General features: G+C 40.8%; 2 protein-coding genes and 2 long non-coding RNA genes across 4 annotated transcripts; 2 read left to right on the top strand and 2 right to left on the bottom strand.

Annotated features, from left to right (window-relative positions):
- Window positions 1-9,070: 9,070 nt before the first annotated feature.
- On the bottom strand, window positions 9,071-10,342 carry LOC137379162 (uncharacterized). Its single transcript, XR_010976749.1, has 2 exons — window positions 10,110-10,342; window positions 9,071-9,196 (listed from the first exon to the last, which is right to left on the bottom strand). It is a non-coding gene; the product is annotated as an uncharacterized lncRNA (long non-coding RNA).
- Window positions 10,343-12,683: 2,341 nt separating this feature from the next.
- LOC137379161 (forkhead box protein C2-like) lies at window positions 12,684-15,096 on the top strand. Its single transcript, XM_068049873.1, has one exon. The coding sequence runs from the start codon at window positions 12,822-12,824 to the stop codon at window positions 14,238-14,240; it is 1,419 nt and encodes a 472-aa protein (XP_067905974.1). The 5' UTR covers window positions 12,684-12,821; the 3' UTR covers window positions 14,241-15,096.
- A 5,506-nt stretch (window positions 15,097-20,602) lies between these two features.
- LOC137378752 (forkhead box protein L1-like) lies at window positions 20,603-24,104 on the top strand. Its single transcript, XM_068049130.1, has one exon. It carries the CDS (start codon window positions 21,974-21,976, stop codon window positions 23,444-23,446), a length of 1,473 nt encoding a protein of 490 aa, XP_067905231.1. The 5' UTR covers window positions 20,603-21,973; the 3' UTR covers window positions 23,447-24,104.
- A 24,875-nt stretch (window positions 24,105-48,979) lies between these two features.
- LOC137379163 (uncharacterized) lies at window positions 48,980-50,315 on the bottom strand. Its single transcript, XR_010976750.1, has 3 exons — window positions 50,224-50,315; window positions 49,385-49,559; window positions 48,980-49,149 (listed from the first exon to the last, which is right to left on the bottom strand). It is a non-coding gene; the product is annotated as an uncharacterized lncRNA (long non-coding RNA).
- Between the last annotated feature and the right edge of the window lie 21,774 nt (window positions 50,316-72,089).

Genomic DNA, 72,089 nt, shown 5'->3' on the forward strand with positions numbered 1-72,089 from the left:
TTGAGTTCCTCCCTCCCTTCCATTTCCTGACTTACAGCTAATTCTGGGCTGTGACTTGTACCCTCACTAGTGAAGACCAATGCAAAATATCTGTTCAATCTGCCATCTGCTTATTATCTATTATTAATTCCCCAGACTCACTTTCTATAGGACCAACGCTCACTTTGTTAACTTTTTTCTTTTTTAAAATATCTCTAGAAACTCTTACTATCTGTCCTTATATTTCTAGCTAGCTTTCTCTTGTACTCTAATTTTACCTTCCTTATCAATCTTTTAGTAATTCTTTGCTGTTTTTTATATTCTGTCCAATCTTCTGACCTGCCTCCCACCTTTGCGCATATAGGCTTTTCTTTAAGTTTGATACTACCTTTAACTGTTTTAGTTAACCACGGATGGTGGGTCCCACCCTTGGAATTTTTTTTTCTTGTTGAAATGTATCTATTCTATGTATTCTGAAATATCCCCTAAACTGTCTGCCACTGAATCTCTGTTGACCTATCCCTTAACCTGATTTTCCAGTTCACTTTAGCTAGCTCTGCTTTCATGACCTCATAATTGCCCTTATTTAAGTTTAAAATACTAGGCCTGGACCCACGCGTCTCTCATAGGAGCATAGGAAGATAGGAACAGGAGTAGGCCATTCAGCCCCTCGAGCATGTCCAGCTATTCAATGAGATCATGGTTGATCCGCGGCCTAACTCCATATACCTGCCTTTGGCCCATATCCTTTAATATCTTTGCTTAATAAAAATCTATCTATCTCAGATTTAAAATTAACAATTGTTCTAGCTTCAACTGCTGTTTGTGGGAGAGAGTTCCAAACCTCTACTGCCCTTTGCATGAAGAAGTGCTTCCTAACATCTCTCCTGAATGGTCTCATCCTAATTTTTAGACTATGCCCCCTAGTTTTAGAATCTCCAACCAGTGGAAATAGTTTATCTTTATCTAGCCTGTCTTTTCCTGTTAATATCTTGAAGACTTCAGTCAGATCACCCTTTAACCTTCTAAATTCTAGCGAAAACAGGTCTAATTTGTGTAATCTCTCCTCGTAACTTAACCCCTGTAGTCCAGGTATCATTCTTGTAAACCTACGTTGGACTCCCTCCAGCGCCAATATATCCTTCCTAAGGCGTGGTGCCCAGAACTGCTCACAGTACTCCAAGTGGGGTCTAAACAGGGTTTTGTACAGCTGCAGCATAACCTCTGTGTCTTTATACTCCAATCCTCTAGATATAAAGGCTAGCATTCCATTAGCCTTTTGGATTATTTTCTGCACTTGCTCGTGGCATTTTAAAGATCTATGCACCTGAACCCCCAAGTCTCTTTGGACATCCACTGTACTTAACCTCTTCCAATTTAGAAAGTACCCTGCTCTATCCTGTTTTGGTCCAAAATGGATAACCTCACACTTGCCAGCACTGAATTCCATCTGCCACAGTTTTGCCCATTCACCTAGTCAATATCTCTTTGCAATTTTATGCTATCATCTAGACTGTCTACAATGCCGCTTAACTTTGTATCATCAGCAAATTTGGATATATGAGTTACTATGCCAATGAATAATGTGAATAATTGAGGCCCCAACATAGATCCCTGTGGGACACCACCAGTTACATCCTGCCAATCGGAGTACTTACCCATTATCCCCACTCTCTGTCGCCTACCACTCAACCAACTTTCGAACCATGTCAATAATTTGCCCTCAACTCCATGGGCTTCTACCTTAGTTAACAGTCTCTTATGTGGGACTTTACCAAATGCCTTCTGGAAGTCCATAAATAAATATATAAATAACATCCATAGACACTCCCCTGTCCATCATCTTAGTCACCTCTTCAAAAAATTCAATGAGATTTATCAGGCATGACCTTCCTGTCATGAATCCATGCTGGCTGTCCCTGGTTAACTGAAATTTTTCTCAGTGTTCAGTCACCCTATCCTTGATTATAGACTCCAGCAACTTGCCCACCACAGATGTCAGGCTAACTGGTCTGTAATTTCCTTGGTTCCCCCTTTCACCCTTCTTAAAATGTGGAGTGACATGTACAAATTTCCAATCCAGAGGAACCACTCCTGAATCTAGGGAACTCTGAAAGATTATAGTTAGGGCATCTACAAAGTACTCCCCTACTTCCTTTAACACCCTCGGATGGAAACCGTCAGGTCCTGGGGATTTCTCACTCTTTAGTTCCATTAATTTCCTTGTTACTGATGATTTACTTACGTTAATTGTATTAAGTCACTGTCCCCTATCGGCTATTACTTTTTTCAGGACTTCCGGCAAGTTATCCTCCTTTTCAACTGTAAATACTGAGGCAAAGTAATTGTTCAACATGTCTGCCATTTCCCCATTATCAATGACAACTATAAAATTTCTTCTTATTGATTTTGATGTCCCTTGCAAGTTTCCTTTCATCATCTCTTTTAGTAGCTCTTATAAGCTGCTTTGTGACCCTTTGCTGGTCTTTGTATCGATCCCATTCAGCCAGATCTGTGCTGCGTTTTGCATTTTTGTAAGCCATTTCTTTTTGTTTTATATTTTATTTTTGTTTTATGCTATCCCTAATCTCTCCCTCAAACTGAATGTAAAATTCAATCATATTATGATCGCTGCTACCAAGGGATGCCTTACCTATGAGGTCATTAATTGATCCTATCTCATTGCACAAAACCAGGTCATGTATAGCCTGCTCTCTGGTTGGCTCCAGAATGTATTGTTCCAAGAAATTATCCCAAAAACATTCTATGTACTCCTCATCTAGGTTACCTCTGCCCATCTGATTTTTCCAGTCTATATGTTGGTTAAAATTCCCCATAATTATCACTGTACCTTTCTGACAATCTGCCATTATTTCTTCCTTTATACCCTATTCTACAGTGTGGTTAATGTTAGGTGGTCTGTACACCACTCCCACAAGTGACTTCTTGCCTTTATCATTTCTCATCTCTACCCAAACTGCTTCTACATTCTGGTCTCCTGAACTTAGGTCATCCCTCTCTATTGTGCTAATACCATCATTAATTAACAGAGCTACCCTCCACCTTTTCCTAGCTTCCTGTCCTTCCTAAATGCTATGTACTCTTCAATATTCAGGTCCCAATTTATGTCATCCTGCAGCTATGTCTCTATAATGGTTATCAGATCGTACTTATTTATTTCTATTTGCGCTCTCAGTTCATCTGTTTTGTTTCGAATGCTACGTGCCTTCAGACACAGAGCTTTTAGTTTGTCCTTTTATTATTTTTGTAACCTCTAGCCTTATCTGTTGATTTACTCTTAGATTTGTGTGCTCTGTCCCTTCCTGTCACAGTCTGTTTATTATTTCCCATATTAATACCTTACTCTCTTGCCTTGTCTCTACTCCTTGATTTACCATGTCTTCCCAAATTTGATCCCTTGCCCCCACTATTCAGTTTAAAACCCTCTCTACTTCCCTAGTTATGCAGCTTGCTAGAACACCAGCCGCAGCATGGTTCAGCTGTAGACCGTCCCAAAGGTACAGCTATCACTTTCCCCAGTACTGGTGCCAGTGCCCCACGAACAGGAACCCACTTCTACCTCACCAGTCTCTGAGCCATACATTAATTTCTCTAATCTTATTTACCCTATGCCAATTTGCATGTGGCTCAGTTAATAATCCAGAGATTATTACCTTTGAGGTTCTACTTTTTAATTTGGTGCCTTGTTCCTCATACTGACGATGCATCGTATCATCTAGCTTAAATGTGCAATTAATAAACCTTTGATATAATGCATTCTGACACAAGTCTGCCCAACAATGAAGACCACTGACAACAGAGCTCTACAAAGCATGTGTTATTTGATGCAGGCACAAAGCTCTAATCCTAAATTTTCATGTTTGGAATTCTTCTAATACTAAAAAAAAATCCATTCCAAGTTTGAAAGTTCCCAGTTAGAAATTACTTGAGTATTTTTGAAATGCAACTTTATACTGTCTGTAGTTATAGCACTAACTGTGCATGAATTTAAATTGATGTAAGACACCTGCTTTGTTTAGCGTCCTAGGTTTCTCTGTATTGAGAACTGATACCTGAATTATCCTACTACATTTTAGAACAATGCACGCCAAAAATTATTTTGCATCAGTGCAAAAGTGTCAGTAGAATTGTATCTCTAGAGTGTAGAGAGCAGGATTCTCTGTGACCATTTTGTTCTACATGAGGGGCCAATTTTCTTCTGAACTAAGAGCCTTCTTAATTGTTACTAAATCTCTCCTAAGTTCCTTGAAGTTAACAGAATCTCAAGAAAACTCACTGATAGAAAGAGATATTTTCAATGCTTGCTAGCCTTAGTCTATCCATAGCTGTGGCACTGCTAAGTAAGAACAATGTTCACTAAAGAATTAAGCAAGAATCTCCACACAATCTGATGGCACAGATATGGAAAGCACTTAGGAGACACTACGGTCTGGGCTGACTGGAATCAGCTGTTCTATTTCTAGCTACTTGTTTGTTGAAGTTTACAGATATTTTGCAACAGTCGTAATCCTTAAAGAGGCTATTTGACAAAGTAAATAATTGATAAAAATATACAGTGTATAGTATAATTGGAAACTGCGACAAGAGGAAAATACTAATTTTCCAGGCACTTTGCTGACAGCTGTACTGTTTTTCATGGAAATTACTGACATCACTATATGGAAACTGACAAACTGGAGCCTTGGAGTCAAGCTGAAAAAACTTAAAAACACTTCTTAGTATTTGTATCGGAAGAAGGGGGTAGGATGAGGGCTTGGAAAATATACCATGTGAATATAACCCAAAATACCATTTCTTACCTTACAAAATGCAAAAGCCTCAGCAAAGTATAAGGAAAAATGATTCCATTTGCTTAAATGAATTCCCATCCCCATATAATTCCCTCTCTACACTGTTTTTTTTTTCATTCCTATTAACCATCATCAAGAAAAATAAGTAGTTCTATGCTGGAGGAAAAACAGTTTCATTGTTGAAGCAGCAGAATTCAGTCTGCTTTACATGAATTAATTTGGAGCATAAATATTAATGGTTGCTCCTTGCATCTCTTGTAGCGACTGAAACTCAACAAGTCAAACACATAAATTCAACACACGATTTTAAATCGTTGCCTACAAAATCCAAGAAATCCTATCACGGGAGACATAATGAAAATATATTGCATTTCACAACTCAATTTTATAATTGGTTATTTGACGTTAATGTCACATTGACCTACATTAGGGTTGGAATGTCCATTTAGCAAATAGCATGTATTTAACAAATAGCATTTCATTTTATAAATTGCATTTTATTTTACAACTGTTATCCTATGATAGTAATATGTTCAGTGAGCTAAGATAATTTGATTTAAAATAACATTATAAAATTTTGCATACTGCATTGCAACCTCCAATAGCTGCACTTCAGTTATTTGATTCCCTGGTTCTCAGAAGTTTCTTGGGGTATCTTATCTAATTTTTGATCAATAAAATTACATAAATACTCCTTTTGTTACTTGCATTCTGCACATCTGCATTCCTGCACCTAGTATGTGGTTGTACTATATGACCAAAGTTTGATCAGAGCTTCAATTATTTGCCAATTTCCATTACTCTTCGGGGGTTTCCTCCATTATGGCAGTCGGTAAAAATTCTACTCTACTACAAAAAATAGTTTTTGCCTCATGTGTGTTCCACCTGCTGATATTATTTATATCTCAACCAACATCACTAAATGAACAGCTTATCGGGTCATTATCACAGCTGGTTGTGGGACCTTGCTGTGCACAAATTGGCTGCCCCATTGCCTATATTACAACAGTGACCACACTTCAAAAGTGCTTCATTGGCTGTAAAAAGATATCCCAGGATCATGAAAGTCATTCTATAAATGTAAGCTCTCTGAACCCTCACTGTTTTTTTCAGTAGACAAATCGATATTATACTTATTCACACAATGAATGAAAATGTTTTAACATCAGCTTCTGGCCTTTGCTTGACTATTAATTCTTTCCATCAATGTACAAAAGTAAATTTGAGAAAGGATTGGGAGTTTTAGAGTGGTGCATAGCTTTAATATGAGCAAACTGCTTGTCTAAAGTTGCTGTCACACGCCAATGTAATTTTTGAGAGAGGTATTAAAATTATCTGATGTTGACATTGAATGATTCTAAGTTTGATGGTTCAAAGGATTCTTGTCATTTGAACCTGCTTGAACTTGAAATCATAAAGAGAACTTGCATTTATATAGCACCTTGTTATATCCTTGGGATATTCCAACACATTCTATAACCAACAAACTGCTGCTTGAAGTGCAGTCATTGTTTTATGTTATAAAAGCAAGAAATGCAGGAAATACTCAGCGGGTCTAGCAGCATCCGTGGAGAAGCAGAGTTAACGTTTCAGGTCAGTGTCCCTTCATCAGAATTGTTTTATGTAGTCAGTTGAATTTTGCCCAGTGGCTCAATGAATGGTCCCCTGCCTAAGAATAAAAAAAAGACAGACTTGCATTTATATAGCACCTTGTATGACCACAAGACGTCCCAAAGCACTTTACAGCCAATGAAGCACTTTTGAAGTGTAATCACAAGAATGCTATCTTAAAAAGAGAAACATGCTGACACTTTTTAACTTGCCTTGTTTGGAGGCGATGAGGATGGGGGTAGGGGGAGATGGTGGCTTAGTGGTAATGCCACTGGAATAGTAATCCAGAGCCCAGGCTAATGCTCTGGGGGCATGGGTTCGAATCTCACCATGGCAGGTGGTGAAATTTGAATTCAGTTCATAAATCTGGAACTAAAAGCTAGTCTAATGGTGACCATGAAACCATTGTCAACTGTTGTAAAATCCATCTGGTTCACTATTGTCGTTTAGGGAAGGAAATCTGCCGTTCTTACCTGGTCTGGCCTACATGTGACTCCAGACCCACAGCAATGGGTTTGACTCTTAAATGCCCTCTGAAATGGCCTAGAAAGCCACTTAGTTGAAGGGCAATTAGGGATGGGCAATAAATGTTGGCCTAGCCAACAACGCCCATATCCCACAAACAAATTTTTTAAAACCCTGGCAGACAAAAGAACAGTCACATAGTATCCCTGCAGTAAATGGCATGTAAAAATATCTTTGGAATTATTGAATATGATATATATCTTTCTGAGCACTTTAGAAGTTATTGACAACCCTCAAGAAACGCAGTTCTATTGGTGGAGAACAAGGACAACAAAATGTCAGAGTGAAATTCCAATCACAAACATCACCCCCAAGCCAAGTCAGTGGAAAGGAAAATGTGTAAAGTGATGACTACAGAGCTGGAGGTGAAAGGAGACTCTCAGCAAGTGGGAAACTTCCTGCAGAGCTAGTCTTGCCCCCTAATCTATCTCCTAATCAGTGGCTCCATCCTCTTCTTTTCAATGATTGGACGATTTCAAAAATCCTTTTCACCTTAGTGCAGTAAATCTTTCCCCTCCTTCCTGCTGTGTAGTCATAAATTCTTTTTACAACGGATTCTGCAATTAGGGATTATGATTGTGTAATCTAAAGATTAATGTTCTCATTTCCTTTCGAGGTATGAAATAGGGTCTCCTTAAAAAATTGTAGACGAGGTTATTAGGAAAATATAAAAATGCTTTCATACATGTTAAATTACATCTTAATAATAAACACGACGATGAAATTGGCAAGCTTTTAACTGTGATAATTGTACAAACAAGCCTTGGTTTAACTATTTCACCAGATAACAACAGCTTTGATTCTCCGCTGACAGTTCCATGGAATGTTTTGGCTACACAAATCTCCCTTCTCAGAAAGGGGAGTTCAGTGCTAAAACTTTAATAAGAAGCAACGAATAATCCAGGCACACCGACAGAGCGTGCGAAGATCGCTTCATTTGATTCGACTGCGTTAAATTCTATGATAGCATGCAATAAAATTTCAAACCGACGTTTTTGCTGAGTTTTCAGTCTTATTCTTGCGGAGTATCATTTTTCTTCATTGTTTTCCCTCTTCGTCCTAATTCGCTGCCCCGTGTCCAAACCTGTCTGCAGTTTCTGCCCATTCAGTTTTGAGGCGATGCAAAACTAGCTGGAGAGGGAAAGTGATCATCTTGCACACAGTAACATTTATTCATTCTGATTGTACAAAACCGTATTTAGGTTCTGTGAGAGGACTTTTTTTCTATTTCCAAAGATTCTTTTATATTAGTTTGTTCATGTTGAAATTGTTACAACGATGTCAGGAACGAAATATTGAAAGAAAATAGAACAAGTGACAATTGTCCACGGCGTCCAAATTAAAACAAACAGCGTTTATTTTAACTTTCCTCTGTATGCACGTATACACGACCTCCACAAAAAAAATTCTTCGGACCTGTTAGCGTCTGTACTTATGTTTTTGATGGAAACGCTAATTTACAAATAAAAATTAGGCTCTTTCATCGGCGCACAGATATTTAAAGGGACGAATATATATGAAGCGAGACTGAAACTGCAAGAAATCTAACCGCGAGAGAGCTGGGTACAGTTCCTTCGAGTCTTCCCTTTACCCAAGCGCTTCGTCGGAGTACAGATAGTTACCAGTGACCTGGAGTTATCTTCAGCTTATTTGTACGCCGGCTCGTGCTGGGGCAATTCCGTGCCAGAATGGACCAAATTAAGCATTTGAACAAACTTACCCATAAAATGTAACGCAAATGTTCAGTATTTCGATTCTGATAGCAGTTCACTTTTGGATAGGCAAAGGGAGCAATAGAATTTATTATTTCTGGAAGTGATAATAATGAGTCGAACAGAGAAAGCCTATTTTTCGTGTAATATTTTATATATCCGTTGAGATTTCTATTGGGCATCGCTCTCCTTTTAAGACTCGGCATCTAATCAAAATGTTAGTCTTTTACCAAGCACGCTGGCAACGAAGTCCCAGGCGAATCGAATGAGTCTGTATAGAAGTCCTTTTTTGAAGTGTCAAGACACTAAACCCGATCTTGTTCAGAACTCGGAACTGACATTTCTATCGAAACGAAGTCAATTAGATGTCCCCCCGCCCGCCACGTTTTCATTATAACTTCTAAATAATAAAATCCTCCTGTTTATTCGATAAACAGACCAACAATGGTGAATTTTTATTTATGTGTTCAATATTCATACAATTCTTTTGTAACGTTTTGTACATTATCTCTCGAACCCATGAAGTCTTCGGGTGGATTTTTGCGGTTTATTGTTAATCTGTAAAATAACATTTTGCTAGGTTAATTTTTACTATAATTCTCACACCATTCATTCTTTCAATCGATTTCAGATTGGAATGGCTACTTGTGACTAACAAGCAGAATGATGTATTTTCGTGCTGTCCCCATTCTAAACAGTTGGAATGAAATTAAATGTGAGAATAAGCAACGAAAATTATTTACAAAGTTGGAAGAAAAGTATTCTATTTGTGTTGATCAACTCAGATCAAAATATAAAGATTTTTGAAACATGAAAAAGGGTAACTCTGCAGGAATAGATATCGTCACTAGAGGGCAGCAATAAATAGAGAATGAAGGGGCTGCTTCAAACAAACGTGTATAACCAGTCGGTAATCTTGTTAAAACGTTTTTCCTATTTGCACTGGTGGCGGATAAACACAAGTCCTAATTGCCAAATAAATCCGTTGACTTGCGCAACGTTAGATGGTAGATTTAGTTCAGTGCTAAACTCATGAGATTCCGCATTATTAGAAATCAGTTCATCATCAAAATAAAATTGTACTGTTTATACCGTTATTACCATTGAATTAATTTCAAGTTTTAGTTATAAAGATCCTTTTGCATAACAAGTCCAGTTTTTTAAAGGCTATCCATTGAAAATTTGGAATATTTGTGCAGAACACTAAATTCTACTAATAAAACCTTCAGTTTTCTTCGGCGATTTTATAGGTACGTTAATTCATGTCGGAGAACGATTTATAACTTAAAGCCGCAATGGGAAAACAAGCTAATCTATAAATATCCAGCAACGTTAATGCAGTGAGAGGGGGAAGGGGGGGGGGGGGGCCATTATGCGGGGACAAAATTGTATTTTAAGCTATTATTAGCTTGGCAAAGAGAACAGATACAATAGAAACAGTCAGGGTCCAAGTCAAGGGGGAAAAACCTACCTTATCTGCACGTACCTCTCTGCTACTGAAGACTTTTTTTGCCCTGACTTTTGCAACAAGTTGTTTTTGCTGCCACTGAACCATGTTGCTTTCAGTTGGGATTGACATTAGCATTAGCACAGACACAATAAAACGCGGAGACATAATATTTGTTCGTCTATTTCAATGTGTCAGTTTTAACAGACTGCTGTGACAGTTCAAAAAATGAGAGAGACCCGTCTAGGACTGGGATGTGTTGGCTGGGATTGTGAACTGAGGTAAGCGATTCACCACGGAAACCTTTTGCGATCAGTTAAGTGTATCACATATGGGTTAACAACAACAACAAAAATGCAATCTAAACTATGCACTGGATAAAAATGAATCCCATTTGCATTCTGCAGTGTCCCAGTTAGGTACGGTTAATATTTATGATTTAGTTGGCAGGATGATACCCCGTCTGTTTTATTATAAAACAAATGTTTACATTACTTTAAACGTCCCCCTCCCCCATACTGAATAAAGGTAAATCTATACTATTCCCATCTCCTGCTACAATTCTCATCTCCTACGGTTCTCCAATTATTTGCGTGGCCTATGCCTGATTTTAAGCTTTGAATTCGCCCAATCTTTGGTTCACTTGGCTTTAATTGTAGGGACACTTTCCCGCGGAGAGTTTTAACCCAGCCTAGAACATGTGCAATTAAAAAAAATAAGGACACTGATGAAAATGGCTTTGGCAGATGAAGTATGGAGATGTTGGCGGTATGGATCCTTAAACCAAATTGCTGTCGTTTCTTCATTCAACCAGTAAGCAGATGCACAAACCTAGAAAGTTTAGCAATCTGAAGAACACTTGTTTCTCTGCTCAGAAGACTGTTGCCGTTATACATTTAGTTTTATCCAGGTTGTTGGGTAAAATTGAATTGATTCAGAATTAATGCGCTGGTTTCTTTTGCTGAACTGTTATACATGCCCACTAGTTCACTGCTTGTCCTAATTCGATGTTCACTTGCTTACCACAAATACTTTTTAGTTGATTTCTTTTGCGTTTGTGAGATTTCTGAAAAGCATGACGGAAAACAATCCTGAAAATTGTTCCAGTGTTTGTGTGTATGTGTGTGTGTGTTAGGGGAGGGGGTGAGGGGAAGGTGGGGGTGGGGGGGGGGGGGGGTCTGCAGATAACAGCGATAAAAATAACTCGACAAAATAAAAAAAAAGCTGTTATCAAAGTCCGCCAGACTTCAGGGGGAATCACGGGACGTTTGTCACTTATCGGTGTAATTATTACCCAGCCGGACAATCTGATTTATGCTAGTTAAAAGTGTAAAATAAAACAACTTTTAAAAAATCAGCAACTGATGCATGAAAATAAAACAGCCCTTGAAATGTAGTTTTAATAAATCCTGGCGATCATTACCCTTTGATTTAATTTTGAATCCAAAAAAGCGGGAAACCACTTACAGCCCAAAATCCACGAATCTTTAAATGAAAAATGTATTCGAATTCCATGTACAATGCGTATGGACCAGAGGGAAAATGTATATTGTGTTTGACAACAGAATCTGGAGATTTCAATACAATAAACACTTTAAACAAGAAGTCTGATTTCCACTACATTCAAAACTATAAGTTCAAATCTATTTGTCCTATTTTTAAATGCAATGCATCGTTTGAATAAATATTTGCTCAGGTAATTGAGTTGATTTAAAATATAATCGAAACAGAGGTCTCATGCTTTTATAAGGTCGACTATTCATGCATTCCATGGTGTAATCCGTTTTGGGGTAAAATGACCAGTTTCGCTGTTACTCTTAGCTGCTTTCATTGTAACTACCAGATGTGTTAAGACAAAGCTACTGTAAAAGGCCGTTACCACCAACCCCCCCCCCCCCCCCCCCATTCTTGTTTTAAAACATTTTGAACGTTTTCTTATTTGCATGTGTAATTTGATGGCATTTCTCAAAATAACAATAAAGTAAAAGCAGATCAATTTTTTAAAATTGACTTGACTAATTGAAGAGGAATTTCAGAATCGGCACCTTGTTACAGCACTTCTTCGTTAATTAACTAAACCGGATTAATTTCTAATAAAGCCATTAAAAATGTCACGGGCTTCTTAGCTTAAATCCACCGGCCCAAGTCATTTATTGAGTGACCAACAAACAGCACTTGGTGAAGAATAAAATAGTATATGTTTTAAAAATTACAATGAGCTGTGTTTCGTGTGAAATGAGTGTGTTCTGCGATATTTCGTTGGCAAAAGCCAAATTCCACGTGCGACCTAAGTGTGGAAAGATCATACAATAAATAACACTTTATCCAAAAATCTTAGTGACAAATTATCTCCCGAAAAAAATGATATGCCTGTACAAAATTCATTCTAAATAATATGGAAACTATTTAAAATACTTAATATTGTTTCTCCCCTTTATCAGTGAAACCTTTTTCACTTTACATTACGCCACCTACGTGCGTGGACTTGTATCAACGCCCCACAACTCCTATTCTGATTGGTTTAAAGTTTCCAGAAGGGGCGGAGCCTGCCTGCCGTAAAAGACTCGCTTCGCCTGAAAGTTTTTGAAACTTCCCCAAACCTTTAGGACTATCTACGGGCGCGCTCTTAATCAAGGACTAAAATTGGATCCACGCCTTCAACCAATAAAGATTATTTCTAAATACTACTTCCAAGCAGCATTTTGTGCCGAAAATACACCCCGTTTAACATCGACGATGCAGGCGCGTTACCCAGTGTCAGACCCCAATGCTCTGGGAGTCGTGCCTTACCTCAGCGACCAAAATTATTACCGAGCCGCCGGCAGTTATGGCAGTATGCCCACCCCGATGAGCGTGTATTCGGGGCACGATCAGTACACGACAGGTATGGCAAGATCCTACGGACCCTACCATCACCACCAACAGCCGGCTCCCAAAGACCTGGTCAAGCCTCCTTACAGCTACATCGCTCTGATAACCATGGCAATCCAAAACGCGCCTGATAAGAAAATTACTCTCAATGGGATCTATCAGTTTATCATGGATCGTTTTCCATTTTACCGTGAAAATAAACAGGGCTGGCAGAACAGCATCCGCCACAACCTATCTCTGAATGAGTGTTTTGTTAAAGTGCCCCGGGATGATAAAAAGCCAGGTAAAGGGAGCTACTGGACGCTGGATCCGGACTCTTATAACATGTTTGAGAATGGCAGCTTCTTGCGGCGGAGGAGGAGGTTTAAGAAAAAGGACGCGATGAGGGACAAGGAAGAGAGGGATCGCCAACAGAAAGAGCCGAAAGGGGGCCCGAACCCCGTTTCACAGGCCGACACCTGCAAGGACAGTACGGAAAAGAAGGTGGTGGTCAAGAACGAAGCTGTGTCCCCGAGCATGCCTGTCATCACGAAGGTAGAAAGCTTAGGGAGCCCGGATAACAGCAGCATGATACAAGACAGCCCAAGGAGCATCGCTTCCCCGCCCTCAGTTTCCCCAGAAAGTTCCATCCCAGACCACAATCCTACAAATAACAGCCTGTCCGGCTTTAGCGTGGAAAATATTATGACATTAAGGACATCACCACAAGGAGATCTTAGCCCAGTGGCTGTGCCCGCCAGCAGGACTGGTATGGTATCCTCATTGCCGATAAATTACCCTCAAACGCAACAATCTCTCTACAGCCCAGCGTGTAACCAAAACCTGGACACCAGTGGAAGTTACCATTGCAGTATGAGAACCATGAGTCTGTACGCGGGCGATAGGAACAACCATATGCTGGTGCCTACCAGCCTAGAGGATGCTGTCTCAGATCATTCTGGAAGCACCAGCTCCTCGCTGAACGCCATGAATCTCAGCACAGGGCAGGAAGGTGTCCTAACCTCGAGCCACCATCAGCAGACCGGGGGCGCAGGCCAAGCCGCTTCCTGGTACCTGAACCACGGGGCAGATCTCAATCACCTCCCGGGCCACACGTTCGGCAGCCAGCAACAGACTTTCCCCAATGTCCGGGAGATGTTTAACTCCCACCGACTCGGCATTGAGAGCTCAGCCCTCAGTGACCATCAGGTGAGCGGGAACACAAGCTGTCAAATTCCTTACCGATCAACACCGTCAGTATACCGTCATTCAGGTCCATATGCCTACGACTGCAATAAGTATTGATTTAGAAACCAAGTTATCTATCTTTTAAAAAATGTATATTGGGAGATGAAAACAAAACTGCAAAAACAACTTAAGACTGCGCATAAAATACTGACTGAGACTTTGCAAACTGCGTTGTGAGTGGCCAAACGTGTTGACGAGTTATAGTTAGGAAGTGTGTTTAAGGAGTTTGAAAACTTAAACACAGATTTTGTTTAAAATTCTTAAAATAAGGGAAACCTACTTGAATAATTAAAGTTTAGCAAAATGGCAACTGCCAAATGTAGGATGTAAACTGTTTGACGGACCAACATTCTAGTGATACGTTGTATGTTCTGTTTATGCAGTATTTGCTAATACAATCACGTTCCATTTTCAAGAGCTAAGAGATTTTTTTTTCTCCTGACATTTTGTCTGGTGTTGATGCGACGTTATATTTGATGTAAATTGTACGATTTTCTATGGAGGCTACGTTACAGAGCCATTTAATATATTTTAAAGTTCAGTTCACTGGATGTTGTCTTGTTTAAAGTTCCCCAGTAATTGTAAAGTGCCAAAGCGTAACTATTATTCAACCTCAGTTTTATAGCCTTGTACAGTGTAATTTTTATTGCGTTCTTATCATCGATATATTTGCTCCGTTTAAAGCCAAAGAACTAATTTATTGGATGCATAATATTTTTCTAAAACTCGAAATATCTCCTTAAAATAAGTGACAGTTCTGTATTGCTGACCCAGGTCCCAGTGCCGTGAACACTCCTTCAATCTGTAGTGGATTATTTTAAGAGCATTTCCTTTCTGAATTCAGTTGATCTTAATTTCTGTATTTATCTGAAAAAAAAATCCACAATAAATCAGTGTTGTTTTTTTTGCCTTATGTTAAAGTGGCGTGGTGGATCTTTTTGGGTCTATTGCATGCTGGTTTGTTACTGGCCTTTTGTCTGGTTTATGCAGAGTTCTCTGGTTATATTTCTATTCAGCCTGCGATCAAGTCTAAACCTATTTACTGCCGACTAGTTCACCAGAGTAGTAACAAACTGCACGGGTTTACGATAAAGTGTTGGCTACAACACGCCATGCCTTTAATGTTTCAAAGCTGCCAAATAACAAGTGTCGAAAACTAAATCTGACTTTTTTAAGTTTAGTAAAATCAAAGGACGTAACTGAGAACAAGCAAGCCTCTTATAATCATACCAAGGATCTGAGGTGACTTTGTAATATGCCTCAGCCCCTACCTTAAAGGACAATTTCATGCCTCTGTGAATCTACTTTGAGTTATTATTTTTCCAAGTTTTAATCAGGTTATTTGTTAGCTTCGATAAAGAGTACCTTTACAACTTTAATAAGCAAAGCTATATCTAGCTGCTCTTAAACAGGAGCGCCATTCTCTTATGAATATATTTATCGATTACAGAGCATTTGATTTGCAAAGCTAAAATACTTCAGCGTATTTACGTTTCAAAAGCCTTAGAACTTAGAAATTTGATACGCCGCAAGTCCATTCTCTGACAGACATAGTCATCAATTTCAGATGCATTTCACCATATATTCAAAATCGACCAAGCACCGGTTTCTGTTGACTGAAAGAACGTCAACAAAACAACTCATCTCCGTTTCAATGACAAAGCTTGATTATAGTTGTCAGGTACTCACAACAAAGCTGAAACTAGGACGATTTAATTTTATTTTACAGATATGTTTCATTAACAGGCCTCAAAAAGCCTGCAAATGTTACCCTAAAACTGAAACTTCACTAAAATACTGGATTTGGATGAAAATGATGAAACTTTTTTAGCAACCAAAATTTACAAAATTCTGAATGTAACTGTGATGTTTCATATTAATTCCACACGTAGTAATTTATGAATATAGTTTCTGATTCTCTAGATATAGTAGCGTATTTCATAAAGACAGTTATTAGTCTGTAGTGCATTTGAATGACTGTCATGTAAAAGCTGCGAAGGCCCGTGGCCAAATGTTCATCCGGCAGACTCCATTGTAAGCTAGCCTTGGCAGGTTTAGACCTGATGAAAGTTACTGGAAAGTGCACGAAGCAAGCCCGAGGTGAACTATAATTGACCAAGGGAGCTGTATGAATGAATGTATGAACGCGCTTCTGAGCATACATGCGGGCTCAGTCTCAAATCGGTTCGTTCTATCTTCTCATGCACAGACTCCAGGACCAACTGATGGCCTCGGTAGATAGTTGCACCTGTCATTAACAATATAGTTGAAAATCAGCTGCGAATAGAATTCGCAAACATCTGGCGTTGGGTAATCAAAGCGGAAGTCTGTCTGGCGCTCTGGGATCCCATTGATTTGCATGATCCAAATAAACTGAAATGTCCATTGCAAATTTGGAATAAATGATTCCTCTGTTCCTGTAAAAAAAAAAGTTGCACATGCAGTTCCATGCCAAGAATCAGGCATGGAAATCGCGTGCATTTTTTTGACAATCTGAGGTCAATTTTGTGCTGGCGTTATTATTTTAATTTAACTTTTCAATTTCGCACGCTACCACACTAAACCCAGCATAACTGCGTCAAATATATTAAGTACTTTGGCAAAGTTTAAAATAAACGGTTTTGAAGAGAAAGATCGACTTACATGTGAACTTTTATTTAACTCAGTGCTCACTACAAGGTGAAATGGGGATTTTACGCACAATGGAACAAGCCTTTAAGTGCCATAGGCCTATAGGTCGTGTACCTTCAGCCCCCAATAACAATGAGTATTGAAGCTGGATTAGTAAACTATCTGTCTGCAAAGATCACCTGAAGACAATCTCAAAGGTGGTCCTAACAGATAAATTTCCCTGTATAGAGCAAACTACTGCCTAATGCCCTACAGTAAATTGTGAACGGATTATTTGGCCCCGATTCTACTGTCTGTCTCCCAGGATTTAATTTCTTCGTTATATTATTTCTTTGAATAAATAGTAAATTCCCATTTATGTTTAAAAAATAAACACCACTCGACCTTACACCAAGGATGATTAATGGCCAAATGTGATCTGGATACAGGAATGGGCCTTTTCAAGTTTGATATATAAACCATTAACAAAGGGCTGTAATAATAACATTATACATAGGATCGCCTACTGTAAAATCGGCGCATTTCACATCTACTTTCAATTCTAAAACATCGTTATAAATTATTTATTTTTATTTGTAGATACAAAAGAAGCCCATTTATTAACCAGTCCCAGCCCCCGTTCAGAAATTTGAATAATACTTAAACTGCTTTACAAGTGTAGTAGTGTAAGTCGTGTAGTGTAAGTCTGTGGATAAATGGCATCAAATGGCAGTAATAATAACACCATTGACTGAAAGTTATCCTCCAGGCACGATTTTCGCACGGGACAAACAAACCTCACTTAAACACTGTAATCGTTCGCATATTGTATCGACTCCGGACCTGTGCTCCATGCGATGTTGGTTAGACGGCCACCTGCCTTAAGGGCCAGTTCATGGCCGAGATAACAGCCGAATATAAGCGTCAGCGTAATTTTATATATTGGATAGTATTTTTTTACGAGGGGAAACACATGGTAATGCAATTGATACCCAGTATTCTTTAGGTTCACGATAAACCAAACTCAGGCCAGGGCATTCAACGGTAAAGCTACTTTTAAAAAAATGAGATACCTTTCTAATTCTGAGATATTGAGAGCAGCACCGTTTATTTATTTATTTAATCATTTTGGAATCTATGTGAACTATTTAAGCTATAAGCGTATCATTAAAATATAGTAGAATTAAAGGTTTTAATATTGATTGCTATTATGTTGCAGTAGACATTCAATGTAATTTGTGGAATGTAACTTATTTTTGATAACGCACCCTACACATTTTTGCCAACATTAATTGTTTGGAATAATGAAATATATATGGCTGCAAAGTGATAATTTCTTAACTCTTTGCTTACAGTGGGGAATTTGTTTTCACCTATTTTTTCACACAGTATAATGACTTTCCACTTCCCTCCTGGAAGCGGACCCAAAGCTGCAGAAGGATTGATGATATGAAAATCTGTCAGCAATTTGGCAATGGCTGGTGATTATTGGTCATAAAGACTAGAGAAACTGGATTGTTCTCCTTAGAGCAGAGAAGGCAAATTTTGATAGAGGTGTTCAAAATCATGAAGGGTTTTTGATATTAAATAAAAGGGAACTGTTTACCGTGGCTGAGGTGGTGGTAACTAGAGGACACAGATTTAATGTAATTGGCTAAACTATTAGAGGCCATATGAGGAAACAATTTTTAATGTAGTGCATTGTTTTGATCTGGAATGCACTTCCTTGAGAGAGTGATGGAAGCAGATTCAATAATAATTTTCAAAAGGGAATTGGATGAATACTTGAAGGGGGAAATTTACAGGGCTGTGGGGAAAGAGTAGGGGCGTGGGACTAATTGGACAGCTCTTTCAAAGGGATGATGAACCGAATTGCCTCCGTGCTGTATTATCTTATGATTCTATGATTCCATGAAGTTATATACATTTTAATTTAAAATTATTCCAGACACTAAAAAAATCTTCGCCAGCTTTTCTTGAAAAAAAAAACTTTTATAAATGAGCAATATACAGTGCGAGGGATGAGATCCAACAGCAGCAACCAGGCAAATTGTTTTAACAATTATTATTAATTTAATTATGCATCGTTCTCACGACACTTACAGCTTTGTCAGACTTACATTTACATAGAGACTTGTAACGTATCTCAGCAACCTCTCAAAGCATTTCACACATAATCAATTACTCTGAAGTGCAGTGACTGTTGCTTTGTAAATAATATAACACGTATGGTGTTAACAGCTCCACAGATAGTCATGCAACACACTCTATTGCAATGCACTGCGAAATGGATAATCGTTTATATTATTATAAAACAAAGTATGAAATGGGGAACACAATATTAACACTTAAACACATCGTAGTTGGTCTTATTGCAATCAGATGTTTTAAATATCATTCATTGGGAAATAATTTTGACTGTAGGTGATTTGCTAAATATTATTTTAAAATGAAACTCTTTAAGCATGTCACTGATATTTTCTGGACGTCCTGTGACAATGATTCGTGCTAGGTTGCATCCGATCGAGAAAGTTAATGTAATCAGTCTTAAGTCTGTCAGCATTTATCCAGTCGTGAAATCTCTGCGAAAGTCATTATTGCTTCTCAAATTTCAACTTGAAGTTAATTACTAAAATGACAAGCACAGTCTTCACTGGCTTTAGTCAAGCCTGTCATTGAAGTGCGTAGATTGTAGCGTGTGCTGAGCTGAAATGTAGCCATCCGAGGGGTTTTCATAATAACAATAATGATAATAACAATCATCACCATCAAGACACATAAAATTCTGGACGAACTCTCACAGCCGGCAACATCATCGTTTTCACGTGACAATTCCGGTTCCAACTGGGATTGGATATCCTCTATGTCAATATTTATTATTTTTATTAGTCTTGCCTAGATTTCTCCCAGATGTGACGTTCATTAAACTAACGACTTTCAAATAAATAGTCAAACAAAACAATTATTTTGACGGACAATACGAAAATTGGGCGTCTTTCAAGGTTACCTTTGTCCGTGATGGGCAGGTTCAATATAACTCTAACTGCCGCACAGCGCACTCTCAGGTACTGCTGACACACTGCGTGGCTGAGAAAAATCTGTGATAAGCCGTTCCAAACATTGCTTCAACACAAATCTAACTGACGAATTATATCAAATATTCAGATGGACCAAAATTGAAGATTTAGTTTCACACTGTAAACAGAAAGTGTAAAAATTAAACAATTCACTTACATAAGCTTACTATCTTAATATCTCGAAACGTCTAAATCTTAGTTATGTTAGAGGCGAATCCAGCTCCTTTGATATTTTCAGGACAATTTTGCACATATTAGTGACCAGATTGAGGGGAAGAGCAGAGAAACAACACTCTGAACAAAATGAAAATATCTCATGTTCTAAACTTAAGGCAGGGCGAAATCTATAGCTGTAGATTAACAGGATGTCTACATTTGGGGTTTTATTTTGACTGAACGAAATAAAAAAACGCCTGACGTTCTATATTTGGAACAAGGCGCAAATATGTTACTCCAACCCCGAAGAGGTTAACAGGATGTCTATATACTGTGGCCTTTTTTGACATCTTTATGCCAGAAGGACAAAGCATGCAATTGTTAAACTCGCCATAAATAAATGCAAAATAAAAATGCCATTTCAAAGCATACTATTAAGTTACTGTTATCATTTACCAGCAAGTACAGTCGCCGTTGCAACATCCCTTTGGGGGGGGGGGGGGGGGGTCCACGGGGGAACTATGTTGAAAGCACACAAAACTTAAGTATATTGCCATCTATTTAAATTTCTCTAATTGTTTCAAGTGCATTTGCCTCCCTTGGGGTTTTATTCTTGTACTAGATAATATTTAACGATATCCCCTCTGCTTCTAATTCCACTCACTTCACAGAGATGTCCTGGGTGGTTGGGCTTTGACGGTATGAAATTGACCTGCAACTGACAAGCAAATCATTGTTAAGGCATTGTACAGCTTTAAAATGTTTGCTACAATCTTGTCGAGTTTCAAACGCCTTTGTATCTAATCGCGCGTTTCAATTGTTGCACACAACACGAGTGATAGAAAAGGTGCAACTCAATCAAAGATATCATAACATTCTTCACATTTCATCTTTGCACAATTGGCACAAGTTGTATTCACTGAAGGAACCGAAAGTTTACAAATCGAAGCGCCTAGCATTCTATGTAATCATTAGACAGCTGTGATTACTTGCAAAGTTGTTATAATCCCCATTCTTGTTGTAAACAGGAAAAGTATATAATATAAAGCAAGAGGCATACATTAACAATAAAACTGGTCCACGAAAGAGAAGCTTTTTAGCACTCTTTGCCAAGTTCCCCTTTTTTGGAATCCTGTCGCTTGGAACTTTCCTTCTTTGAAAGTACTCTTGCTGACAGCCTCCGGCCCAACCTGTGCTCTGCAGATGGCTGTACAATATGACCAGCTGTGTAATACAACAGCAAAAAAGCACAATAAAGAATGTGGCACTGTATGATTCAAATCACCGTGATTGAGGAATATCTGCCAAATGCAACCCATTATAGATACCATAAAGACTAAAAGAAGTATGCGAATGTTGCAGAAGTTTCAGTCTTCTGAATTTTGGTGATGACTGTATGTGTGTGTGTGTGTGTGTGCTTAGAGCATCAGCGGTGGACGTGATATTTCAAACATCAGATCAGTGCGTTTATGTATTGGGTGCCCGGAAATTTTTCCAAATAAACACAGCTTGATTCAACTTGGGTGGGCAGACTTATCAACAGACTAATTCTATAAACAAATGAACGAACAACCAAGCAAGCGATTGGCTGGTACCTCGAAGACACGTGGAGAGAGCTTACCCTTTTTTTTGCAATGAAATTTAATTAATGTGGGTGGGCTGAGAATAAAACGACTGTTTATCATAGACAATTTATTTTCCAGTGCAAAGTCAACATAAAATAGCAACTTACAACAATTATTTAACATTTTAAGCCATGACGAAGGGACAAAGTGGGAACAATCTTAGAGAGGCAGTACTCACATTTGCTGAACTGTAGCACAGAGGGTCTGTGGTGGACTCCTGCAAGTCCACATTTTTTTTTTGTTGTAAACTGTGATTTCTTGTGAAAGTTTGAAAGAAAAGAAGAGGTAGAAAAAGTTTGCTCAGGAGACGCCGTCCACAGCAATGAACCATATCTATAACAATCAGTTGCAGCAACTCAGAGGGCCAGGATCTGCTATGTGTTTGAACAGTGGTTCTCCAGTATACCTGTATGGAGGGAACAATAGGATGTTCCCTTCTTTGGGATTCAATGGAAATAACGTGATGGCCAGACACGAGCCTCCTCAAAAGCCACCGTACAGTTACATTGCCTTGATTGCCATGGCCATCAAAAGTGCCCCTGAACAGAGAGTGACATTGAACGGCATCTACCAATTCATCATGGAGCGTTTCCCATTTTACCATGACAACAAGCAAGGGTGGCAAAACTCCATCAGGCACAACCTTTCATTGAACGACTGTTTTATCAAAGTCCCTCGGGAGAAGGGCAAACCTGGAAAAGGGAGTTACTGGACACTGGACCCGAGGTGCACGGACATGTTTGAAAATGGGAACTACAGGCGGAGGAAAAGAAAGGCCAAGTCCCAAGGAGCTCAGGAGCAAAGGGAGGCAAAGTGGAGCAAATCAGAAAATGGTGAGAAGTGCACGATGGCTGACGAAACTCCCGAATCTGGACTTGACCGTGACATCAAACCACCACCCAACTCATCTGGTTCGGAGAATTTCAAACAAGCAGGTGATTTGTCAGACAATGTTGATTCAGGAAATGTGAGAACTGAAGGCGGCAGAGAAACGCAAGAAGATTGCCAGCTTGTGTTGGTACCATCAGACATCGGGGGCAAAAGTGTGGAGACACTGAAGTGTGGCGGATTAACGTTTCTTTATCCGCCTGCTGCTGAACCTATTGACCAGGCTGTGACCCATCCAGTCCAATGTGGTATGTGGCCCAACCCTTCTTCATCAGGACTTTCGTCTGCTGTGCCCATCCCTCTTCCAGCAGTTCCCTCCGTTGAATCTGGATTCAAGGCCATCCCAGGGGAAGGAGGATCAACATGCCTTTCTTCAAAGGGTAGCCAAGATGGGGAGATGCCAGGAGGGGGTGCAAAGGCAGGCTCGCCCACATCAGCTGAGCCATCCTCCAGCTCTCAGCTGTCACCTCGGAGAATCAACTCACCAAAAGGTATAGGAACCCTTGGAACCCAAGCTCTTGGTTCACCATCACTGAGTGGAAACAACAGCCAAGAAAGCAGAGGGCAAAAAGCTGAAAATAGTCCCAATTTACACGCTGAAAGATCCAAGAGTTTTAGCATAGAAAGTATTCTATCAAAGAAAAGCCATCACAGCAGCAGTGGTTGTGAAAATGGCCAGATTGACAAAATCCCCGGGCGCCCAACTTCAAAACTAAATTTAGGAAACCTACCCAACAGATGTTTCAGCAATTCGCTTTTAGATACTTCGTCAAAGGTCTGTTCAGCTTTTAACACTTCCTTGCCGTTTGATACACATCAGTTACCTGGTAAATATTATCAAATTGGTTTTCCGTTTTATTCATATTTTCCACTGACTTGTTCTGAAACATGTTTTAATTTTAAATAGATCGATAATTTAATAACTAACGCCTGATCCCCATCTATGGTACGAAAGCTGATTTTCTAACCAAAGTATTAAAGATCTTTTACCTTACTAGAGATTTTATTGAATTATTTGTCAATTTAGACACCTACAGTGTGTAAATACATTAAATTGCTAAAAATAATAAATGCTTAATTCCTACTTGCAGTTAAAATAAACCTATTACATAAATCCTTTTTATCATCTATTGGGCAGGTTTTTATGATTAGAGAGATTTCCATTTATATCGCGCTTTTCATGGCTTAGAACCAACCCAAGAGCTTCACATACAGTGAAACTAAATAGGCTTTAAAGGAGTATCGTTTTAGCTGCTGTATCCACTGAAAACGCGTATTTCCATACACGAACATTTAGATGACACAGATTTCATTAATTCATTAGTAAACGTCTCGCTTGCTTAAGCTAGCACATCATCATGTCAACCATTTTATGAGATAGGCTGCAGCTGCTTGCGTTAATGTATATCTGGGCAGAGTCATTGTCTGTATTCTGTACCGTCAAGTATAGTTTTCCCTTCCTGTCAGCACGCCACGCTAAAGAGCGGTTCATTTTTTTGCAGAAAGTGTTTGACACGCAGCATAACTTTTGTTTATTATATTGTTTTGCTGATATGTAATATGAATAAAATACCTATTAAACGACTTTGATTGAATACCATAGCAGTTGTATTTTAATGAAATATATTACTTGTGTTATTTATTTTGCTTTGTTTGGTTTTTAACCTTTTCACGACCATAAGGAAGACGATGAAATGTTTCATTTACGTATTTAATAAAGGAAGGGGACAAGTGCACTTGGTCTTGTTCACATCACAGCGTGAAGCGACAATGTGAGGCGGACCTATGTTATAATTGTCCACGCGGAAATGCTACCACATATGCAATATTTAGATGCTACAAGGTTTGATACAATTTGCAACAGAATGGAAAAATACATACACAATTATAAATTCGTTAATTCAGTTAATTCGCACAGCATTCACACAGACCAAGGCATTCTCTATTTTGCCAAAACAATTTGAGATACCTTGAGACTATACTTGTAATTATTGCAAGTTATAAGTTGTGTGATTTCACTCAATGCTGGAAAGGACGTGTAACGTAGATGGAGCTTAAACCTTAAAGTGTAGAGGCAGGGATGCAATGTGAAGGCGACTATCGTTATAATCTAGAGTACTTGTATTTAAAATAAATGAATCTATAATATTATTCCTAATGGTAATTCAGGCAGCAAGACTAATAGAAGACCGACAGCTGTTTATTTTGACAGGTCGAATTCCCTTCCAACGGTTAATTGAATTACCCAGCTAATTTTTTTTTTTGCATTATAGGGCTCTTCGTTGTAAGCATTGAAAACATACATCAAAATTATTTTTTTTCTCTCCTGAAAGCGACATCTTTTCTTTGAATTTGTCAGAACAACAGCAAGTCTGTCGGAGAGTCAACATTGGACTGGAGCGAATGGCAGTATAAGCAGGGACCAAACACTGATGGGGGTTCCGTTTTTGAATAAAGCTCCCATTCAAACAGCGCGGAGTTCCCACAGCTCGCGGGGTGGGGTGGGAGGTGCTTTCTGCACGTTGGAACCTGCAATTTTCCTCCTTAGTTTTACTTTCATAACCCAGGTTATACGGAGGCTGCGCTGCCTTTGTTTTTTTTTGCTTGGAGACGGTGAAGAGAGAAAAAAAAAGTCAGATGTGAGGGATTTAAACCATCCCGCGTCGCTTTTAAAGGAAACTTTTTTTTAGACTTACGAAAAGCGGCATTCACTTTCTCTGAAATCATATTGTGTCCTTTCTAAGCCCCACGGCTGTCAAATAAATGTAGTATGGGAAAATAAGATAAAACGTAAATTCATGTATATGATAAAAGATGTGTCACGAAATTCAAAGTATTCATCGCTTCTTTACTGAGGGAGCTTAAAGACTGACCACCTCAGATCGAAATAATCTTTCAATAATTAATGATTATTCATCTGAACAACAATTAAAAAAAAGCAACAGACGTATTTCCCGGCTTGGTTCTCTTTTAAAAGAGAAATTGTTACTAACATAAACTACCAACTGAAAGGGAGCAATACATTTAAGGAAAACTTAATAACGAGCTGGCAGGATTACATTATTTAAAAGTTTTACGCAGAAATGGGAGCAGAAAGTGATTTTAATGTAACGAATGTCCCACTTCTGAGCGTTCCCAGGAAGATAAAGACGTGCGTTTCCGTCCCCAAAGAAAAGTTTTCAGGTGCCTGGAGATTGACCTGTAAACAAGGGGCACTGATGTGACCAGATCAGTAATTGACAAAACAAACCTCAAACTAACGCTGAGGCATCAGATCATTGAGAGTTCAAGGTAACACTACTGTCACTAGTGTGCACGTGTGTAAAAAATGGTTTGTTTTATTGTAACATAAAAGGAAATAAATACATTTCTTGGTTTTCGGTTAAGATCGCTCCCAGGATTTTTGTTTTTATATGTTTGTAGGGTGCAGATGAGGAATGTGCATGAAAGTAAATAAACTTCATCAGATTGCTGTAAAGAACCAAGACGTTTGCAAGTATTTCCTGTTTAGAGTTTTTTAAAAATCAAATGCTCTCATGCACAAAACAGTTCCTTTCCAAATAATTCTATACAGTGCACTTCAAAGTACACTTTACCCACTAAATCACAAGATGACTATACAACGAGCATAAATACGTACAGCACTGGATATGACCTTTGTGAGTCGCACAGGCCTTGTGTTTTAAATGAACTTTGAAAGCTTATGGGTATTTGCAATTTGAGTATATTTAGGCACCTATCCTTGTTCACATATGCATTGATACGTACGAGTCTGATTAAAAGTACTATTCCTGAAGGGTCGAATTTGCCAGATATACTGATTTCAAAATCACTTAAGAATTTGACTGATTCATCATTGGAGCAAATAAAATTATCTGAGAACACACATTGACTAAATATTTATTTCTGTGAATACACATGGTAACAAAAAAATTATATTGCGTGTTGGTGCCTATATATTCACTGAGGAGCTGGTCCACCTGTGAAAATTGCTTTCCCTGGTGCTTCATGATTGATTTAAGTGGGCAATAATCTTCAATGAGTTGGCACTGGGCACAATAGAACAAAGAATGATGGCCTCACAAAGCTCCACATAGTCACTGCAAGTAAAATAACATGCCAATGAAAAAGACAATGACTGCAGGTTTTGGTTTACAAGATAAATTGTTTTACCAAATGGTTGGCAGAGGAACTACAATGTGAAAAAGTAGTCTCAGTCAAGCCTTTAATTGATCTTGCCCACTAGTGGGTGATGGCAGCAGTGAACGGAATAGAAATTTTACCCACTGGCATCATAAAGTGCAGAGGAATTTCGAGGTACGTTAGCATAGAACATCATTGTAAATTGGGCAAGACAACGGGATAAGCTGCCATTTTGTAATAGACATTTGCAGAATTTATTTTGGAAGACGTCCATGCTTTTTAAAGTTTTGATTAATTATTGTGTTGTTAAAGAGTTTAGAGCTGAGGAATGTGACATTTTTCCTGTTTTCCAACATTTGACATTCCCAGGTCAGGTGCAGCAAAGATTTGATCTTTCTATTCGAAACTACCAGCAGGGTGAAATTTCTCCTGATGATATTTTTCACATAGAAGTCGGCATGAGTACAAAATGGGACTTCCAACATTGTACTTGCACTGAGCTCTTCACTAAAGTTATTGGCAGAATCAATTTCACCCGCAGTGCTTTAATCTTATGCTCAGAAGAATAAGGAATTACTGCACCAGTATCTTAGATTTCATATACTAATTATCCCTGTGACTGTTTTCATATGCTAGTTACTTGGAAAAACGTAATATTTCCAATTAATTGTAAAGGTTACTGAGAGGACCAGCAGTGAACAGATGGCGACTCTTGTCAACTTGACAGTTGGCCTGCTAATAATTGCTGGAGAAACCGGTTAGAGTGAAGATGGAAAAAAAACCCACACTAATTTCCCAATCAATTGACCTGTCAATGTGATTAAAGAAAAATATATGAACATAGGATTAGGAATAAGCCAATCAGCCCCTCAGGCTTGTTCTGCCATTCAATGAGATCATTGCTTATTTGTATCCTAACGCCATCCACCTGCCTTTGCTTCATATCCCTTAATCTCCTGGGCTAGCAAAAAACTATTGATCTCAGATTTAAAATTATTAATTGAGCTAGCATCTACTAATTTCCACACTTTCCCACCGTTTGTGTGAAGAAGTGTTTCCTAACTATTCTCCTGAATAGCTTGGCTCTGATTTTAAGGATCTATCCCCTTGTCCTAGACCGTCTTGCCAGCAGAATAAGTTTCTCTCTATCTGAACAATTAATTTCAAAATTCTGCAACCAAATCATCCCTTGACCTTTTACATTCCAGGAAATATAAGTCAAGTTGTGCACTATCTCCTCGTAATTTAACCTTTGCAGCCCTAGTAACATTGTGGTGAATCTGTGCTGCACTCCTTCCAAGGCCAATACATCCCTTTCCAAGGTGCAGGAGCCAGAACTGGACACAGTACTCCAGATGTGGTCTAACCAGAGCTTAGCTGTGGCAAAACTTCATCCTCTTTATATTCCAGCCTTCTAGTTAAAAACACTAATATTCCAGTAGCCCTTTTGATTATTTTTTTTAACTGACTATTACATTTTGGTGATCTGTTCCCCAAATCTCTTTGGACTTCCACTGTTCCTAGTTTTTCACCATTTAAAGTATACTTAGATCTATCTGGCCCAACATGGATGACCTCACTCTTACTTGCATTGAAAACCCACTCAATTAATTTATCAATATCTTTTTGTAATTTTATGCTGCTGTCTACATTACTATGTCACCAGTCTTTGTATTATTGACAAAATCAAATATATGGCTCTCTTTTGTGTCATGTAAGCCACTAATAAATATAGTAAATTGTTCAGACATCAACAGAGAATCTTATGCAATGCTGCTAGTCACTTCCTTCCAATTCGAGTACATACCCATTATTCCTACTGTCTGTCTTCTACTGCTTATCCAAATCTCCGAACCAGGTCAATAATTTGCCTTCAATTCCGTAAACTTTAGTTTCAGCTAGTAATCTCTTATGTGGAACCTTATCGAATGCCTTCAGGAAGTCCATATAAATTACATCCATAGACATTCTCCTGTCTACTACTTTAGTTAGTTCCTCAAACAAAATCAATTAATTAGATATGACCTATCCATTACAAATCCACATTGACTTCACATTAGCGCAAATTTCTCTGTCCTTCATTATAGATTCTAATAAATGCTTCAAAACAGTTACTAGACTAACACGTCCATATATCATGACTTTCATACCTGTGGGGTATTCCAAAATGCTGCAACCAATTAAGTATTTTTAAGTATAGCTTCTGTTGTAATGTAGGAAGATACGGTGGCCAATGTATGCACAGCAATGAGATAAATGTCCAGATAATTTGTTTTAGTGATGTTGGCTGAGGGATAGTTATTGGTCAGGACAGCAAGAGAATGTTTTACTTTGAGTCATGGTTCTTTCATGTCCACCTGAGGATGCAAACAGAGCCTCAGTTTATCAGCTGATCTGAAAGATGACACCTCCAACAGTACTGCACTGAAATATTAGCTTAGATTATGTGCTCAAGTTTCTGGAGCAGGGCTTAAACTCACAACCATCTGACTCAGAGGCAACCATGCTACCACTTAGCCAAGGCAGACACTTAAAAAACAATGTCAGTAAAGAAACATCATTTCAACATCAATGTGAGTAAGAACTTGAATTGTGCTTGTTACTTACGGCCAATTAATTGATTGTAAATTACGCAAACTTGTTGATGCTAGTTGCAACTGGAATGGTCTTGGGTTCACTACATTAATACTTTCTGAATTTGAGGCAGACAAGTTATAACTTTTATGTGAATGGGTGTTGAACTATTCAAAATTATATTGAAATTATAATAAAAACATAATGTAATGCATAGATTTATACAATATATATCTGAAAAATCTCAAAGCACTGCAGATGACTAATAACTTTGAAGTGCAGTGATTTATCACGTCACCATAAATGGCAGCTAATCTGCAATGGAAACACTCCATAAACAACAATGAAATGGATGGTCAGTCAATGTGTTTTTGTGGCAATGGTGCAGGGAGGAATTTTGCTGCTAATGCCAGGCAAACACATTGCTCTCCTTTGAATAGTGTATAAAGTCTTTACCATCTTGCTGAATCATCACTAGAATAGAGAGATGGTAGTTTGGTTTCATGTTTCATTTGAAAGATTAAGTATCTAGCCATATTTTACTAAGTGACCATACACTATGGGAAAGATGTTACTCTGTGATGAATTCAAAGCCAGTCCCGAGAAGGGAAAGGAGAATGTTTAGCAAACTGCATTAACACTGAAGAGTCAGGACGTTGAGAACCTGCAATCCTTTCAATCCATAATTCACTGCTGTATTTTTAAAACAGCAACAACAACTTATATTTATTTAGTGCCTTTAATGTAATAAAATCTCACAGGGTGCTTCACAGGAGCATTATAAAACAAAATATGACACTGAGCAACATAAGGAGATATTAGGTCAGATGACCAGAAGCTTGGTCGGAGAAATAGGTTTGAAGTAGGACTGTCTGAAAGGAGGAAGGCGAACTAGAGAGGCGGAGAGGTGTAGGGAGGGTATTCCAGAGCTTAGGGGACTAGGCAACTGAAAGGGCGGCCACCAATAGTGGAGCGATTAAAATTGGGAATGCTCAACAGGCCAGAATTAGAGGAGCGCAGAAATCTCAGAGGATTGCAGGGCTGGAGGAGATTACAGAGACAGGGGGCTGAATTTTATTTGCACGCCGCCCATTGCGGCGGTGTGCTTTGAAGTCGGCAGCCTGCCTGCGCTGAGCGGCCGCCGTCGAGACCCCGTGATAATACGTGTGGGGGCTCATTTAATTGGGGGACGGGGGGGTGGTGGAGTAGCCGCCCCTGATGGCGTAGAGGGGGCGGCCGCCACATCCCCGGCAACAGCGTCCGGTGCCACTGCGCAGGCGCTGGCACCATTTTTAAAGGGCTTCGAGTCCTTAGATGACATTTTAATATTTAAAGGGGAATTCATTTACACCTCATTTTAAAATTTTATTGAAACCTGGAGGCCCTTTCAACCCACCCCACAATGTCTGTTTTAGGGCCACCGACTGTGAATAAACTTTATTGAAATCGCAAACCTTTCCTCCAAACCTCATAAAATTTGCCCTTCAACCCCTTCCCACCATCCCCACAGTCAATAAAAAGTGTTTGCCCTGCTCCTCCACCCCTCCCATCCTGAAATTTGTACTTCATACGGAATTCCGAAGGCGCGCAAGTTGTGGCTGGCGGCTATAAAATCAGCGTGGGATGGCTGCCGTGATCAGGTCAGTTAATCTGCATTTCATTTTAATGAATTTTAATATTTAAATGAAGGCAACGGGGGACCTGCACCTAGGCCTCGCTGCCGCCAGTAATATGTGGCGTAGCGGGGGCTTCTCCCACGAGTATTTTATTGGTTCCCCCCGCCATGACCCCCGATGTCGAGGGGCTGGTAAAACCCAGCCCAGGAAGAGGGACAAGATCATGGAGGACTTTAAAACAAGGATGAGAACTTTAAAATCAAGATGTCTTTTGACTGGGAACCAATGTCGGTCAGTGAGATGAACGGGACTCGTGCGAGTTAAGACATGGGCAGCATATTTTTTGATGGCCTCAAATTTACGGAAAGTAGAATGTGGGAGACCAGACAAGAGTGCATTGGAATAGTCAAGTCTAGAGATAATGAAGGCATGAATGAAGGTATGATAAAACATACATTCTGGTATATGATAAAACAAGTGTTGATTGCAGTTTAGGTGATTAGTTAAACGATTGTACCTCAGGTTACAGAATGACAGAGTGTAGAATAATAGTCTAAACTTTGGCACATTTTCAGTCACTTCTCAAACCCTTAGACAAATAGTTTAACATTGTAGTCTTGAATTGCAGTCAATATTTGTATACTTTTGCTCCTTGGGTTACAGAAGCAACCATGAGCATTTAATAATGTCATCCGCCTTCAACACTAGGGCATGAAGGACCAACACCCTGAAGCCCTTCTGTAACTCTCTGTAGTAGATAGGTTAAATAACATAGAAAACAGAAATAACTCTGAAATCATAAAGAGTACTCAGTAGACAAAAAACTCCCTTATGCTCTGTATATTTTATGGAATCATATCATTCATGTGGATCATTTTTTTGTTTTTATTATTTAGTGGTCCCATTAATATCATTTGTACAGCTGCAGGGGCTCGACTCAGTCCTCTAAACTACCTCAGCGAATGTTGCAAAAATGGTATATACTTTGAAGTGTTTTCATTGGAGACTAGTTGAAATTTCTATCGATGTGGCTTATTTGTACTGTAAAATTAAATAGAATTAGAAGCTGTGTTCTGCAAGTAGCTGTAGCAAGGAGTATGGTATTATTGACACTGTAAGTCAGTAAGAATGTATTTGAGTGCTAAAACTATGGTTATTGTGATTTATTTAAAGTGGAAGAAAATTACAGACGTGGAAATTTAAACTAACACTATGATTTTTTTTTTGTAAAATTAAGATATGAACTTCTCTTTTTACAGTGTTTTGTATCATTTTCCTGGTCAACCAAAATCACAATCTATCTGCATTGATAAGATAGGTGATGTACTCTCAGAACTGTGCCTGAACTACCAAGCCAACTTTCCCTCTGAATTAGCCTGCCAGCTTTTAAGGAATTGTTTGGCTGGTACTCATTGCTGCTCCCAAAGTTGCACAATTGCAAAGTGAGAACTCAGCAGTCTGGGAGAATTACTGATGGTGGATTACCGAGAAATAAACCAACATATAATATCAGGCTAAATAACTTACAGGTACCACAAGACTGAGTGAATTAGTGGGATGAGTCACAAAATGATTTCTGCATCTAAATTGTACTCTTGTATTTTTTAAATTGTGGAAGGTTTGTTGTTATTGGCTGTTTTAGGATCATTTAAAGTTTAAGAAATCATGTGACATGCCTTATTTGGACAGTAAATCTGTGGTCAACGCTGTTTAATAGAAACAGCCACTGTGTTCCCATCATGGAGTCCTGGTGAATGAATTGAAAATACCTTATTTAAATTCTACAGCTCATAGTAACGTTCTGTGGACAAGTAGTTTATGCTAATGCAGATGAAGGAAGGGACTTGTGAGATTGGACCTGGCAGTGTATGTCCAGTCATCCCAGGAGGTCTATGATATGCAGTCAAGCAATGTTGACAGCAGACTGAACTGCTGGTAATAAACTACCACGGATAAACACACACATGTACAAACAGAGGATGTCACCTCCTCAGCAATAGTGTATGGAATATTTTAACAAATAGTCTTGCCCCTCAATCTGAAGCAACAAGCGACTGGATTTTCCAGTGGGTGTCTGAAGCACGATGAATGGGAACCCCCGTCCGCAGGGCTATTAATGGACGAGGTTGCAGCCTGTCACCCCTGTGGCTGTGATTGGGACATGGAGCCTCTGGTTCCATTGGCCCCCTGGCCTGCCACTCAGAGGCTGCCATGTTTGAGCTAGGGGCCTCTGTACACAGCTGGGCCGGAGGGGTGGGCTGCTCTGATATTGGTAAAATACGGTGCTGGCACGAAATGGCCCCTAAATGGGGCTTTAATTGCACAAATTAGCTGCCTTACTCCATGAAGTGGGCGGCTAACTTCATTGTCCAGTCTGTCCTGGTGCGGGAATGTATCAGGGATCTATCCTGATGCGGCTCCCTCTATTTGCCTGCCATCCTCGCTCTGAATCCCCTCTCCACGTAGCTGGAAAAATTCAATCCAAAGACTCAAGTGGGCTATGTCACTCAATGGTATCCAATCGGTTAGAGAAGGTGGATGGATACACAGACATTATACATGATTACACAAAACTGCAAGCCCCCATATACAATAATTTGAGCTGCACACATATATAAATGTGAAACTCCCATACACAAGAATGAAAGTCCGACTTTTATTAAAAATAGTGATGCCCATATAAAAAAAATCCAAACTCCTACAAACAGAAATGCATAGCTCCCAGACATCAAAAAGCCAAGGCCCCTACAGGAAATATCCAAGCACATAATACATTAAAAATGTGATCCTCATAAATCCCCATAAAGGATAAAACAATCTCAAACCTCACATACATGTAAATTGCAAGCCTCCCATCCAAACCTCCGATTTTAAAAATTAGCTGGCTATTTAGACGTCACTTAGCTTTTTGCTTGCTGCAAAACAGTTTTCTCCTTAGTCTAAACCTACCAATCAGTGAGCAGCCTTTTCTAACCTCTCCCAGACCCAGGAAGTTGAAAAGACCTGGGACTGAAATTTTGCATTGCAAACGAGTGGGCAAAGGAAGGAAACACAGATTGGGTAAAATAGAATTGCTAGCCAGATTCAACTATAGGTATGTGCTGGACTTTCCTGAATTTATGTGTTGCCCAGGCCCAGTTTGTAGCACCCTTGCTTTTGAGTTGGAAGATTGAGGCCTCAGTCCCAATCTAGAAGTTGAATATGTAGCTTAATGTTCCAGTGCACTACTTCAGTGTTGCTGTTCTGTAAATGAGATATTAACCTGAGGTACCATCTGCTTGTTGAAAAACAGGGAGTTTGTCCAATACTCTAGCTACCTTTCTTTCCTTAACATCACCAAGACTTACTGAAGGCAATTTTGACTTTGGGCAATAGTGTAAGACGGTGAAATCAGATCAGCTGCTAGTTATGCATTGAATTCAAAGGAAATGAAAATCAGGAGAGATGTATAATGGGTGGCTGATCCAATGTGGCTCATGTTACACGATTAGCCAAAGTCAAAATTACCCCCCACTGACCTATCATTCATTCATACAATTGCTGTTGGTGGGATCTTAATGTTTGCAAAATAGCTGCTGAATTTGCCTATGTAAAGTCATATTTATTGTATTTAACATGCTTTGAGATATTTCTGGTATGATGCTAAGTGCTTTTCTTTTTAAGATCAAATGGTGGATATTTTTCATCCCAGATATGCGGTATTGTGTTTATGCAATAAAAGTCATGAAAATACCATAACTGCATTCATTTATTTCTCCAATATCTTATGTGGGCATCATTGATCAAATTGGCTGATGGTGCTGGCTGACATGATCAGGCAAGTGCTGTTGCTATGGTGCACGACTGGAACCCAATTAAACCCAAGTCAGACTTGTATCTATTATTATAGGCAATAGTTGCTATTTAGTGGTTCATGAGTCATTATTATTGTGCACATTTTTATTCAATGCATTGACGAATAACAAATGGTTCACTTTTACTTATAGAGCATCCACACTGAGTAACCATTGGATTGGGTAGTGTTGCAATGTTGTAACACAATTAATGGGCTTATATCATATATAAACTACAAGAACAAAGATAAAACAAATTGTGAATATCTTAATAAGTTCCAAGATTATTTTACAGCTTGTCACTCTTTCCAGTACATCTGCTATTTTATAGAAGATGGAGTGGTTAAGTCATTTTCACACTTGGTGGTGGTGACAACGAATCACAGTCTGTTGGGGTTGTGGAATCTGCCGTTCATCACAAGTGAATCCCAAATGCATTTTCTGAAGACAGTGGCAGTTGTCTCATCACACTTGAGGCAGAGGGAGTACAACAGGGCACATGATGATAAATGAACTGCTACAAATTAAATGAGACTAGCAAATAGTTTCACTGAGGCTTCTGTTAAAAATAACAAAACTACCACATACATCTGTGAACTGTAAAGCATGTTGCCTGGTTTTCTGTTGTGGGGGAGAAGAGGAGTAAAAGTTTTGTTATTATGTCAGACACCTTGACGTGTTGACTATAGGTACTGGTTTGAGATTGGACAATGGAGCTCACTGGCAAACAAAACCAAATCACATTTTGACAGTTACAAAGAGCTGATGGGAGAGTTACTGTTAGCTTTCTGCCGGCCCTCAGAGAAAGTTTTAAAACTTTGCTTTGAATTGGTTGCAGTCGATGTTATGCAGTCAGAGTGACATGTGACTACTTCCTCACACCACCTGCTTAAATTCAACTTGTTCACCTTCATTGCTTTCTATTTCCCTCCTGGTGTTCGATAAGGTATCTACCAAAACTCGTTTTACCTTTTGGTCAGCTATGTGGCCTGGTCCAATCTGCACCTTCTCCTTTGTTATCTCTTGCCCCACCCCCACCTCACTTGCTTATAATCTGTGACTTTTCTAATATTTGTCAGTTCCGAAGAAGGGTCACTGACCCGAAGCGTTAACTCTGCTTCTCTTTCCACAGATGCTGCCAGACCTGCTGAGTGATTCCAGCATTTCTTGTTTTTGTTTCAGATTTCCAGCATCCGCAGTATTTTGCTTTTATTAAATTCAACTTGACTGACTTCACATCTCAGTTACTCAATGCAATGTGCATTAGTGCAATGCTAAAATCACTCTGCAACAATCCACAGTATGAGCTGAATTTTACCGTAGCGCCACACTCCGCGGTGGCGCGCTTTGAAGTCAGCGGCCTACCAACACGGACATTACGCACGGGGGCTTATTTAAATGGAGGGGACTTAATGGCTGCCCCTAATGATGTGGAGGGGCGGCCGCCACGTCCCTGGCAACGGCATCCAATGCCACTACACGGGCACCGGCGCCATTTTTAAAGGGTTTCAAGCCCTGACATGACATTTAAATTTTTAAAGATAAAGGATGGTGCAAATGTAGGTGAAGCACCTAATAACATTCTCACTGCCCTCACATACACCCCCAAGGAAGAATTGATGGATTAAGTGGACATTCCCCCCCAAAAAATATTTGGTTTGATCCCGACCCTTTCCCCCCACCGACTTTTAGCTACTTTAAACCTTAGCCCCTTCCCACCTCACCCCCACCAATTAAAAGACTTTTCCCAGCTCCCTCCCCCTCCCTGAAATTTGCACACCTCTCCCTTCCCCACTAGTGTCTCCCCCGTATGGAGTTCCAAAGGCGTGTGAGTTGTGGCCGTCGCTGGTAATATCGACATGGGACAGCCGCCGTGCCCAGGTAAGTTCATTATCATTTAATTTACATGAAGTTAATTATTCAAATTATTCAAATGCATATTACCGGCAGTGGCGAGGCCTCGGTGTGGCCTCCCTGCCGCCAAGCGGCGGGCCCTTCTCGGCGTCGTGGGTCATGGCGGGCTGCTCCCGCAAACATTTTACACACCACCCCGCCACAATCCACGACATCGAGGGGCTGGTAAAATCCAGACCAATGATGCATAATTACCCTTTTGTTTTCCACTATCATCCTCATTATCTTTATGCCTACCACACTATTTTTAAAGTATGGACTACATACAACAAAGATATGATAATAAACTGAAAGCACTGATTCAGCTCTTGGTTCTGATGCTGATAAGTGGTCTGAAGTTCAGTTTTGTGGTTTATGCTATTATCAGGGTTGCTTGAATCAGCTGCTGCCTTAAAATTCACTGGTACTCATCTGAGAGGTTATGGATGTCTGTGTGTATGCACGTTACTGAAATGGCCAATAGCACCAATTTCAGAGGCCACCGGAGCTGCTGTTGGTGCTTGCAGATAATTGAGTGCTCTCAGGGTCTGCTGCTCCAATCAGTGCTGACAACATAAACAAACACCTGAACAGGCACCAGGCATTTACACAAATCACCCATTCCTGCATGCACAGCATTTTAAAGGTTTAGAAAACCTTCACAATAAAGTCTTTAACACCTCTGTCCCAAAGTACAAAAGCATATGGCATGACCACTGAATGTCATACAATTGCATGCACACCATATCTATCAAATCTCATTCAAGTGGATTAGGTGTCACCAATTCTGGTTGCAAAATGCCGCCTGTTTGATATATCTCATTCTGCAGTTATAATAAGCTATTGGTTGAACAATCAGCACTGATTTATGCTGTTGATTTTGCAGCACTTTGCTGTCAAGAGAAAGCAGAGATCTGAGCATATTTAAATGAATATACAGAGTTCTGCTTATGGGTATCAACCCTGGTTCGATTAAGAGTGCAGGAGAGCATGCTAGGAGTAGCGCCAGGCAAACCTAAAGATGAAATGTCAACCTGGTGAAGCTACAACACTGGATTACTTGCATGCCAAACAGTGGAAGCAGCATGCAATAGACAGGGCTAAGTGATCCCACAATGAACAAAGCTCTGCAGTCCTGTCATATCCAGTCGTGAATGGTGATGGACAATTAAACAACTAACTGGAGGAGAAGGCTTCATGAATATCCCCATCCTCAACGTTGGAGGAGCCCAGGACATCAGTGCAAAAGAAAAGGCTGAAGCATTTGCAACCATCTTCAGCCAGAAGGGCCGAGTGGATGATCCATCTCGTCCTTCACCTGAGGTCCCCACCATCACAGATGCCAGTCTTCAGCCAATTCAGTTAATTGCAAGTGATATCAAGAAATGATTGAAGGCACTGGATACTGCAAAGGCTATGGGTCCTCACAACATTCCGTCTGTAGTACTGAAGATTTGTGCTCCAGAGCTGGCTGCGCCCCTAGCCAAGCTGTTCCAGTTCAGCTACAACACTGACATCAGAAGGTCAGAAGTGGGGAAGTTCACTGATGATTGTATGATGTTCAGTACCATTCGCAACTCCTCAGATACTGAAGCAATCTGTATTCATATGCAGCAAGACCTGGACAACATTCAGGCTGATAAATGGCAAGTAACTTTTGCACATCAAAAGTGCCAAGTGATGATGATTTCCAACAAGATAGAATCTAACCATCTCCCTTTGACATTCAATGGCATTACCATCACTGAATCCCCCACTATCAACATCCCGGGGGGCTTACCGTTGACCATAAACTGAACTGGAGTATCCTCATAAATACTGTGGCAACAAGAGCAGGTCAGAGGCTGGGAATTATTTGGTGAGTAACTCACCTCCTGTCTCCCCAATGCCTGTCCAGCATCGACAAGGCACAAGTCAGGAGTGTGATGGAATGATGACTGCAGCTCCAACCAACACTCAGGAAGCTCAACACCATTCAGGACAAAGCGGCTCGCTGGATCGGCACTCATCCACCACCTTAAACATTCACTCGCTGCACCACCGCGCACAGTGGCAGCAGTGCGTGCCATATACAAGATGCACTGCAGCAACTCACCATGCCTTCTTCAACAGCATCTTCCAAACCCGTGTCCTCTTCCACCTAGAAGAACAAGGGCAGCAGACATGTGGGAACACCACCATCTGTAAGTTCCTCTCCAAGCCATACAGCATCATAACTTGGAAATATATCACCATTTCTTCATTGTTGCTGGTTCAAAATCCTGGAACTCCCTTCCTAACAGCACTGGGGGTATACCAACACCAGATGGACAGCAGCAGTTCAAGAAGGCAGCTCACCACCACCTTCTCAAAGGTAGTTAGGGATGGGCAACAAAGGATGTTGTCTGGGCTGGAGCATTGCAGCTATGAAGAGGGACTGGATAGACTAGGGTTGTTTTCCTTAGAGTAGAGAAGGCTGAGAAACAGAGAAAACTAGAAGCAGGAGTAGGCCATTTGGCCCTTCGAGACTGCAACGCCATTCAATACGATCATGGCTGATCATCCAAACTCAGTACCCTGTTCCCAATTTCTCCCCGTATCCCTTGATTCCTTTAGCCCTAAGAACTATATCTAACTCTTTCTTGAATATATTGAATGATTTGACCTCAACTGCTTTCTGTGGTAGAGAATTCCACAGGTTCACCACTCTCTGGGTGAAGAAATCCCTCCTCATCTCAGTCCTAAATGGCTTACCCTTTATCCTTAGACTGTGATCCCTGGTCCTGGATTCCCCTGCCATCTGGAACATCATTCCTGCATCTAGTCTGTCCAGTCCTGTTAGAATTTTGTAGGTTTCTATGAGATCCCCCCTCACTCTTCAGAACACTAGTGAATACAAGCCTAATCGACCCAATCTCTCTTCATACGTCAGTCCTGAGGAATCCCAGGAATCAGTCTGGTGAACCTTTGCTGTATTCCCTCCATAGCAAGAACATCCTTCCTCAGATAAGGAGAACAAAGCTGCACACAATGATCCAGATGCGGTCTCACCAAGGCCTTGTATAATTGTAGAAAGACATCCTTGCTCCTGTACTCAAATCCTCTCGCTATGAAGGCCAACATACCATTTTCCTTCTTAACTGCCTGCTGCACCTGCATGCTTACTTTCAGCGACTGGTGCACAAGGACATCCAGGTCTCACTGCACCTCCCCCTTTCCCAATCTATCACCGTTCGGATAATAATCTACCTTTCTGTTTTTGCTACCAAAGTGGATAACCTCACATTTATCCACATTATACAGCATCTGCCATGTATTTGCCCACTCACTCAACCTGCCCAAATCACAATGGAGCTTCTCTGCATTCTCCTCACAGCTCTCACAGCTCCCACTCCCACCCAGTTTTGTGCCATCTGCAAACTTGGATATATTACATTTAATTCCCTCATCTATATCATTGATATATATTGTGAATAGCTGGGGTCCTAGCACTGATCCCTGCAGTACCCCACTAGTCACTGCCTGCCATTTGGAAAATGACCTGTTTATTCCTACTCTTTGTTTCCTGTCTGCCAACCAGTTCTCAATCCATGTCAGTGCCATACCCCCAATCCCATGTGCTTTAATTTTGCACGTTAATCTCTTATGTGGGACCTTATTGAAAGCCTTCTGAAAGTCCAAATACACCACATCTCCCTTATCTATTCTACTGGTTACATCCTCAAAAAATTCCAGTAGATTTGTCAAGCATGATTTCCCTTTCATAAATCCACGTTGACTTTGTCCGAACCTATCATTGTTTTCCAAGTGCTCTGCTGTTACATCTTTTATAATGGACTCTAATATTTCCCCACTAGTGATGCCAGGCTAACTGGTCTATAATTCCCTGTTATCTCTCTAACTCCTTTTTTAAATAGTGGGCTTACATTAGCTACCCTCCAATCCATTGGAACTGTTCCAGAGTCGATAGAATTTTGGAAAATGACCAGCAATACATCTACTATATCTAAGGCCACTTCCTTAAGTACTCTGGGATGTAGATTATCAGGCCCGGGGGATTTATCGGCCTTCAATCCCATCAATTTCTCTAACACCATTTCCCTACTAATGCTGATTTCATACAGTTCCTCCTTCTCACTAGACCCTATGTTCCCTAACATTTCTGGGAGGTAATTTGTGTCCTCCTATGTGAAGACAGAACCAAAATATGTATTTAATTGGTCTGCCATTTCTTTGTTCCCCATTATAAATTCCCCTGTTGCTGACTGTAAGGGACCCATATTTGTCTTCACTAATCTTTTTCTCTTCACATATCTATAGAAGCTTTTACAATCAGTTTTTATGTTCTCTGCAAGCTTACTCTCATACTCTATTTTCCCCTTCTTAATCTATCCCTTTGTCCTCCTTTGCTGAATTCTAAACTGCTCCCAATCCTCAGGTTTACTGCTTGTTCTGGCCATTTTATATTCCTCCTCCTTGGATCGAATACTATCCCTAATTTCTTTTGTAAGCCACGGTTGAGTCACCCTTCCTGTTTTATTTTTGCGCCAGACAGGAATGAACGATTGTTGTAATTCATCCATGTGCTCTTTAACCGCCGAGGAGGGACCTGATTGAGGTATGCAAAATTATGAGGGGCATAGATAGGGTAGATAAGAAGAAACTTTTTCCCTTAGCTGAGTTGTCAATAACCAGAAGGCAGGAGGTTTAGAGGGGAGTTGAGGAAAAATTTTTTCACCCAGAGGGTGGTTGGAATCTGGAACACACTGCCTGAAGGGGTGGTCGAGGCAGGAACCCTCACAACATTTAAGAAGTATTTAAATGAGCACTTGAAACACCATAGCGTACAAGGCTATGGGCCAAGTGCTGGAAAATGGGATTAGAATAGTTAGGCTTGACGGCCAGCGTGGGCACGGTGGGCCAAAGGGCCTGTTTCTGTGCTGTATAACTCTATGACTGTAAATGCTGGTCTTGCCAGCAACACCCATTTTTTAAAAATTCATTCATGGGTTGTGGGCATTGCTGGCCAGGCCAGCATTTATTGCCCATCCCTAATTGCCCTTGAGAAAGGTGGTGGTGAGCTGCCTTCTTGAACCGCTGCAGTCCATGTGGGGTAGGTACACCCACAGTGCTAGCTGAGCTAGATAGAACTGAGTGGCTTGCTAGGCCATTTCAGAGGGCATGTAAGAGTCAACCACATTGCTGTGGGTCTGGAGTCACATGTAGGCCAGACCAGGTAAGGACAGCAGATTTCCTTCCCTAAAGGACATCAGATGGGTTTTTACAACAATCGACAATGATTTCATGGCCATCATTAGACTAGCTTTTTAATTCCAGATGTATTAATTGAATTCAAATTCCACCTCTGCTGTGGTGGGATTTGAACCCATGTCCCCAGAGCAATACCCTGGGTCTCTGGGTTACTAGTCCAGTGACAATACCACTATGTCATCACCTCCCATGAAATGAATTTTAAAAATCTAACTACCAGTGAAGGTTCTGACCAATTGGTTATTTTCTAATTTAGAAACCCATATGTGTCCAGGGGACTCCTTCTGGAGTTCTTTCCACCAAAGTTTAAAGTTTAAAAACATGACTTTCCATTGTGGTTATGTATCACCTTGCGACTAACAAGAGTGAAACATGTATTTACAGGATGTGAACATCAGTGGCAAGGCCTGCATATATTTCTCATTCACGATTGCCCCAAGAAGGTGGTAGTGGGGCTTTCATCTTGAACCATTGCAGTTTGTGTGGTCAAGAAGCTCTCACAATGTTATTAAGCAATTTGATATAACTGAATGGCTTGCTAGGCCACTTCAGAGGGCAGTTATGAGTCAACAACATTGGTGTGGGACCTGGAGTCAAATCTAGGCCAGATATGGCAAGGATGGCAGGTTTCCTTACCTAAAGAATATTAGAACATTTTTTTCTTATTCTAATGCTTTCTATTATCATACAATATTAATACTAAGCATTAGAATACAGAAGGATGTAGAATAAGAAATAAGATACTACCTGAATAATTGTAATTTGCCAAAGTGGTATAACCCTTGCCTGATCAAAATCTATAACTCATAATTCTTAACTTAAGTAAAAGAGTATTTGGGAATTTAGTCAGGGCAACAACTGGATAGGTTGTATATCAATCTTATCTACCTGAATTCCCCCAATGGCTGAGAGTATATACACCACATGATAAGATCCGAAGCCATACAAACTGAAGAGATTCTCGCTTCAATCCCTCATTTGGGATGGGGTTACCTGATCTCTGATGGGTGCAGCATAAGGAGCTATGATAGGGGTAGGGCAGAAACACTTAGTGAAAGGGGAAAGATTACAGCATTTCTGAGTTAGGGGTGGGGAAAAACAAATCAGTCAGTGTTCCTGCTCCTAGTTGTTATCCAGTACAAGAAATGTTGTTTGTATGTGTGAACATCAATGGAGAGCATGACTGGAGAACAATGAAGGAATGGTGATACACATCCAAATCAACACCTTGTCCTTTTAGGTGGTGGAGCTTTGTTGCCAAAGAAATCTCAGTGAATTTCTGCAGTGAATCCTGTAGATGGTACACACTGCTGCCATGGTATGCTGGTGGCGGGATTGTGTGTTTAAGTCAGTGGATGGAATGCTGATCAAGTAAACTGCTTTATCCTGGATGGTGTTGAGCTTCTTGAGTGTTGTTGGTGCTGCAGGCATTGAGGCAAATAGACAATATTCCACCACATTCCCGATTTGTGCTTGCAGGTGGTAGTGAGGCTTTGGAAAGTTAGGAGGTTAACGATTTGCTGTAGAATACCCAGCCTCTAACCTACTCCAGTGGGCCACTGGTCTAGGTCCAGAGTGGCCCAGGTACTAGAGGGTTATTGACACCCAAAGATCCAGGTATCCATATTAAGAGAAGCAACTTCAGTGGAAAAGCCAACTGTAGACAAAGAATCCTGCGGTGGCGTGGAGAAGGTAAAGTTTCAGTGCTACGCCTACGATCGTCTGTTTATTTATCAATGAACTTTACATTTTCTTTCCCTTTACAACAGCCTGTATATTGGAACATTTTCTCATAACTGTTAAACACACACCACAGATAGAAACTGTGTGTGAAGGTGCGCCAACGTTCTTTTTCCTTAACTTCGTCCTTTTGTATTTATTTGTTTATTTTTCGAGATCAAATCAGCTCTAATTTGTCTTTTCCATTTAAAAAAAACAAAGATCAAATCAGTCCTCAAACCACAGGCACTGTTTAAATCTCCTTCCATGTCTGGCTTGTAGCAAGCATTTCTCTGCTTCCATTGTACCAGCAGCCGCCGAGTACTTTTGGATTATATTGCTGCTGCTGAGAGTTATTTATAGCAACACATTTATCAATCAAAACACTTCAAAGCAATGAGTTACTTTTTTGGCAAGCCAACACAAACTCAACTAAAGACGGTGCCTACAAGAAATGTAGCATTTTTGTGTTATTAGTCAAACTTTTCCCATTGACTTATTAGGGAAAACGATGTATGCATCGAAAAACACGGTGTCAAGTGCATCAGCTTGTAGCGCACTTTATTTTTTTGAAGTCCCAGATAACTGACACCTCAAAAAATACAGCAGTTAACACGCGGCTGCAACTGGGAAGAAACGATCAATCGTTGGGATTTCATGTGAATTTCTGTTGTCTATTTAATACCGTAATTACAAAATGAAAGCCACACCCCTACTACCCAACGAAACTCCCTCTCGGAATCACACACTTATCGCATCGATCTCAGTATGTTTCAGAGATGCAAATCTTGACGCTTGTACTGGGTTTGTTGGAACTGTCGGAGTTAAAAATTGAAGTAGCTCGTTCACGAAATCTCCGAGCTCGCAGCGGAAGATCTCAAGTTTTCCATTCCACCCTTTGTTCACGGAATTTAGGGCGGGGGACAATTAAAATGGATAAATTAAAATGAAACGGGACATTGATGATTCACCAACGGTAAACTCATCCATTAGCCTGCTGGGCCGAACTTTAATGCAGGAGTACGGCTTGTTTTACTGTCCAATAAAGTTTCTTGTCGGAGGCAATATTTATCCCATTAGTTATTATCACATTGCTGTTTGTGGGAGTTTGCTGTGAACATGTTGGTTGACACCTTTCCTACACTCATTGGCTGTAAAGCAATTGACGACGTCCTGAGGTTGTGAAAGGCGCTATATAAACGCAAGTTTTTAAATCAGTCTTTGGGGTTGAAATAGTACTGTGTGCTAGTTGTAATGTATTGGTTAATTCCTTCCTTCCTCTGAAACGCTTGGTTTACTATTTTAACCGAGTTCTTATCCCTTGTGTGCTCTCACCCAGCAACTATTCGTAACTTTAATGAGACCACTGTCTTTGTTCATGGACAGTTATCCAGGTTGAGGTTACACTGGCACTTTCAGATTAACTACAGGTAAAAGCAATGGTGCCAATGTAATTTAGGAGCAAGGTTGAATCCTGAGCTCACTAAAGCCACCATGAGACCCCCTCAAGGATGCTCTTACCAGTTGTAAAACCATTTCTGGGGGCTGGGGTAGGGCTACCGTAGTGTTTTGTCTAAATTACTAGACCCGTAATCCAGAGGCCTAGACTAATAATCCAAAGAATGTGAATTCAAATCACACAATGGCAGTTTGAACATTTAAATTCAATTTAAAAAGAAATGAAAATATTGATGTAAAAACACAATTGGTTCACTTTCAATCAAGTCACCTCTTACTCTTCTAAACTCCAGCAGATACAAGTCGAGCCTGTCAAACCTGTCCTCATAAGACAACTTACCCATTCCAGGTATTAGTCTAGTAAACCTTCTCTGAACTGCTTCCAAAGCATTTAGATCCTTCCTTAAACTGGAAATAGCTGACGTTTATTGCAATATTGCATTTCGCAAGAGATGACCTCTGTGCTCCAAAGTTTTAATTAAAATAAACAGCAGTTCATTCACATTTTAACAGATTTTTGCTGAAAAAGTGCTTGTAGGACAACTTGGGGAGGACACATGACCTGTAGATTCCTTCACAGGGCCAGGCTAGCAGAAAGATACATCAGCCATGTCAGAACTCCAGGCATCTTCAACAATCACAATGCCCATCACAGGAAGCTGTGGTTAGTTTGCTGGTGACAATCCCAAGTTTCATGGAAGCAAATTAAATCTTGAGAACCAATTGATCACAACACCAACCTGCCCAGCCAATTTGCATTCTATGACATACAAATATCATAACAAAGCTGGAAGGAGTGATGCTGTTCAGTAAACAAAAACAAAGATAATCAACCTCATCCTTTTGTGAATTGACCCTATGAAAATGAGGCTATCCATGTTTTATTTTTCTTCCTGCCTGCCTTTGCCCATCAAGTGCTGGATCTCCAATGCTGGTGGTGTACTCCCTTCCTCTTCCTCTTTTTCTTTCTCCTCCTTCTCAGACAAGATGATAGCACCTTCATCTAGGATCTAGTCATGGATTTGGATGTGGATGAATCTTCTCTATAGACAGACAGATATGATTTATGAGCAGATGACTTTGGACTGCCGAAGGAGCCTCTGGTGTTCTTCCTTCCCCCTCCCCTCCCCCACCCTGCACCACTGCCACCCCCGCCCCCCCATTCCAAAGATGGCTGCAAAAATGATTGAAGCATAGTTTTGCTTACAAAACTACAGGGAATGTAACTGTCTTTTTGGCATCGCATCACATTAAATCATTACATGTGGTTGACAATTTCTTTCAGCAGAAATGCATGATGTAATTTATAACATAACAAAAACCTAGCTAGAATCCAAGAATTTGGTGGATGTACTCTGCTTCTCACTCATAAGTTGGAAAAGTAAGGCCCATTTTCTTTCTGCTTCATGGAATATTTCCAACAGTTTCACATTTCTAACTGTGCCACTGCTTTGCAAGTCTTTATTACTGGTTACAATCATCTCACCACCCTTTGTAGATCATGGAGGCTCTTTTTGCAGTTGGCTGCCTTTTATATATTGCACTGTTTAGCTCAGGCAGCCTAACAGCCTGTCATTTCCTTTTTTCTTTCAAAGAACTGTTCCAATAAAATATGATGCTCTTGCAACCCTGAAACCAAGTCAGCAACACTCAGCAAAGATCAAGTGGGTCATTTCTGGTTGGGCCTCAATGCTCATGTTCTATTGAAAGGCTTCCCTTTAGCATTGACAGTGAATTGCTAGGCTAAACAGAAAGGAAAATGCAGTCTCCTGGTCAAATGGCAGTTATGTGGTTACCTAGCAGTTATTACCCAAAAAGATGCTAAACCCACCTTGAGAAACTAATTCCAACTACATTTTATTCTCCCTGCAGCAAACATGTTACTTGTAGCCTGTATAGATTTACCTGTAGTTTTGTCCTCTGTCCGATTCTTAAAATGTAAGTGATTTTTGTCTGCATGCTATAGAGTATTCTTTCATTATACTGAATGTTGCCTAATTACTCATGGACTCATATTTGCTGAATGAGGACACAGTGGTCCAGTATGATAGTGATCAGGCAATTGCATCTTTTAATAGTTCTTAATTAATTAAAAAAAATAAAGAATGGCTTTAAAAGATTAACCTGGAGTAACAGTACATTGGTGAACTAGCTGCTTGTGCCTTGGTAAGCTATGACATTGATGAGTCCCTCATAATTCCCGACATGCTGTGTTCCTCATCTGTGTAAGCCAAAACCCCTCAGGGAGGAGAGGGAAAGGTAACTATGTCAATCAGCATGTCTCTCTCACAGACCTCGAAGAGCCCAATTCAAGTGCAACATTGGTTTTTGGAATGGTTTTGGTTGTCTAACCTTTCCATCAAGAAATAATGTAAGAGAAAACCAAAGAAGACAGAGGTTATAGCTTACTAAATCAGGGAAAGAAGAAAAATCTGGACCTTAAAATATATCTCAGATATTCATGAATCAAGTCCAATTTTAACTTCAATCACACTACCAGTATCTAATTGTGTTTGCAAGAAAAAATAGCATTGGTCTACTTAAAGGTATATACAGAAATGAATGTGTAATGTTGAAGTGTGCTCAATTTGGAGCATAGACATGGAGTCAGATAAGCAAACTATCTTCTGACCACACTTGGAACTGGTAAATGAACCCCAGCAGCCTGAGTTTCAGATTCCTGTAAATATGGACTTCAGCAGTTTGGGTTCCAAGTGCTTCATTCTAACATGGGCTAGTCTTAAAATCAGACTTAACAAAGGATAACTGAAAACAGGTAAATTGGCTTTCCAAACCCATATTGACCAGTTTTCTTTCAATTCACTGAGTGATGGTACTTTACCTTAAATTTACACTTTTAAATTTTCAATACAAGTCATTTTCTCCACATTAAGCTGATGAATTATTAGCAATAAGTAACTTCCTATTCAGAATGACAATTGCCCTGAAGTTTCAATGATTTGAAGCAAATTCACTGTTTCTCAAACTACTTGAAATGTAAGGGAATCAAAATGACCAGCATGCAAAGATCATTCTAATATAGTTTTAGGACATAATTTTTTAATTAATTTAATTTTCTTTTTAAATTAGAGATACAGCACTGAAACAGGCCCTTCGGCCCACCGAGTCTGTGCCGACCATCAACCACCCATTTATACTAATCCTACACTAATTCCATATTCCTACCACATCCCCACCCTATATTTCCTTACCACCTACCTATACTAGGGGCAATTTATAATGGCCAATTTACCTATCAACCTGCAAGTCTTTGGCATGTGGGAGGAAACCGGAGCACCCGGAGGAAACCCACGCAGACACAGGGAGAACTTGCAAACTCCACACAGGCAGTACCCAGAATTGAACCCGGGTCATTGGAGCTGTGAGGCTGCGGTGCTAACCACTGCGCCGCTGTGCCACCCTCTTTGCCAGATTTTTCTGGATGGGGAGAGAAAGAAAACTCCCTTTAAAGGGCCTAGAAAACCAATATTCTAATATTTGCCATTCTGGAATGAGGGAATATAATTTTTGCTTGCACCCTAACTATCTCCTACAACAATAACTTGCATTTATATAACATCTTTAATATAGTAAAACATTCCAGGGCCCTTCATCAGGCAAAATTTGACAACGAGCCACATTGGATGATACTAGGACAGGTAATCAAAAACTTGGTCAAAGAGGTAGGTTTTAAGGAGCATCTTAAAGGAGGAGAAAAGTCATATAATTTCAGGACATGAATTGTAGCTGTGCCCTTCATTTTGATCCCCATGGAGATCAACAAACCAAAAGAACCCAATTTAACAAATGACCTCAGAATTTAAAAAAAATTAACAAGATCTCACTTTTATAACTTTTACTTTAACAATCGAACCAAAACTAACATATATTAATCATGAATTAACAGACAAGTCATGGTCAATATATATATATATATTACAAATTGCGCATTAATTATCAGATACAACAAAAATAGGTCTCACGGATTTACTGGGCAGTCCACTCAACATATATGGCATCAATTACATTCACAAAGTTCCTCAAAGTTCTGAACTTCCTCCGGAAGATCTCTAGCTTCTTTCCTCAAAGATGTAGTCACTGACTCTCATCCAACAGCGGTTTCCCTTGTCAAGAAAACACAATATGCCAAATGAGAAATATTAATTCATCAGTTGGAAACTTACATTAGACTTTTAATTGAAATAAATTCCTAAAGTAACTTTAAAAGAAAAAACTGGCAGCCAAGATGGCCACCGCAATTTGCATCTGAAGCACCTTTGCACATTCAAAGGATCAACTGCAGACAGTCTGAGAAGCCCTGGACCCAGAACAATGGTTTGCTCTAAGTAATTGAATTACCTAGGATTGCTTCATTAGCACAACAGTCGAGGCCATCCTGACACATTGATTTTGAAAGAACAAAGCCCTCCGAGTGTAAATACTGGCATCCTGGAACCTGTGGAGCCAATTCTGAACCTCGTATCTCATTAAAAACAAAGGGGATTGAGAGAACCTTGTGACCATCTGTCCATCTCTGAAAAAAACAAGAGTTTTGTTACATTCACAGAAGTCAAGCAGTAACTGAGTGTGCAGCAGCAGAGAAACTGGTGAACTCCCTTTTTCTTTCTTTCCCTCTCCCTAGAAAACATCAAGTTTGAAAACCATCTGTGACTATGGAAGCTCCAAGCCTACAAACTGCTACAGTGACCAGGGGAAGAGAGCCAGCTACGATTCTGCCTTCAAAAAAACCTTAAGCAAAGCAGGCCAACCATAAAGTGCACTTTCACCAGCTGGAGCCTCAAGAATACAGCTTCAACCGAGGACTACTGAATCATCCACTTCACAGACTGTGTATTTAAGTTCCATTTATTCTGGACTTTAATCCAACTACCAAATCTGTTTTTCCTTCTATAATATATTTGTGTGTGTGTGATTCTTGTGTGAATGTGCACGTGAATGTGTAGCATTTCTTTTTCTATTTTTAAATCAGGGTTTGAATGTTAAGTATAATAAACTTACCTCTTTCTTGTTTAAACTCAAGAAAACTTTTCTGATTGGTTCTTTCATGATCACAGTAAAGGTAAAAAGGTAAAACACTCAGAGTTGGTAAGCACAATTACTGTTTAAAAGGAATAAACCCTGCTGCGGTCAAATGAGAGGAAGGGGAAGAGGGTAGCCTGAGACCCCACCCTCCTCACCTGGCCATAGCACCCTTCAATTTGAACTCCATGGGTACGGTCGTCACCCAAAACGACACACATCTCCAGAATCTCCTCAGCTTTTCTCATGACAGTCCTAATGGTGTGGATCCACCAGTATTATCTTTATCTGAGCTCTTCAGTGACAACCCTATGCATTGTATGACTGGGTCTGGTTAATCAGTTACTTTAAGTAACAGAAATAGCTGCAGCAGCACCTGGATCCTGCCTTCAGTTTCTTCAGCCTGCCAGCGTTCCACTCCTGAGTGATCTGGCGAGACTGCAGTGCATTTGTGAGGATGAGACCTTCGTGGAGAGCATGTTTATAGATGTGGTCACCCTGCAGCTAAAGAGTATGCAGGGAGAGAGGAAATGGGTGACCACCAGACAGTCAAGAAGAAACAGGCAGGTAGTGCATGAGACCCCTGAGTGCATCTCACGCTTCATAGAACATAGAACATTACAGTGCAGTACAGGCCCTTCGGCCCTCGATGTTGCGCCGACCTGTGAAACCATCTGACCTAAACTATTCCATTTTCATCCATATGTCTATCCAATGACCACTTAAATGCCCTGAAAGTTGGCGAGTCTACTACTGTTGCAGGCAGGGCGTTCCACGCCCCTACTACTCTCTGAGTAAAGAAACTACCTCTGAGATCTGTCCTATATCTATCACCCCTCAACTTAAAGCTATGTCCCCTCGTGTTTGCCATCACCATCCGAGGAAAAAGACTCTCACTATCCACCCTATCTAACCCTCTGATTATCTTATATGTCTCTATTAAGTCACCTCTCCTCCTCCTTCTCTCTAACAAAAACAACCTCAAGTCCCTCAGCCTTTCCTCGTAAGACCTTCCCTCCATACCAGGCAACATCCTAGTAAATCTCCTCTGCACCCTTTCCAAAGCTTCCACATCCTTCCTATAATGCGGTGACCAGAACTGCTCGCAATACTCCAAGTGCGGCCGCACCAGAGTTTTGTACAGCTGCAGCATAACCTTGTGGTTCCGAAACTCAATCCCCCTACTAATAAAAGCTAACACACCATATGCCTTCTTAACAGCCCTATTAACCTGGGTGGCAACTTTCAGGGATTTATGTACCTGGACACCAAGATCTCTCTGCTCATCTGCACTACCAAGAATCTTCCCATTAGCCCAGTACTCTGCATTCCTGTTACTCCTTCCAAAGTGAATCACCTCACACATTTCCGCATTAAACTCCATTTGCCATCTCTCAGCCCAGCTCTGCAGCCCATCTATGTCCCTCTGTAACCTACAACATCCTTCGGCACTATCCACAACTCCACCGACCTTCGTGTCATCCGCAAATTTACTAACCCACCCTTCTACACCCTCATCCAGGTCATTTATAAAAATGACAAACAGCAGTGGCCCCAAAACAGATCCTTGCGGTACACCACTAGTAACTAAACTCCAGGATGAACATTTACCATCAACCACCACCCTCTGTCTTCTTTCAGCTAGCCAATTTCTGATCCAAAGCACTAAATCACCTTCAATCCCATACTTCCGTATTTTCTGCAATAGCCTACCGTGGGGAACCTTATCAAACGCCTTACTGAAATCCATATACACCACATCCACTGCTTTACCCTCATCCACCTGTTTGGTCACCTTCTCAAAAAACTCAATAACGTTTGTGAGGCACGACCTACCCTTCACAAAACCGTGCTGACTATCGCTAATGAACTTATTCTTTTCTAGATGATTATAAATCCTATCTCTTATAACCTTTTCCAACATTTTACCCACAACCGAAGTAAGGCTCACAGGTCTATAATTACCAGGGCTGTCTCTACTCCCCTTCTTGAACAAGGGGACAACATTTGCTACCCTCCAGTCTTCCGGCACTATTCCTGTCGACAATGACGACATAAAGATCAAGGACAAAGGCTCTGCAATCTCCTCCCTGGCTTCCCAGAGAATCCTAGGATGAATCCCATCTGGCCCAGGGGACTTATCTATTTTCACACTTTCCAAAATTGCTAACACCTCCTCCTTGTGAACCTCAATCCCATCTAGCCTAGTAGTCTGTATCTCAGTATTCTCCTCGACAACATTTTCTTTCTCTACTGTAAATACTGACGAAAAATATTCATTTAACGCTTCCCCTATCTCCTCTGATTCCACACACAACTTCCCACTACTATCCTTGATTGGCCCTAATCTAACTCTAGTCATTCTTTTATTCCTGATATACCTGTAGAAAGCCTTAGGGTTTTCCTTGATCCTATCCGCCAATGACTTCTCGTGTCCTCTCCTCGCTCTTCTAAGCTCTCCCTTTAGATCCTTCCTGGCTAGCTTGTAACTCTCAAGCGCCCTAACTGAGCCTTCACGTCTCATCCTAACATAAGCCTTCTTCTTCCTCTTGACAAGCGCTTCAACTTCTTTAGTAAACCATGGCTCGCTCGCTCGACAACTTCCTCCCTGCCTGACAGGTACATACTTATCAAGGACACGCAGTAGCTGCTCCTTGAATAAGCTCCACATTTCGATTGTGCCCATCCCCTGCAGTTTCCTTCCTCATCCTACGCATCCTAAATCTTGCCTAATCACATCATAATTTCCTTTCCCCCAGCTATAATTCTTGCCCTGCGGTATATACCTTTCCCTGCCCATCGCTAAGGTAAACCTAACCGAATTGTGATCACAATCACCAGAGTGCTCACCTACATCTAAATCTAACACCTGGCCGGGTTCATTACCCAGTACCAAATCCAATGTGGCATCGCCCCTGGTTGGCCTGTCTACATACTGTGTCAGAAAACCCTCCTGCACACACAAAAACTGACCCATCTAAAGTACTCGAACTATAGTATTTCCAGTCAATATTTGGAAAGTTAAAGTCCCCCATAACAACTACCCTGTTACTCTCGCTCCTGTCGAGAATCATCTTCGCTATCCTTTCCTCTACATCTCTGGAACTATTCGGAGGTCTATAGAAAACTCCCAACAGGGTGACCTCTCCTCTCCTGTTTCTAACCTCGGCCCATACTACCTCAGTAGACGAGTCCTCAAACGTCCTTTCTGCTGCCGTAATACTCTCCTTGATTAACAATGCCACCCCCCCCCCCCCCCTTTATTACCATCTTCTCTGTTCTTACTGAAACATCTAAATCCCGGAACCTGCAACATCCATTCCTGTCCCTGCTCTACCCATGTCTCCGAAATGGCCACAACATCGAGATCCCAGGTACCAACCCATGCTGCAAGCTCACCCACCTTATTCCGAATGCTCCTGGCATTGAAGTAGACACACTTTAAACCAAGTTCTTGCTTGCCAGTGCCCTCATGCGTCCTTGTAACCTTATCCCTGACCTCACTACTCTCAACATCCTGTACACTGGAACTACAATTTAGGTTCCCATTCCCCTGCTGAATTAGTTTAAACCACCCTGAAGAGCACTAGCAAATCTCCCCCCCAGGATATTGGTACCCCTCTGGTTCAGGTGAAGACCATCCTGTTTGTAGAGGTCCCACCTACCCCAGAAAGAGCCCCAATTATCCAGGAAACCAAAACCTCCCTCCTACACCATCCCTGCAGCCACGTGTTCAACTCCTCTCTCTCCCTATTCCTCGCTTCGCTATCACGTGGCATGGGCAACACCCCAGAGATAACAACTCTGTTTGTTCTCGCTCTAAGCTTCCACCCTAGCTCCCTGAATTTCTGCCTTAAATCCCCATCTCTCTTCCTACCTATGTCGTTGGTGCCTATGTGGACCACGACTTGGGGCTGCTCCCCCTCCCCCTTAAGGATCCCAAAAACACTATCCGAGACATCACGAACCCTGGCACCTGGGAGGCAACACACCAACCGTGAGTCTCTCTCGTTCCCACAGAACCTCCTATCTGTTCCCCTAACTATGGAGTCCCCAATGACTAATGCTCTGCTCCTCTTCCCCCTTCCCTTCTGAGCAACAGGGACAGACTCTGTGCCAGAGACCTGTACCCCATTGCTTACCCTTGGTAAGTCGTCCCCCCCAACAGTATCCAAAACGGTATACCTGTTGTTGAGGGAAACAGTCACAGGGGATCCCTGCACTGCCTGCTGGTTCCCTCTCCTTCCCCTGACGGTAACCCATCTACCTACTTCTTTTACCTGAGGTGTGACTACCTCCCTATAACTCCTCTCAATAACCCCCTCCGCTCCCGAATGATCCGAAGTTCATCCAGCTCCAGCTCCAGTTCTCTAATGTGGTTCTCGAGGAGCTGGAGTTGGGTGCACTTCCCGCAGATGCAGTCAGCAGGGACACTCTTGGCGACACTTACCTCCCACATTCTGCAGGGTATTCAGTTCTGAATACTGGAGAAAATGATGGTTCATCTGGGGAGTGCAGCCACTGCCAAGGTCATGGCGCCACGGGTGGCTCAGCTGCATTGGTGGTGGTGGTGGTGGGGGGGGGGTGGTTGCGGAGGGGGGGTGGTACTAGGAATACCTGAAAAGTGATAGTGATAGGAGATTCAATAGTCAGGGGAACAGACAGACATTTCTGTGGCCACAGATGTGAATCCAGGATGGTGCGTTTCCTCCTTCCTCCCTGGTGTCAGGGTCAAGGACGTCACTGAGCAGCTGCAGAGCATCTTGAGTGGGGAGGGTGAACAGCCAGCAGTCGTGATCCACATTGGTACCAATGACATAGGTAAAAAGAGAGATGTGGTCTTGCTGAAAGAGTTTCCTAAGCCAGGTAAGAAATTAGCAAGCAGGACCTCAAAAGTAGTAATCTCCGGTTTACTTGCTGTGCCTTGCGCAAGTGAGTACAGGATAGAAAGATAAGACAGATGAATGCGTGGCTGGAAAATTGGTGCAGGAGGGAGGGCTTTAGATTCTTGGGACATTGGGACCGGCTCTGGGGGAGATGGGACCTGTATAGGTTGGACGGGGTGTACCTCAACAGAGCCAGGACTGAGTTTTGCTAATGCTGTTGGGGAGGGTTTAAACTTGTTTAGCAGGAGATGGGGACCTGAGGGTAGACTCAGTTGGGATAAAATCAGATATGAAAATGGAAAGCAGAAAATTATTGGATGAGTGTGGAAGGCAGAGGAAACAAAGGTTAGAAAACAAAAACAAGAGTTTACAGTGCTCAAGGGTATCTACTTCAATTCAAGGAGCATTGCAAATAAAGCAGACAAGCTGAGGGCACAGATAGATACATGGCAGTATGATATCATAGAAACATGGCTTAAGGAGGGGCAGGAATGGCAGCTCAACGTTTCTGGTTACAGGGTTTTCAGACATGATAGAGGGGGATAAAAAGGATAGAGGTGGTAATTTTGGTCAAAGAAACAATTACAGCTGAGAGGAGGGATGATATGTTAGAAGGTTCATCAAATGAGGCCATATGGATTGAGCTAAGGAAGTAAAAAGGGGCAATCACATTGCTAGGAGTGTACTATAGACCCCTGAGCAGTCAGAGGATAGAAAAGCAGATATGTAGGCAAATCTCTGAGAAGTGTAAAAATAATAGGGCAGTAATAGTAGGGGATTTTAATTACCCCAATATGAACTGGGATAGTTTTAGTGTGAAAGGAATTGAAGGAGCAGAATTCTCGAGGTGCATTCAGGAGAACCTTTTTGTCCAATATGTAGCAGGTCCAACAAGAGAGGGTGCAGTTTTGGACTTAGTTTTAGGAAATGAAGATGGGCAGGCGGAAGGAGTAGCAATGGGAGAGCATTTTGATGGTAGTGATCATAATTCAGTCAGTTTTAACATAATTATGGAAAAGGACAGAGATAGAACAGGAGTTAGAGTTTCAATTGGGGCGAGGCCAATTATACTAAGCTGAGGAGTGATTTAGTGAAAGTGGACTGGAAACAGCTACTTGAAGGTAAATCAGTGTCAGAGCGGTGGGAGGCATTCAAAGCGGAGAGGGGCTCAGAGTAAACATCTTCCCACAAAGAAAAAGGGTGGGACAGCCATTTCTAGAGGCCCATGGATGTCAAGGCGATTACAGGGTGAAATAACACAGAAAAGGAAAGCTTATGTCCGACACCGAGAACTCAATACTATAGAAAGCCGAGAGGAGTATAGAAAGTGGAGGGGTGAAATCAAAAAGGAAATTGGAAAAGCAAAGAGATGGAATGAAAGAATATTGGCAAGCAAAATCAAGGTAAACCCAAGATATTTTATCAATCCATTAAGTAAGGGCATGATGAGTAAGTTTGCAGATGACATCAAAACTGGTGGTATAGTGGACAGTGAAGAAGGGTGTCTAAGGTTACAACAGGATATAGATTAACTGGGAAAGTGGGCAAGGGAGTGGCAAATGGAATTTAACGCAGACAAGTGTGAAGTGATGCATTTTGGGAAGTTAAACCAGGGCAGGACATATACAGTGAATGGCAGGGCCCTGGGGAGTGTTCTTGAGCAGAGAGACCTTGGGGTGCAAGTACATAGCTCCCTGAAAGTGGCAACACAGGTAGACAGGGTGGTGAAGAAGGCGTATGGCTTGCCTTCATTGGCCGAGGCATTGAGCACAAGAGTTGGGATGTCATGTTACAGTCGTACATAACGTTGATTAGGCCGCATTTGGAGTACTGTGTGCAGTTCTGGTCGCCGCACTACAGGAAAGATGTGATTAAGCTAGAGAGGGTGCAGAAAAGATTCACAAGGATGTTGCCTGGTTTGGAGGGCTTGAGTTCTAAAGAGAGATTGGATAGGCTGGATCTGTTTTCCCTGGAGCGAAGGAGGCTGAGAGGGGACATGACAGAGGTATATAAAATTATGAGAGGCATAGATAGGGTAGATAGCCAGAGTCTGTTTCCCGTGGTTGGGGTGACTAAGACTAGAGGGCATAGATTTAAGGTGAGAGGGAGGAGGTTTAAAGGGGATCAAAGGCGTAAATTTTTCACACAAAGAATAGTGGGTATCTGGAATGAGCTGCCTGAGGAGATGGTGGAGGCAGGAACAGTAGCGACATTTAAGAGGCATCTGGACAGGTACTTGAATGAGCAAGGCATAGAGAGATATGAAATTAATGCAGGCAAGTGGGATTAGTATAGATCGGCATTATGGTCGGCATGGACACGATGGGCTGAAGGGCCTGTTTCTATGCTGTATGACTCTATGACTCTATGACTCTATTAAGAGTAAGAGGATAACTAAGGAAAGAGTAGGGTCCATAAAAGACCAAAAACGTAACCTATGTGTAGGGGTGGAAGATGTTGGTATGGTTCTTAATGAATACTTTACACCTGTCTTCACAAAAGAGGAGGACAATGCAGGTATTGTAATTAAGGAAGAGGGTTGTGAAGTATTGGATATGATAAACATAGGGAGAGAGGAAGTATTAATGGGATTAGCATCCTTGAAAGTCGATAAAACACCAGGGCCAGATGAAACGTACCCCAGGCTGTTAAAAGAAGCCAGGAAGGAAATAGCGGAGGGTCTGTCCGTCATTTTCCAGTCCTCACTGGATACAGGTGTGGTGCCGGAGGATTGGAGGACTACTAATGTTGCACCTTCATTTAAAAAGGGAGCGAGGGATAGACCAAATAATTACAGGCCAGTCAGTCTAATCTCAGTATTCTGAGAAACAGGATAAATTGTCACAAAGAAGGGCACGGATTTATCAAGGATAGTCAGCATGCATTTATTAAGGAAAGACTAATTTGATTGAATTTTTTGAGGACATAGCAAGGAGCATTGATGAGAGTTGTGCTGTTGATGTGGTCTACATGGATTTTAACAAGGCTTTTGACAAGGTCTCACATGGCAGACTGGTTAAAAAAAAATCCTATGGGATCAAGGGAAATGTAGCAAGGTGGATACAAGATTGGCACAGTGGCAGGAAACAAAGGGTAATGTTGACGGGTATTTTTGCGACTGGAAGGCTGTTTCCAGTGGCGTTCCGCAGGGCTCCGTAGTAGGTCCCCTGATTTTTGTGGTATATATTAACAATTTGGATATAAATGTAGGGGGCATGACCAAGAGGTTTGCAGATGACACAAAAATTGGCCGTGTGGTTGATAGCAAGGAGGATAGCTATAGATTGCAGAAAGATATCGATGGACTGGTCAGGTGGGCAGAAATGTGGCAGATGGAATTCAACCCAGAGAAGTGTGAGGTGATGCACAAGGCAAAGGAGTAAATGATTAATGGGAGAATACTGAGAGGTGTAGAAGAAGTGAAGGACCTTGGAGTGAATGTCCACAGATCCCTGAAGGTAGCTGGACAGGTCGATAAGGTGGTTAAGAAGGCATATGGAATCCTTTCCTTTATTAGCCGAGGTATAGAATATAAGAGCAGGGAGGTTATGATGGAACTGTATAAATCATTAGTTAGGCCATAGCTTGAGTACTGTGTGCAGTTCTGGTTATAGAAAGGATGTAATCGCACTAGAGAGGGTACAGAAGAGATTTACAAGGATGCTGCCAGGAATGGAAAAATGCAGCTATGAGGAAAGACTGGATTGGCTGGGCTGTTCTCCTTGGAACAGAGGAGGCTGAGGGGAGATTTGATTGAAATGTACAAAATTGTGAAGGGTCTGGATAGAGTGGATATGAAGGGCCTATTTACCTTAGCAGAAAGGTCAGTGACTAGGGGGCATAGATTTAAAGTGATTGGTAAAAAGATTAGAGGAGAGATGAGGAAAAAGGTTTTCACCTAGAGAGTGGTGAGGGTCTGGAACTCCCTGCCTGAAAGGCTGGTAGAGGTAGAAACCCTCAACTCATTTAAAAGCTGTCAGGATATGCACCTCAAGTGCCGTAACCTGCAAGGCTATGGGTCAAATGCTGGAAGGTGGGATTAGTTTGGGTGGCTTGTTTTTCAGCCAGCGCAGACATGATGAGCCAAGTGTCCTCTTTTTGTGCCATAAACTTTCCATGTTTCTATGATTCTATCTGAGCTTGGATGGCTCTGTTTTGTTTTTATCTGGTTCCAACCAGTTTCTGCTTCCCCAGAAACCTGAAGTTTTAGTTCCTGTTTTAATTTCTGTTTCAGTTTCAGTTTACCTTTCAGTTAAGGTCTGTCTCAGAAAAAACAAGCTCTGAAAGCAGGGTCAGTGTACCTAACAGAACATTCGACAATTCATCTGTTCAGACAACAACTTGCACATGCTCCCCCACTGGTCCTATAACACTATGGATACCATCACACCTTCTCTCCTGGTGCAAATATTAAAAATATTAAAACAGATAGGTTTAAAAAAAAATCAGTGCCGTAGATTTTTGTCCGTTGTCCACTCACAGAAAGCTCCTGTGAAGCATGGCGTGTTTTAAGAGTTAACATACTTACATAAAAGCACAGTGTTCTGAACCACCAATTCAGCTGAATGCTTACAGCTGCACAGTTCCTTTCATAAGTGAGGGGTACACCTACCACGAGATGAAGCAAAATTCCAACAAGGTTACTATATAAATATAACTGTACCATATAGACCATAGCAGACAGAAAAAAATGTGAATACATAAAACAGACCAGCTGTCTCATGGCAGCAATTGCTAACTGTATGAATGCATAACTAAAAAGTGTTGAGTTTTACGCCTTGGAGTGCAATAAGTATTTATAATTTTATAGACAGAAATGACCCTCAGTAAGTAGAGATCATATTTTTTGGCCTTAAAAGTAACCCTTGGACTAAAGCCCAGCTTCTGACATTTTATGGTGCTGTTTCCTTGGAGGAAATCCTAGGTTGAAGAAAAGCATGTTTCATTTCTTTATGAACAGTGTTATTAGAAACTTTTCATAGTAAACAAAGAAAGGGTAATTAAACAGAGTCTTATGATTGAAATGTCTTTCACAAGAGATACTTAACTCTCACAATAAATAGTTTATTACTGCAGATTTCACATGACTTGTATTCATGCCTTTTATACAAAAATCAATGTCGGCACTCCTGCAGCCAAACAGATGACCAGAATGCATCTTGTATCCAAGACAAGATAAAATGCACATATAAGTGCAGTTTTGGAAAAGAAAAGGCATTAGTGATGTAAACCCTTGCTCCCCGTCATAACCTCAGCTCAACCACTGTTACAATATTACATATAATACATTAATTTCATATAAAAATATGACATTCCATGCAAGTAACAGGCAGTGTTATCAAAATATTCATGCACTGTGGATCATTTTGGAACCTCAGGCAGACAGCAGAAGGATTCCATGCACCCTTGATCCTAAAGAAAACCTTGTACAATCTATTATCCTCCTACAAATACTTTTAAATCACATAATGGATTCCATACCAGTTGTGGATGATTTATAAATGGTAAAGAGATAATTGTTCTCAGCCGAGAATGATAAAGATGAAAATGTTAACCACCCATTGTCACCAAAGACTACAGCAATTGAATAAAATTGTCACTTACAAATGTGTAGAGGTCGATCTCTGCAAACACTTTTGCTAGCTCTAGAAATTAGCTATATCTTATATTGAATACTGAGCAATATTCAACTATATTGAAGTGGAATATCGCTTCAATATGGAAGTGAGCAATAAGACTGTAATTGTTCTGACACTGAATACTCAATAAAATAAAACCAAAGTTTATTACAGCTGGAGGTAGCACTATAATGACCTTGATTGAAAACTGTATTATGTTTCATGGTTTCATGGAATACAATGAAGGAATTATTTTCCAGTTTAAAAGCAAAACTTTACAGAATTGCAAGACATATTCTCCCATCAGTAAGTTTTCTGACTTCAACAGTTTCATAAGAATATAAAAAAAATCAAAGCAGAAAAAGCAACACCTTTTATTCTTATATTCTAACTTCTCCAACATAACATTCAGCTGTTATGAAGACCTCTAAAATCTGTATCCTCTTAACCTGCCGGGTAGATTATTTGAGATATATATCACTGTTTGTGTGAAGAAATCCCCTACAGTATCTAATGTAAATTTATTCTTCATTAGTTTTGACTCTGACCTCTGATTCTACTAAACTGCTTAATGTGACAGTGATAAGCTAGGAACTTTTCAGAGCTGCTCTCGCTGGCTTACCGTAAATTTAATCAGGGCTTCCGCCACATTGATAATACTTATTTTCACTAGAAGAAGCCTTTCATCCAGTATAATTTGTACGCATGGTTTTGTTGTAGGTGGTGCTGCTGTTATACTGTAAATATGTTTGGAGACTGGTATCTTATGGTGTGAGTCACATTCCGCAGACTAGAATCATAAAGAAAGAAAATATTGCATTTATATAGCGCCTTTCAGAACCTTAGGCGGTCCCGAAGTGCTCTGCATCAAATTAAGTGTATTCAATGTTGTGATGTAGGAAATGCAACAGTCAATTTGCATCCAACAAAGTCGCACAAACAGCACTCTGATAATGACCAGATAATTTTTTTTAGCGATGCTGGTTGAGGGATAAGTATTGGTAGGACAGTGGATGAACTCCCTTGCTCTTCTTCGAAATAATTTCATGGGATCTTATACATCCACCTGAGAGGACAGATTGTATCTTGGTTTAACGTCTCATTCAAAAGACAACACTCCCACCAGTCCCTTCGCACTACACTGAAGTGACAGCCTGGATTATATATGTGCTCAAGGCTCTAAATTGGGACTTAAACCCAGAACCTTCTGACTCAGAGACAAGTGTGCTACCATTGAGCCATATCTGGCATCATGCTTTGAGCAGCACTTTGTTACTGGTCACAACATAGATAAAGTTAAGGGATTGCAATACATGCATGATTGGAGATAATGCACAGAGTTCTGCTCCATTTGGAACTTACCTTTACTGTTTCAAAAACACAGGTGGAAGTATTCACTTACTACAAATGTTAAAAGGATTCAAGAATAAGTTTATAAAAGGTCCAGTGGATGGCCTGGCATACTTGAAAACCTGACTTTGCACTAGGCAGGAGTTATGCTACACAGGAGGGAGGCAGTGGCATATTGGTAATGTCACTGGGCTAGTAATCCAGAGCCCAGGCTAATACTCTGAGAACATGGGTTCGAACCCTACCACAGTAGATGGTGAAATTTGAATTCAATTAATAAATCTGGAATTAAAAGCTAGTCTAATGGTGACCATGAAACCATTGTTGATTGTTGTAAAAAAAAAACCTAGCTAATGTCCCTTTAGAGAAGGAAATCTGCTGTCCTTATCTGGTCTGGCCTACATGTGACACCAGAATCATAGCAATGTGGTTGACTCTGAAATGGCCTAGCAAGCCACTCCTTTTAAGGGAAATTAGGGATGAACAATAAATGCTGACCTAACCAGCAACACCCAGATCCCACAAAACAAATAAAAAAATGACATGAAGTCAAGCTTGTGTGAAATTACCTGCTGTTCCCAGGAACCAGATCATCTCTGGAGCTATCCTTCCACCTTTGCAATGGTTACTCAAAACCATTTCACACTGGTGTACCTTTAGAGAGGCCACTGTGCTGTTAGTGTGAGGACTGTTACAGGACTTTTTCATTGTTGTTGCTTTTATTGCTTTTTCTTCAGCACTAATTCTACAACTATACATTGTGCATACTATTGACTGTGTGATGGTGTAAAATGAGTGATCGTGAATCAGCAGTCCATTTTGCATCTCTCTCAGTTCTTAATTGCAAGGAAATAAAAACCTGGAGTGATGTAATCAAACTGCCAATTCACCATTACCCCATTTTACACTATTGCACAAAGTCACAAACTACTCCATTGAATCCAGCACCCCCTTAGATGTTTTACAACAACAACGTATATTTGTACAGTGCCTTTAAGGTAATAAAATGTCCAAAGATGCATCATAGGGGCATTATAAAACAAAATATGACACCGAGTCGCATAAGGAGATAGTAGGTTAGATGACCAAAACCTTGGTCAAAGAGGGAGGTCCTAAGGAGAGACTTAAAGGAGGAAAGCAAGGCAGAGAGGCAGAGGTGTTGGGAGGGCCCAGGCAACTGAAGGCATTGCCACCAATAGTGGAGTGATTAAAATCAGGGATGCTCATGAGGCCAGAATTCAATGAGTGCAGATATCTCGAAGGGTTGTGGGGCTGAAGAATATTGCAGAGACAAAGAGGGATGAAGCCATGGAGAGATTTGAAAACAAGGATGAGAATTTTATGACCAAGACATTGCCTGACTGGGGCCAGTATAAGTCAGTGAGCACAGGGGTGATCGGTGAACGGGACTTGGTGTGAATTAAGACACGAACAGCAGAGTTTTGGATGACCTCAGATTTATGGAGGGTAGAATGTGGGAGACCAGCCAGAAGTGCACTGGAATAGTCAAGTCTAGAAGTAATAAAGGCATGAATGAATGCATTCCAAAGATTTTTTAAAAATAATTGAATGTAATTTTTCTATCATTTTTCTCAGTAATTCAAAGCATTTGACTGAAACTTGTTTCAATTATTTAAATTCCTCCGCAGTTATCCTTGACTTGATAATCAAAACAAACTAAATTATATATGACTATACCTAATACTATGTAATTATGTGAAAAAATATGAAAATTATCCTAAAAGATTTTTTAAAAGTCTATTTCTTGCTTGTTGGCATTGCACAGGCAAATCTATTGCTTCATAAATTATACAGTTATGTCCAGCATAAGTGATAAATGTCCTTCCAGTAATAATACTTAAGACTGCGCATTCATTGCTGAATATGTGTCAGGCTATTTAGAACAGCTGCTGGTGTATTTTTATTAAAGTCCTGTGTTCCTATCATTGAGCAGCGGAAGTGTCTTTGTTCATTCAAACACCCTGGCAAAAGAATCAGCAAAGATCACCCCATCCCAACTGGGATAATAACCCAGCAAAAAAAGTCTCTCACAGTATCTGAACTCAGCAAAACCTACTGCAACTACCACTGCCATCCCCCCCACCCCCCCCCCCCCCATCCCCCCAACCCACCAACTGAAATAACCCAATATGTCTGAATTAGAAACTCTTGTGATTAATTTCTTTCAGATCTCATACCATGTTTGAAAGTCTCTGAAATTTTATGGTAAACTGCTTTTGCCAGACAAGAATAAGTTATAGAACATCAAATTGGATATATTGGAGAAGAGTGAAAACATGGCCTTGTCTTCAGATGTTGTGGAGAATATGAGTAAAACAGCAATTTTCTAAATTTTTTTCACTGAATACATTACTAGTGGCACACTCTCAGGCAAGTGCATTTCAGATCCTAACCACTCACTGCATAAAGATGCTTTTCCTCTGGTTCTCAACCCTTCCGTCATCCGGAACAGTTTATCTCTTATCCAGTCTAACACCTCTATCAAATTTATTCTCAACCTTCTCTTCTCTAAGGAACAGCGAGATCTGGGGGTATATGTGAACAAATCATTGAAGGTGGCAGGGCAGGTTGAGAAAGTGATTAAAAAGGCATATGACATCCTGGGCTTTATAAATTGAGGCATTGAGTACAAAAGCAAGGAAGTTATGATGAATCTTCATAAAACACTGATTCGGCCTCAACTGAAGTATTGTGACCAATTCTGGTAGATAATACATTAGAGAGAGTTTATTCATGGAGGTCAGTTTTTATAGAATTGGGTGTGGCACTGATTCCCTCTTTTCCTTCCTGCCATCCAGATACACCAACAGTGTAGCAAATATCTCCCAGTCACCTATTCTCTCTCCACCTTATAAGAGATAGCACTCTTTTTAGCTGCCTCTGAAGTATTGAAAGCAGAGTGAGATAATTGATGAGAGTAAGATGGTTGATGTTGTGTACATGGATTTCCAAAGGCATTTGATAAAGTGCCACATAATAGGCTTGCCAGCAACAGTTGAACCGCATGGAATAAAAGGGACAGTGGCAACATGGATACGCAGTTGGCAGAGTAACAGAAACAGAGAGTCGTGGTAAATGGCTGTTTTTCAGACTGAAAGAAGGCAGACAGTTGGTTTCCCAAGGGTCGGTACTAGGATCACTGCGTTTCTTGATATATATTGATGATCTAGACTTGGGTGTGCAGTGCAAAATTTCAAAATTTGGGAGTGACACAAAACTTGAAAAGTATTGTGAACTATGATAAGGATGGTGATAGATTTCAAGAGCACATATACAGGCTGGTGGAATGGGCAGACACGTGGCAGAAGAAATTTAATGCAGAGAAGTGTGAAGTGATACAGTTTGGTAGGAAGAACGAAGAGAGGCAATATAATCTAAAAAGTACAGTTCTTAAGGAGGTGCAGGAACAGAAAGACCTGGGGGTATATGTACACAAATCATTGAAGGTGGCAGGGCAGGTTGAGAAAGTGGTTAAAAAGGCATATGAGATCCTGGGCTTTATAAATCGAGGCATTGAGTACAAAAGCAAGGAAGTTATGATGAATCTTTATAGAACACTGGTTCGGCCTCAACTGAAATATTGTGACCAATTCTGGGCACCGTACATTAGGAAAGATGTGAAGGCTTTAGAGAGGGTGCAGAAAAGGTTTACAAGAATGATTCCAGGAATGAGAGACTTCAAGTACATGGATAGATTAAAGAAGTTGGGGCTGTTCTCCTTAGAGAAGAGAAGGTTGAGAGTTGATTTGATAGAGGTGTTAGAGTGGATAGAGAGAAACAGTTCCTGTTGACGGAAGGCTTGAGGACCAGAGGAAAAACATTTTTATGCAGTGAGTGGTTAGGATCTGAAATTCACTGCCTGAGAGTGTGGTGAGGCAGATTCAATTGTTGGTTTCAAAAGGGAATTGGACAAACACCCGAAGAGAAAAATATCGCAGGGCTACATGGTAAGGGCAGGGGAGTGAGACTAGCAGAGTTGCTCTTGCAGAGAACTGGCACAGACATGACAGGCTGAATGGCCTCCTTCAGTGCTGTAACCATCCTATGATTCTATCAATTTAGGTTTGAACTAAAAGGGATAATTCTAACTTGTGACGGTAGTGGAAAATGGGCAGTAGTGAGTTGGCCTCCTGTTCTACATCCCACCTTCCTATTAGAAAGAAATATCGAGTGGGTGTATAATGGGCGGCTGATCCACAACCGCCAGTTTCCTTCCCATGCCTAAAGTGGAAATTACCCCCAAGATCTTCTGGTCTTAAGTCCAATACTCAACAGACTGAGTCACCCAACTTTTTGAAATAATATGTTTTCAATTTTTTAAGCAGTGTATTTATAAAGGGCTATCAACTAAATTTCTATAAATTATGTGACAATATGCACCTGAAATGATGTGAGTTATGTCTGAAAATAATAAGAAGCCATATAATTTCAGTATGGCTAAACAGACATCAAAAATGGCATCATGAAGCTCACTTACATCCATCTATGGCCAAGGCTAATCTTACCCCTTCCTTCATGCTGGGACTGTCAAACAATCTCTGGGTTATAGGATTACAGCCTTGGCTAAGGGAAAAGAAGTCTGAGCATATGTTTCCATTAATTCTGGCAGAGGCTGATCTTCTCAACAACTTCTTAACAATGTCACTGAAGCTTAAATAGAAACTTTCTGGCAATGACATATATGTCATCTCTTGGTTATCTCCTAGCTTGTGAAATGAGGAGGGGGTATGTAGCAGCATACCTACTCTATCTTAAATTTTCAATAGTGCAAGATGTTGATTAAATGTGCCTTAGATAACTGCCTTGGGCAATGATGCTGTGTAAGAGTTCAAAATGGCTGGTAATGATTCAGATCTCTCTTCCTGTACCATTGTCCGCCTCCACACTTACTTTCATTCTATCAAGCTAATAGTTTTCACTCCCTGGACTCCTTTAAATGCATTGGCAACCGCAAGCTAGAATTGAATTGAAATTGTATCATTTGGAATCCAGATGCTTTATTTTACAGGCGTTCTCCTCCAAGAATTTCTAGTTTCTTCAGACAGGGTATTAATAATTTTCCCCCCTCAATAAGCTGCAGATGCATCACATTTTATTTTGGTTAGTGGAAGAAAAGTTTCTGTAGGTCCACGATTATCCAGAGGATCACCGTTCATCCAAATAAATTGCAAATATGGTGAAAAGAATGCCTTCATTTAAAGGGACCCCTTTCAGTCTCTAGTCTAGGATTGTCCCAAATACAGACCTAGGTAAGTAAACAAATATCTTTAGTTTGCCAAAATTTCCCAATGGTGATTGATTTCCTCAACTAACTGAAGAGTTGAAGTATGAAATAATGTCAAGGAGAGATCATAGAAGCTCAGAGGTAGAAGCAAGGAAGTTGAGATGATTACTTACACAATGGTACCTATACAAAAGTCCGAGTGGATCAGGCCTGTGTCCTCAGTACCTTGCTCTATGGCAGCGAGGCCTGGACAACGTATGTCAGCCAAGAGCGACGTCTCAATTCATTCCATCTTCGCTGCCTCCGGAGAATACTTGGCATCAGGTGGCAGGACCGTATCTCCAACACAGAAGTCCTCGAGGTGGCCAACATCCCCAGCTTGTACACACTACTGAGTCAGCGGCGCTTGAGATGGCTTGGCCATGTGAGCCGCATGGAAGATGGCAGGATCCCCAAAGACACATTGTACAGCGAGCTCGCCACTGGTATCAGACCCACCGGCCGTCCATGTCTCCGCTATAAAGACGTCTGCAAACGCGACATGAAATCCTGTGACATTGATCACAAGTCATGGGAGTCAGTTGCCAGCGTTCGCCAGAGCTGGCGGGCAGCCATAAAGACGGGGCTAAAATGTAGCGAGTCGAAGAGACTTAGTAGTTGGCAGGAAAAAAGACAGAGGCGCAAAGGGAGAGCCAACTGTGCAACAGCCCCGACAAACAAATTTCTCTGCAGCATCTGTGGAAGAGCCTGTCACTCAAAAATTGGCCTTTATAGCCACTCCAGGCGCTGCTTCACAAACCACTGACCACCTCCAGGCACGTATCCATTGTCTCTCGAGATAAGGAGGCCCAAAAGAAGAAGGTACCTATAGACATGAAGGCAGCCTGGACTCCATAAGATTTAATTCATAAAATCAGCCCAGAATTTCTTTGATGGCTGAATTTTGCCTAGCAGCATCAGAAATATAATTTATTTGTGGTTTAATTGTTGAACATCTTAAGCTCTGAAAGGTATAAATGTGTTTATTCCCCAAGAACAGTGTGACTTTCTGAAAAGGCCTGTGGGCCTACTCAAAACCCTAATTATCTAACTGATGAAAGAGCTTCAATACTTACAATAGGCAACACACCCATTCAGAGATGACACACTTGCTTCACAATCACATCATGTAGAAAAATGTAATGCAATACAATTACAAGTTTTCTGTTAGTTGGTATATATACTGTAGAGCACACTTTCGAAAGATAGATCTATCTTTAGATCTCGGGTCTGGAAACATTTTGGCCATTCATATACTGATGGTTGCATTCGCAGGAGATTTGCATGAAAATTGAACATTTCAATACGCAATGTTATGATGGAAACGTTATTAAAAGTAGCACCAGCCATTAAATGGTTAATGAAAGTTTTCATTTCATTGATTTCACCCCTCCTGCATAATTTGTCCCTCTTGTGGTCACTGTTGATTTCATCTTATTTTTATTTGTTTCATGGGAAGTGGGCATCACTGGCAAGGCCAGCATTTGTTGCCCATCCCTAATTGCCCTTGAGAAGGTGGTAGTGAGCTACCTTCTTGAATCACTGCATTCCATCTGGTGCGGTACACCCACAGTGCTGTTAGGGAGGGAGTTCCAGGATTTTGATCCAGTGACAGTGAAGAAATGGGGATCTATTTCCAAGTCAGGATGGTGTGTTGCTTGGAGGGGGACTTGTAGGTCGTGGTGTTCCCATGCATCTGCTGCCCTTGTCCTTCTAGCTGGAAGAGGTCGTGAGTTTAGAAGGTGTTGTTGAAGGAGGTGTGGTGAGTTGCTGCAGTGCATCTTGTTTCTGGTACACACTGCTGCCACTGTGAGCTAGCAGTGGAGGGAGTGAATGTTTAAGGGGGGAGATGGGATGCCGATCAAGCAGGCTGTTTTGTCCTGAATGATGTCGAGCTTCCTGAGTGTTGTTGGAGCTGCACTCATCTGGGCAAGTGAAAAGTATTCCATCACACTCCTGATTTGTGACTTTGTAGATGGTGGACAGGCTTTGGGGAGTCAGGAGGTGAGTTACTCACCACAAAATTCCCAGTCTCTGACTTGCTTTGGTAGCCAGAGTATTTGTGTGGCTGCTCCAGTTCAGTTTCTGGTCAATAGTAACCCCCAGGATGTTGATAATGGGGGATTCAGCGATAGTAGTGCCGTTGAATGTCGAGGAGAGATGGTTTGATTCTCTCTTGTTAGAGATGGTCATTGTCTGGCACTTTGTGTCGTGCAAATGTTACTTGCCACTTATCAGCCCAGGCCTGAATGTTGTTCAGGACTTGCTGCATTTCTACACAGACTGCTTCAGTACCTGAGGGGTGACGAATGGTACTGAGCATGTACAATCATCAGCAAACATCCCCACTTCTGACCTTATGATGGAGGGAAGGTCATTGATGAAGCAGCTGAAGATGGTTGGGCCTAGGACACTACCCTGAGGAACTCCTGCAGCACTGCCCTGGGGCTGAGATGACTGGCCTCCAACAACCATAACCATCTTCCTTTGTGCCAGGTATGTCTCCAACCAGTGGAGATTTTCCCTCTGATTCCCATTGACTTCAATTTGGCTTGGGCTCCTTGATGCCACACTCAATCAAATGCTGCCTTGATATCAAGGGCAATCACTCTCACCTCACCTCCTTAGTTCAGCTCTTTTATTCATGTTTGGACCAAGGCTGTAATGAGGTCAGGAGCTGAGTGGTCCTGGTGGAACCCAAACTGAGCATCAGTGAGCAGGTTGTTACTGTTTAAGTGGCACTTGACAGCACTATCAACATCACTTTGTTAATGATTCACTGTCAGTCAGGTGGAAAGAACCTTGCACATCCCTGTCAACATGACCTTCATTGAGCAAGTTTTTGCAAGTTGGCATGACAATGACACTCTATGATCAGCTGATGGGAGGCACCCTTTTGAGGTGCTTGGCATTGATCTATTCCTCTGAGTTGGTTCCATGTCCTATTTGCCAATCCAGCACAACTTGGAAACTGAAAGCAGCGAAATTCAAATGTCAGTTCAAGCTGGACTTTAAGCTCATGACTTCTTGTGCTGAAGTGTGAGAACTGGCAAATCTTATCAAATAAAGGCAGTTGGTTTGAAATGGCTGTCACGGGCAGGATTTTCACTTTTGGACTCCTGATCATAGAAGCAGAAGTGACAAGAGCTTGTTGACTGAAGGCAGCAAAGTTTGATTGCCAGTTAAGATACAGGATTTAAACTTATGACCTTCTGGAATAGGAAAAAGAACTGGTAAATGTTGTTGACATAAGACAGTCAAGTTCTAATGTCAGTCAAGGCCAGAACTTGAACTCATGACCCTGACGGGGTGTGAGTTCAACAGTTAATTACCACAGGAACAGACTGTCTTGTTCTTTTAATTTTTTGCAGGTACTATGCTGAACAAAAAGTCCATCTATCATCACTGCAACGTGAGATGATTCTCCTCAGAATAAGATATGTTGCTGATATCCCAGAAAGATAATTAAACCATTACATTTATGTTTCATTGTGTTCAAAGAATACTGGGACTTTACAGAGCCATTTAGAAGCTTAGTTTATTTCTGCAATTTTGCTTTACAGTATGTACTGAAGTGCTTTATTGTAAATGTTTCATTTTAGATCAGACATTCAGCAATACAAAGGAAAAAAAAATGCAACTGTTAGAAATCTGAAATAAAAACAGAAAAATGCCAGAAATGCACAGCAGTATCGATAACCAAAAGAAGATAGCTTAATGCTTTAGCTGGCAACTCTTCATTAGAACTGCTAACAAGTACTTTGATTTACTGAGAAGTACTGAAAGGGTTATTTGGAGCACACCTTGACAATATAGTCAAGATGTTGTTCACTAACGTTGCATTGGGATATAAACACATGGGCCTAGAAATTAAATTGTACTGCAACTAATGGTCTAATGTGTCAGGTGCCTTGCCTTCTCCATTCCATGCCAGAGGGTGGTGTCTGCCATATTGGTTAGGCCTCCTCCAATGGCATCCAGAGCACGCATCAGAACTGGCATCAGGCCCTTTCCATATGAAAATCTTTACAGAAATTTGATAGTCGAATAATCGCTGGAGGTTGCCACCCGAAAGGTAAGCCTTAAGATTTTTACTTGCCTTATTATGGAGCCCTGAGGAACAAGTGTGCTACTCTGAGCTCCATATTAATTCTGTGGGCCAAGGAGCATGGATTACTTCCAGCCACCACTCACCACCCATACCCCTCCACTGCTGAATACCTCCTTCCTCCTCCAGAGCTCTGCCCAGGACCTTGGCTGGCATCTCAGCCATCAGAATTGGCTCCCCTTTCACGACTGTTGAGCTGCATCTGGGGCCAAAACTGGTGCCTGCAGTTTGCTGGTATTAAAATAAATGAAGACCAATTTGCTGTGGTCCTGCTGCTGGCCTCATTAGGGGTGTGAAAATTTGGAATTCTCTACCCCAGAGGGCTGTGGAGGCTCAATCATTGAGTATGCTCAAGACAGAAATCGGTATGTTTCTACATATTAAAGATATTGAGGGACATGGGGATAGTGCTGGAAGATGGAGTTGAGGTAGAGGATCAGTCATGATCCAGTTGAATGGCAGAGCAGGCTCGAGTGACCAAAAGGCCTACTCCTGCTCCTTTTTCCTACGTTCTTATGTTCCTATGACATGCAGCAAACAATGCATTTAGGTGGTGTTTCTTCTTTTGGTGCACCTTCGCTGATGGCTGAGAGAGGCAGGTTCTGCCACAAGTGCCACACGTGAAGCTGCCAAGTGACATGGTGAGTTACTGTTTGCGGCATTGGCACCTGTTGCCAAGTTGCTGTTGTCACTGGTTGGTGTGGAGCGCATGCCAGTGTCGCCATTTCCCTCTTTCGCCAGCTAGTGGCTCCCAGGTGCGATAGTAGACATTTAGGCC

The sequence above is a fragment of the Heterodontus francisci genome, chromosome 17 (assembly GCF_036365525.1).
Source record: "Heterodontus francisci isolate sHetFra1 chromosome 17, sHetFra1.hap1, whole genome shotgun sequence".
In the NCBI taxonomy this organism is placed as follows: Eukaryota; Metazoa; Chordata; class Chondrichthyes; order Heterodontiformes; family Heterodontidae; genus Heterodontus; species Heterodontus francisci.

Bases quoted from the DNA above. Each gene is read 5' to 3' on its own strand.
- LOC137379161 (XM_068049873.1), top strand. From the start codon at position 12,822: ATGCAGGCGCGTTACCCAGTGTCAGACCCCAATGCTCTGGGAGTCGTG.
- LOC137378752 (XM_068049130.1), top strand. From the start codon at position 21,974: ATGAACCATATCTATAACAATCAGTTGCAGCAACTCAGAGGGCCAGGA.